The 62,431-nt window shown below is 39.5% G+C and overlaps 4 protein-coding genes across 6 annotated transcripts; 3 read left to right on the top strand and 1 right to left on the bottom strand.

Annotated features, from left to right (window-relative positions):
* The first annotated feature begins 7,117 nt into the window (after nucleotides 1-7,117).
* Nucleotides 7,118-28,592, top strand: prkcha (protein kinase C, eta, a). Of its 3 annotated transcripts, none has more exons than XM_056393967.1 (14): nucleotides 7,124-7,836; nucleotides 12,611-12,674; nucleotides 15,754-15,910; nucleotides 16,003-16,037; nucleotides 16,137-16,219; nucleotides 16,817-16,976; nucleotides 17,074-17,207; nucleotides 17,378-17,509; nucleotides 17,782-17,955; nucleotides 20,559-20,713; nucleotides 24,396-24,534; nucleotides 25,176-25,364; nucleotides 27,823-27,969; nucleotides 28,099-28,592. In XM_056393967.1, exons 1-14 carry the CDS (start codon nucleotides 7,486-7,488, stop codon nucleotides 28,246-28,248), a joined length of 2,070 nt encoding a protein of 689 aa, XP_056249942.1. In that variant the 5' UTR covers nucleotides 7,124-7,485; the 3' UTR covers nucleotides 28,249-28,592. The 3 variants fall into 3 exon arrangements, with proteins under 3 accessions (XP_056249944.1, XP_056249942.1, XP_056249943.1); XM_056393968.1 differs by having other exon boundaries at nucleotides 7,125-7,836; nucleotides 16,844-16,976; XM_056393969.1 differs by lacking the exons at nucleotides 25,176-25,364; nucleotides 27,823-27,969; nucleotides 28,099-28,592 and adding an exon at nucleotides 24,654-25,164 and having other exon boundaries at nucleotides 7,118-7,836.
* A 4,365-nt stretch (nucleotides 28,593-32,957) lies between these two features.
* On the top strand, nucleotides 32,958-46,350 carry hif1aa (hypoxia inducible factor 1 subunit alpha a). The gene is made up of 15 exons (XM_056394108.1): nucleotides 32,958-33,259; nucleotides 40,014-40,204; nucleotides 40,738-40,889; nucleotides 41,189-41,273; nucleotides 42,029-42,138; nucleotides 42,342-42,544; nucleotides 42,758-42,864; nucleotides 43,006-43,153; nucleotides 43,389-43,762; nucleotides 43,872-44,089; nucleotides 44,182-44,304; nucleotides 44,418-44,674; nucleotides 44,759-44,858; nucleotides 44,939-45,029; nucleotides 45,122-46,350. The coding sequence occupies exons 1-15, from the start codon at nucleotides 33,228-33,230 to the stop codon at nucleotides 45,283-45,285; spliced, it is 2,355 nt and encodes a 784-aa protein (XP_056250083.1). The 5' UTR covers nucleotides 32,958-33,227; the 3' UTR covers nucleotides 45,286-46,350.
* A 138-nt stretch (nucleotides 46,351-46,488) lies between these two features.
* Nucleotides 46,489-50,685, bottom strand: LOC130180538 (serine protease HTRA2, mitochondrial-like). Its single transcript, XM_056394109.1, has 8 exons — nucleotides 49,979-50,685; nucleotides 49,120-49,324; nucleotides 48,226-48,420; nucleotides 47,970-48,002; nucleotides 47,715-47,823; nucleotides 47,546-47,615; nucleotides 47,333-47,428; nucleotides 46,489-47,001 (listed from the first exon to the last, which is right to left on the bottom strand). The coding sequence occupies exons 1-8, from the start codon at nucleotides 50,437-50,439 to the stop codon at nucleotides 46,836-46,838; spliced, it is 1,335 nt and encodes a 444-aa protein (XP_056250084.1). The 5' UTR covers nucleotides 50,440-50,685; the 3' UTR covers nucleotides 46,489-46,835.
* A 491-nt stretch (nucleotides 50,686-51,176) lies between these two features.
* Nucleotides 51,177-61,013, top strand: mis18bp1 (MIS18 binding protein 1). The gene is made up of 16 exons (XM_056394107.1): nucleotides 51,177-52,267; nucleotides 52,377-52,511; nucleotides 52,596-52,891; nucleotides 53,145-53,218; nucleotides 53,340-53,461; nucleotides 53,618-53,708; nucleotides 53,937-54,052; nucleotides 54,272-54,432; nucleotides 54,554-54,623; nucleotides 54,693-55,434; nucleotides 55,531-55,709; nucleotides 56,314-56,453; nucleotides 56,576-56,718; nucleotides 56,806-56,893; nucleotides 56,994-57,048; nucleotides 57,398-61,013. The coding sequence occupies exons 1-16, from the start codon at nucleotides 51,400-51,402 to the stop codon at nucleotides 57,496-57,498; spliced, it is 3,381 nt and encodes a 1,126-aa protein (XP_056250082.1). The 5' UTR covers nucleotides 51,177-51,399; the 3' UTR covers nucleotides 57,499-61,013.
* Nucleotides 61,014-62,431: the final 1,418 nt, after the last annotated feature.

The raw sequence follows: 62,431 nt of genomic DNA, 5'->3' as shown, positions 1-62,431 counted from the left end.
TTCAAAAGTAAACCTGTGACTGCTACATTTATTAGCCTGTATATGTTATCATTTGCATCAGTGTGTAAGTAGCATGTTCCTGTTGTACTTGGTCAAGGTACAACTTGTGGCTAATGTTAACTCTTTTTACATAGCCTACAGTTAGATAAATTATTGGTTCCTCCTTGGGCCACAAGATAAATCTGACGTCATGAGATGATTAATGGGGTGGGAACAATGAAGTTCAACTACACAAATTTATATCAGTTCTTTGGATTTCTCTCATTGTTTTGTGAAATTCTGGTTAAAATAGAATAAGAAGTTAAATGAAACCATCTGAGAAGCTTGGAGAAGCTTTGGTTGAAATGCGAACAACACATAGACATCTGAAACATGATAGCGGTGGTTTAATCTTCAACAATGTGTTTTATAAAGTTATTGTACGGTTTGTTTTCTTTAATGTAGAAGTTAAATGTGAAAGCTACTACACCTGTCTGTATCTAAGTGTGATTTGTAGTTGTTCAACACTTCAGCAACCACCATCAGTCGTCTGTCACCATATCCGTCGAAACAAGCTTTTTCAGGAATGAAATAACGTCTGACGCTCCCATACATGCTCTCTCAGATGGGAACCACTGAGCTAAACCCATACACAGCACAAGATTACCACCTAGTGTTAGACGTTGTTCACAGCAGTCCATCTTATCTTCATTTCATTGACATTCCTCTTTTGGGTTATGAAAGTCTAACTAGGAAGAGATAACCAGATGCTCCAGTTTTCTCCCAGTTTTATCATCTGTTGGAAACATGCATGTTAACACAGACCAGAGCTGTTTTTATGGAGGTCTGACTGGGGCATGAGTCCTTAGCCCCGGGTGGGACTGTTTTTGTTTAGTTAAACTCACTCACACCCTGGGCCGATGTCCAGCAGTATGACAACACCATCTCCCATGGTTAAAGGATGGAAAGAGGCGGAGGAATGATGGTGGGCTGAAATTAAACCCCTGTTGGCAGCCGCTGCTCTTGTATTGTTTTAAGAGGTGTTGCCTGTGTTCTTTGAAAATTATTTTTTGTTGTTGGAAATCAGGATTTTTGGGTAACAGCTGGAACTGATCCCAGTGTCCATAGTTTGCCCTTTGATAAAGTTTGATATCCTTTTGTTTGATGACGCTGCTTTCAGGGAACAGATCGGTGATTCCCAACCAGGGGTAACAATCCCATGGGGTACTTAAGCAGTAACTAATTCAACTAAAAAATAGCAGTTGTGATTTGATTAAATTCTTATCCATATATTTGTGTAAAGGAGAAGACAATAAACAGCCAATTACAAAATGGTGTGATGATGATGTTGAATAAATCTACAATAACCTTATGCCCAGCAATGTGAGACAGTTGTTGCAACATTTTGCAATTAGAAATGGATGAAAACTGGTTATCCAACAAACAGAGGTTGGCATACTAAATGTAGGCTAGTGTATAAACAGCTCAAATAGTTAAAAGTAAAGAGTAAATAGTTGAAATAACTGATCGTAGGCTAATGAATAAACAGCTTAAATAATTACCCAAAAGCAGGCTAGTGAATGAAGAGTTAAGATGTGTTATGTTCGCTAAAAATATTGGATAAATAGTTTAAATGGTAAGCGAAACGTATGCTAACGGATTACCACAGAAATTGTTTTGGTACCCTAAAGTACTAAAACTAGGCTAATGGATTAATGTTTGAAATAACTACAGGTAGCCTAATGAATGTAATGAATAAACAATTAGCTAAGAGTAATGAAGAAACAGAGGAAATAACTAAAAGTAATAGATAAATGGTTTAACTGTCTTGCTACTTGCACAAATGGCAGTGCTAAATGCAAACTTGACCGACCATAACACTGACAACTAAACTGTTTGAAAAAAAAGGTGAAACCAATATCCCCTAACAATTAGTATTAAGTAACATCCAGTTTACAAACCATTAATAAGAAAATATTTGGAATTTGACGGACGAGGTTGATGGAGGGCTACTTGGCCTCATCTGACAAAAATTTTTTATTCACTTTGACTTTGACTGTGTGGTGAGGTGTTGTAGCCCCCTACAGATTAGTACTGGCAGAAACTGGAAGAGTCAGTGCAGTATTCCACTTCCACTTCCTGTTTGTGTTTCAAGGACAACATCAGAGCAACATGCCTTCACAGGTAGTGGACATCAGAAACTGTAGCAGAGCTGAGAACAGGCACAACATCTGCTTTCTGTTTACCCACATAATCTTGTTGAACAGGCATTCCTGGCTGAAAGGTGCTTCAAGGGTCTTTTCACATGAGCCTTTTAATGCTGGTTGGCATGATGAGTGGTTTTCCTTGTTAGTCATGGTGGTGGGCTGCAACTAAGCAAATGCCATCAATACGCAAGCGTCATCACTGATGAAGTGCTCTCCATCTAATTTTTCTTCTTTCCTTCCATTCTCTACGTTTCCTCCGTCTACCATCACTCCATGCTGCTTTTCTGCTTTTAATCGATTTCCATGCTCTATCAGTAAACATGGTCTTTGTGTCACAGTAAGAGCATTCCTTGCTCTTGCTTTGAGGACTCTTTTTGAGACAGCTCCAGTCATAGTAGACTTTACTCTTTTAACACTCGTGATCTTTTTCATTTAAAAAGAAATTGTGTTGATAAAAGCCCACGATTGAGGAAAGTAGTACCTTCAGCTAACAAAGCCTGTTTGTAACAGGAAGGAAGGAGCATTATCTCATACAACAACATCTCAACAGGCTGTGTTTGTTTTCACTGGTGTTAATGCATAACATTAAGAGTCTGGATATTGTTATCTGCTTCTGCTTTAGTGTGTCTCAGACACACTCAACAGGTCAACAACATGTCCCTTGCCTTACCTCCACTTTGAATGTCAGACAACCACAGTTTGTTCAAAGCTGTCTTTCACCAAAACACTGAAGACTCCACTCATTAACAACTGTGTGCAGCAAACACGTTGCTGTCTTGAAGAGGGACTCTTGAAACCGCATTCAGAGGAAGAATTGCCTGACACACTCATCACCTGTCAGTCCACAGTCTGGCTCAACACAATAGCAGCAGCACAATGATAGAAAAAATCTCCAACTCCAAGATTGCTGTCACCACGGTCACCAAGACATAATAAACCTTGGAGAGAGAATGACAGAGATTTAAATTGTCAGCACCGAAATCAAGGTCAAGAGTGAAATATGTCTTCTGTAAATAGAAAAGGGGGATTTCATGATGTGTTAAAAAGTATTGCAGAGCTATTATAGAGTAATAGCTAGAGTTATTTTGCCAGATGATGAGGAGGGGTTGAGAGCTCGGAAGGATACTGAAGGAGGCCCAGTGGTCAGCAGCACAGTATGGGGTTCAGTCTGTGTTTTTGGGGTGATGAGTGGGGGTGAGCTCGTCTCTCTGCGATCCCATCAGCCCTGGGCTGAGCTCTTAATGCGGCCCTGACGCCTTGCTGGCGCAGGGGCCACGCTGCCTCACATCTGGAGCCAATTACCCTGGAGGGGCTGTGACAGAGTCCCCCCCACCACCACAACCCTCCATGCTCTGCTCTGCTGTCCAACACAGCTCCGACCACTCTCACAGTTACATTCCTCCAGTTTTCACAACACGACGCTTTATTTTTGTCGACCCCTTTTTCCTCTTCTCATCTGTCTTACAAAAAACACACCCTCCAAACTGACCAGGATTGTTCTGCTGTTTTTATTTAATCGGCTGATAAAGAAGGGTATCAGGCGGTAATGATGGCTTTGGGGTTTAAGACACCGACTATGTAATGTCAGTGTTCCTTGTCTGAGTCTGGCTGCAGACTTATGTTGCATGCCTTTATTTCCTATTGGCTCTAATAAAGGCAAAAATTGACAAAAACACTGTATTTTTAAAACCAGTATCATCAGCAAAACATGACACAAAGTCATTTGGCCTTACCACTACAGCTTGGTGTAATTTCTGCAGAATAATGCCATCCTAAATCATGTCTTCCTGTGGTAGAGCAGTGGCAGTAAACACCACTTGTGAATAAAGCATGTTTAGTACCAAATCAGCTTTTACAGGTGTGATTTATGGAGTGCCTTGGCTTCCACACAGTAGAGCCCCTGGGATGTGTGTGTGTGTGTGTGTGTGTGTGTGTGTGTGTGTGTGTGTGTGTGTGTGTGTGTGTGTGTGTGTGTGTGTGTGTGTGTGTGTGTGTGTGTGTGCGTGCGTGCGTGCGCGTGCGTGCGTGCGTGCGTGCGTGTGTGTGTGCGTGCGTGCGCATGTGTGGCTGAGTAGAGCATGTAGGTTTCTATACAGCCTTACCTGAGGAGGGGTTTGCGATCTTGTGACTGTAGGATGGAGGTTAATTCTGGTGCTTGGACTCAGTGACTGATGGATGTAATTGAGTTTGTGGTGGTTCAGAAGGTGTGGTGGGGATGTATACTGGCCCCATAGGATTTCTCTCACTGGGGTCAAAAGAGTTGGGAACAGGTTTCGTCGTATCTGGGCCATACTCTCCTTATTCCCCACTGCCCTTTTTGGCACCAATGCTATGCTTCATTAGCTGCAGCTATAGGGTGTACCTGGGCAGGGAGCCAGAGGATTGAGCTGTCCTGGGTTTCACAGACATAAATTGGAGCATAGACTGTGAAGTGAATGTGGAAACTCTACAGGTGGCTGAAATTAAGTCATATCAGTCTGCTCTGAAATATGGGAGGCTTTTGGTAGCTGGCGTTATGCTTGTGTATAATAAAATTTTGGCATGTTGAAGAGATATATAACTAGTACTGTATGTATTCGTGCCTGTCTATCTATCTAAGGCATGCACGTGTCTATGTGTGTACAATATATACATGTAGCCCACAAGTCTGTGTTCTCACTTAGATGTCTACAGTCATGTTGAGTTTGTCCACGGGTGCATAAGTCAAGATTTGGGCATGAAAACCACTTACAGAGAGAAAGTTAGACGATGCAGGGCAAAGAGCCACAGAGTTGACAGACAGAGGGAGAAAAAGAGGGAGGACCGCCGGTAGAACAAAGAAACTACAAATCATCCTGGACTGTAAAAATGCCAGCTCTGGCTCTGGGGGAAAACAAGGGAGAGAGGAAGTTTAACATTTTTTATTTTTTTTAAACTTACTTCATCATAAGAGAGAGGCAAGCAGAGAGGAAGAGGGGGTAGAGGGTGAGGGGGAAAAAATGAAAAAATTTGTTTATCAGTCTTATTCTGCCCTCTGCTGGACAGTTCAACAAAACAGCTTTGAGTGGAAGGAGCTTTACTGGAAAGAGGAACACTCATGATCTTTCTTATACTGTTAACACGAAAAAATGCCATTAAAATACCTTGACTCTTAGGTGTTAATTCAGGCAGCTAGAGTGAATATACACTAGAATGTTTACTCCTGTTGGTCAAGGTGATCTGCAGCATGAATTCTAAAAGTGTTATACTTTAACCTACTATGTCTGACAGAGAGTTTCAAGCCTTTGCTGCTTATAGCTGAGAGTGTATTCACACTCCTGCATTGAGGCAATCCACTATCTGCCTGCTTCACAATTACAACCTTCTCCGCTCAGTAAGGTCATGTCTGAGAGGTTGTTTACAAGACAGTCTGTATCCCAGGGATGTGTAAGATCTGGGACCTGGGCTCTTTATTCATAACAGCTGGAGGAGAGAGATGTGGAGCGCTGACATTTGGCAGAGTTGGGTGAGAGGTCAAGTCTAACACCAATAAAGTGAAGACTTTGATCATGGCATTTATGGATGTAGCAGACACAGCACAGACAGAGAGAACGAGAGGGAGAATAGCATGGATAATACAGCAGCATTTAAGAGGACAGACTAGGGAAAAAAATAAAGAATGAAATTAATTTATTGCAAATATTTGTCTTATGCCATCATTTCTGAATTTATTTTCCCATTAGCAACTGAAATTTCCATTGCTGGATTGCCCCTTTAAATTGAATTTTTCTTTTAATTTCTCTAACATAGATGAGAAATCCCATCTGCTTATATGTGACATGAGTAAAAGGCCATAAGGAGAAACTATTTTGCCAACTGCTATTTAAGGGAACTCAATCCTTAAATATGGTTCCAAAGCTAATCTAACATTTTTGTAAAAAGCAGTAAAATGTAAAAATATTTAGTCTAGAAAATATCTGAATCAGCTTCCAAAATCCACCATTTGTAATTTGCTTGTAATTGTAGGATATGTACTCCTCTGTAGATAATTAACTGTCACAAATATCCAGACACAACACTAAGGACACAACCTCAGTAGTAGCTACATCTCTTATCATGGTGTTAAATAAAAGATAATATTAAAATACAAATTTGCTAATTTCAGTTCATATATGTACCTGTATATTTATTTATGCATTTATTAATTTACTTATCTGTGTATTGACATATTAAATTTTAAGATAGGATAAAGCACTGATGGGAAATCAAGTGTTACAGCAGCAGGAGAAAAGATGCATAAGGGAAAAAAACAGGAAATTAGAAATTAAAAATAGAAATTAAAAATAGGAGCGCTTCACTATAAATCAAAATTAAAGTAATACACAAAATAAGTATAGGAAAGTATACAGTAAAATAGCATACAATACTAATTATACTGCATAAGATAATATAGAATGGTATAGTAACAGTGATGGTCTATTGTATATCGAATGACTTAATAACAGATATGTAGTACAAATGCGTTATCAAAGAAAGAAAGAAAGAAAGAAAGAAAAAGAAAGAAAGAAAGAAAGACAGAAAGAACGAACGAAAGAAAAAGAACTTGTAGTCCGGTCATGTAGTTCACTATAATTGCCATCAGGTGGCGGTATGTTCTCACTCAGCACAGGACAGGTGAGCAATCACAATACCTTCAGCGAACAGCGCGATGCATCTTGGTCAGTATAGTACCAGACGCCTCTCTCCAAACAAGAACTACAAATTCAGCCATGTGACACACCAAACCACCAGTGACAGGTTGAGAAGTTATGTCGTGTGTGTGTGTGTGTGTGTGTGTGTGTGTGTGTGTGTGTGTGTGTGTGTGTGTGTGTGTGTGTGTGTGTGTGTGTGTGTGTGTGTGTGTGTGTGTGTGTGTGTGTGTGTGCGCGCGCGCGCGCGCGCTACGTGACAAGTTATGCGGAACTTGTTCTCCCCCTGTTCGGCATGTCAGTGTTGTGGCTTCCTATTTACTGAAACTTCTTGAAACAGGTTCACAAACAAGACGTCGTTTTTGTCGGCTGACAGCAAACGTTTGTGCTGGGAAGCGGGAGCTCAGTAGGAACAAGTTACAAGTCAGGATGAATGTAATGCTGCGCACGAGCTGACGCCAAATTGGTATATAGAAATTATAACTATGAAATTATTGTAGCATTGTTGTTGGTCATTGTTTATGTATAGCAGCCGTGAATTGTTTTTTAACAACTGTTTTATTTTTTCGCCTTTTGAATGCTTTTTTACTTTCCGCGTGAGACTCAATTAGTTAGATTAAAAAAACAACAACAAGAACAACAAAGAAACAAAGATGAAGTTTAACGGTTATCTGAAGCTCCGGATTGGTGAGGCGGTGGACCTGAAGCCGACAACCTTCTCCCTCCGCCACACTGTCATCTTCAATAAAGCTGCTCCAGCCCTGGACCCTTACATTGTGGTGAAGGTGGACGACTTCAAAATTGGACAAACTCACACCAAACAGAAAACCAACATGCCGACTTACAACGAGGAGTTCTGCCTCAACGTGAACGACGCGAAACAAATCGAGCTGGCGGTTTTCCACGACACTCCAATCGGATATGATGACTTTGTGGCCAACTGCACCATTCAGTTTGAGGACCTCATCAAATCCTCCAACACAGGAGAGATTTTCGAGGGATGGGTGAGTGAAAAATCATTTTTTCAAGGTAAACGTGTTGTGCAGCCTCATAAGTCTGAACAGGGCCGGATTGGGTGCCCGGGGACACAAATTTCCTGTTGGGACCCTATTGACCGATCCCCACCCCACCACCCATATGAGAGCAGAGATGGGCAATATCACAAAATGTGGTTTTAATCCAGTGTTGAGTAATTGCAGGACTACAATCACAGACACTACTATATATATATATGATTCATTAATTGAATGTGCTGCATCACATGCATTAAAACACAAGACAGTAAACTAAATTTGCCAGCACGTATACTGGGGTCCAAGCACCCTGAACCAAAGGGGCACTGACCTCTGGAGACCATTCCTGAATACAGCTTAAACAGGTTGTTGATCTGTACTGACCATTGATGAAAGTATCAGTACTCAAAAAGAGAAGACTTGATTTTAACAGTATCAATATATCACTAGGTGTTCACCCAACCCTATCAGAGACCCAGATACCAAGCAATACTCTTATGCTAGAACAATACCTGGCCCCAGGTGCTCAATGTGTCGTTCATGCACACAAATTTGATTTAAAACAACTTCAAATATTCCATGTCAGCTCAATATCAACAAATATTAATAGGAGGTGAAAGTAGATGTTTCAACATTGAGCCCCTCTACAACGTCAGACACTAATGCAGGATTTGACTTTGTTGTTATTGCACATAAGTGGTGCAAATTCTGAGACAAATATTTAACCAATCAAATAACTAAGATCAGTTTACATGCATTGGAGTTGGTTTTGGGGCCCTAGTAGGCCTGGTGGCCCTTTACAGTCTCGATTTAATCCAACCTTAACTCCAAGAAGCAATAGCCTCATGGTTAAATGGCAAAAACCGGAGCCTGAGGTTGACGTTGTAGTAGTGGAATATTGTTAATCAAAGAACTTGAAAATAGCCATATTGTGTTTACAGTTAAAGTTATACGAGAAAGGTCAAACACCTAAAGTTACCACAAATCCTATGTACTAGGTCCTATTCTTTACACAGTAATATTGCAGTTTCTCCATGAAAGCTTTGACACCTGCTGAACAGTATTTCAGAAGCAAGTTCAGGAAAGGCAACATGCTATTAAGCTTCGGGCAACATTCATTGCACATGGCTTAGAAGCTTTTAGTGTGATCATAATTGAATATGGTCTGAAACCATTCATGCTGCTGCTCTGGCAAGGTGTTAATTCTGCTTATGAAGACAGGTTGCACCACAGTGCACAGCATTTGACGTCCCTGTATGAACAGTTGTATGACGATATGACAAGCGTAACCACAGGGGCAAAGTAACGCTTACTTATAAGACTTTATATAAAAGACTTTATTTGTATAGCAGTTTTCAATACAGGTAGTGCTAAATAACAGTTAATATTTTTATTTTTATTTTATTTCTTTAAAATAATTTTTGTATGATTTAATTGGAAGAAGTTGTTTGACATCAAATATCTTATTTCAGCAACGCTTGTGGAGTGCTGCTTGTTAGACTGGTCACCTGGTTTGATAGAGCTGTCTTGCGTCGGCGTAACAGTGAAAGTAACAGTGAAACTGGACATTTATATTTGTAGATATTGTCACCAAGAGGGAGCATATGGATGGAAAATAAAATAGGGCCTAGAATTGAACCCTGGGGGACACTAGAGAATAAGTTTGCGGCACATGAAATTAAGCCAGCCATCCACACAGAGAAAATCTATTAGGAAGGACCTGGAGCAATTTAAGGCCACATCAGTGATTCCTGCCCACCTTTCCAGTCTGTCAATGAGTCTTTTATGGATACACAGTGGATCTGTGTTGAAAGCAGCCCTGAGGTCCAAAAGAACTAAGATGGAGCAATCACCAGCATTTTCAGCCAATAGAAAGTCATTACAAACTTGAAGAAGAGCCAAAGATCAAAAAGCAGACTGGAATATTTATAGATTATCATCTGTTAAATGTACTTCGTTGATTGAGGTGTAAATGGAATAAGAATCTTTCTTAACTTTAGTGCTTAAATATTTCTAATGCTCACTTGACAATTCAGGGTAAAAATGAAAAAAAAAGTATCGTATAAGTCTTAATCACTTCCAGACACAAACAAAAACTGCTAGCTCAAACTGGAGTTTCCCTCTTCTCACTTACGTTGATCTTTCTAGGTCTATAAGCCACTGCAGGTGCTGCTGAGTGTAACCTGAACCTGTCCAGGCCTGGAGCAGGCTGAGGTGGTATCGACTACGAACCATAACACTCTCACTAAATGCAGATTTGTCTCCATTCTACAGACATATTCTCCTCAAGCACAACAACAAAGGTTCTTTCAACCAAGCACATTTTTCCTGAAAGAAATTTGTCAAAATTGTCTGAACTTTAAGTTATCATATACTAAGCAATGGCCTGTCACCAAAAAGTATACAACAAGGAGTTTACAGTAAATGTAAAACAGGACAAAACATGAAAGCTTGTATGTTATTGTACATTAAAGACAACTGCCTCAATTTCACATACTTATATGTACATAAATTAATAACTTTATAGAAATTAATAATAAATTCTCGATTCTCACCACAACACCTTACTGACTTAATCACACCAGACATCTACATTGATCTGTCATGGTGTGGAAAGGTCTCTTAGCATGGCGTGACGGTTTATGGCTCATGTAAATAAATTGGTTTTGTGTGGAGATGAGAAATACATAAACGTGAAAAAATCTGTATATTTTTGATCTGGGCGAGTGCCGAATAGATTGAGAAAAACGACAACAAAAAATAACATTGAAGACTGCTTTGCACAAACCCTCACTGAGACCCCAAGCGCTGAGGGGAAGTGGTGTGAAAGTGGAGCTTGGTCTGTAGTTTTAGAAGTGATTGGTTAGTGCAGTAGACTTTTGGCAGTTCAAGATGCACACTTAAAAGTTGTTATCCGCTACATCTGAACTGTGAAGGCTTTTTGTTCTTTGCTGCAGAGAAGAAGTGCTGGGCTGGTTTGTTTCACATATGAGGCACAAGCCTCCACACGCCTACACTGCTGTTTATCACAGTGTTCCCACCATCTGATCAGTGCTCAAGGGCTCACTGTTAAAATACTCACTCTCTATTGGCTCTTATCCAGATGCTCTAATTCCCTTTTCCCCCTTTCATCTGTGCACATGATCCAGCTTGATGCCCTTAAACCCCACAAAAAGCTGAGTGTCTTTGCTGCCGTTGAATGGCTTATAAGTTCAATGTAAGCGGAATCTGTTAGTTACTCAACTCCTTCTTTTAACTCGGAGTGAAGTTATTGTCAGGACTGACATCATCCATCTGAGACATCCACCATATGACATTTAGACACAGGGCCAGTTTCCTTTGCCTCCCACCTGACACAACATTGTGTCATCTCTGACTTTTTACTCAGTTATTTGAACTCCTTCATTCACATTTTGCTGGGTATAATCACTATTCAGGTATGTTTGGTGTGAGAGTTGTTACTCAGACTTGAAGTAGGTCTTTCTGAGGAGCACTGAAACTGAAAGCGTGTTTAATATGGCACCTTAACATTTTCCAGCAAAGTGTACTGTGCTTTCTTGACTAAAAAGGGCCCCATACCCAGTTTCTTAAAAAAAAGAAAAAGAAAAAGTGACTTCCTCCTCTGTGATGCAGCATTAAATGTTCTGCTTTTTAACTACAGCATCATTATGTGAAGGAAGGGTGGGGGTCCTCATCCTGTCCAAAAACATATTCTAAAGTCAAATAATTCTTAAACAATTCCAAAGCCAATATGATGACTATCTTTGTTGCAGCAGAGGGATAGTAACACAAAGAGGGAATTTGACAACAAACAACAAAAGGTAAAGACAGACTTGAAAAAATATCTCCTTTTGTCCAGCTGAGCTGTCTTGTCAGAGTAGAGACAAATTTCAGAAATTCCCTAATACATTGCAGCTTTTTAGTTCTTTTTATCAGGTGAAAATACCAAAGATGACAGACAAAGAGGAAGTCTTCACCTTGGACAAGTCAGAGTTTCAGTCTGGACTATAGATTGAGATACAGGATATGAGCAGGTTACTGAGAACAAAAGTGGAGAAGAAGTGAAATGAACACTTCCTTGAGATGAAGGTTTTACACTAAATGTGCCAACTGAGTGGCAACATTTGACGCCACACTGTTTTGTGGGCAAGGGGTATTTTCCAGGCGGAGTCTGTGTGTAACGTTAATGCATTTATTTAAGGGTACAGTGACCTAAGTTTCCAGTCGGTGGTTGCTGCAGGAAGTATCTTGTTCTGTCAGCCTATTGCTGTGAAAAAGATGCGCTGTACGTATTTTTACTTCATCATTCACAGCTGAACATAAGGTAATAACCACTTCAGCAACCTGCTCAACCTGCCTGGCCTGCTGTGCTGTCTTTGCGTCCAAATTCCTCCAGACAATACGTATACACCGAAGTATGCAAAAAAATGCTGTTTACATAGCTGCATCTTAAGTGAGCTAGAGCTGAAGGAATGATGCTCAAAGTCAAAAAAATACACCTTTCACATGCCCTTTTAATCCTGTTCCTATAACTAAAACGTCTTTGTTCCAACAACTCTTTCTAAGTTTCAAATATACTTTCAAATCATCAATTATGCCTTTTTATGGGGATTTAACTTTTGTTTATTGTATGTTAGATTTTGTTACTTATCCTTAGTTATAGATCTTAGTCGATAGATCTTAACATCTGCTCTGTTTCGGATCAGCTATATGGGTATCTTGTGTGCAGAAATATAATTGTGCGTTTTTGTTTGTGTGTCTGCAGATGGACTTGGAGCCAGAGGGCAAGGTCTACGTCCTTATTACGCTTAATGGATCCTTCACTGATGGTAAGGCTGCTACTGTAGGTTTAAATGCAGCCCTGTGTTTCTCCTCAAGACTAATTATAACCATCCCACTTCTGCTTCTTTTTTTTTTCATACTCTGTAACTGCAGTGCTAAACATTTATGCTGACTCATTTAGTCACTGTCTTCTCTTTTCTAGTCTGTGAAACACTGCCTGCAGTTTTAAATTGTTATTATATGCAGGCCATTGAATACCTAAAGCTCAAATGTGCAATAATAGGCTTTGAAAATAAGTGTGTGTACCCTGCATACATGCATACATGGATACTTGTGTGTGAATTGAGTAGGCTGGTATGCGCTGTCTATCTAATTTGTTGTGATGAGAGGAACGTTTGCTTTCCTCAGACATCAGAAGGCATCAGTGTTTGGCACACCTGTTTCTTGGACATGCACTGGATCTTTTAGCCAATGAGAGGTTTAAATCAGACAAGCATGAAGTGACCTTGAACGTTTATTGAAGAAGTCTGTGATTAAATTCCACTTTTTTTTTTTATCTGCTGCCATCATACCTCTCTGAGAGGTCAATTGACTGTGGCCAGACTGGTTGGAGCTGACAGAAAGGTCTATAGTAACTCAGATAACCACTCTTTACAACTGTGGTGAGCAGAAAAGCATCTCAGTATGTGCAACATGTTGAACCTTGAGGATGGTGGGCTACAACAGCAGAAAACCATGTCATGCTCCACCCCCGTCAGCCAAGAACAGCAATCTGAGGCTACAGTGGGCACAGGCTCACCAGAACTGGTCTGATGAATCTGGATTTCTGCTCAGGCAAGCAGATGGTGTGGTCAGAAGCAGGATTCAGTGGCATGAATCCATGAACCCAACCTGCCTTGTGTCAACAGTCCAGGTTGGTGTAGGTGGTGGAATATTTTCTCTGCACATTTAGGGCCCTTAAAACCAATCAACCATCTGGGTCCTGTTGCTGACCGTGTGCATCTCTTCATGGCTGCAATTTACCATCTTCTAATGGCTGCGTCCAGCATGCTAATGCAGTGTCACAAAACAGAAGTCGTCTTGAAATCGATCTAATGAACATGACAGTGAGTTCAGTGAACTTCAGTGGCTTCCCCAGTCCCAGATCTGAATCGGGATGTGGTAGAACAGATTGGCGGCATGAATGTGAAACTGACAAACCTGCAGAAATGAGGTGACGCAGTCATGTCAACATGGACCAGAATCTCACAGGAACAAAGGTTCCCCTAGTGTTTTTCCCTTGCTGTTTTATGTTTTATTCAACCTATTTTAACACAACATTTTCTGAACTTTCAAGATCTTAAATCCTAACACACCACATATTCTGAGATTTTTGTTTTGTTGTTTTTGTATTTGTTTGTCCAGAGTCCAGGGGGATGTTTGTTTTCCAGCAAAGCACCATACTGTCACAAAACTCTGTACAAACATTGAAGGTCAAGCCAAAGACAAAAAAAAAAACTGTCCAGAAGTTTTCACATCACTGTGGTGAAAACCCACAACGAGGGTATGGGAGGCACTGAACAGCACTGAATATCAACAGCTGCAAATATCACAGTGTTAAAAGAATATTTTCTGACATGGATATACTGCATATCTACATATTGAAAACATGAGAAAAATCACATAAACTAATCAAATGTTTAATACCACGATGGTAATACTATACTATGATACTACCATACTAATGATACGATTCCACTGAAGGTTGATACCTAATATTTGATTATTGCTCTGCACTTGTCAGTATCCACTGTAAACTTCTTTTTTAGAGTAAAACTTTGTAGATGTGCATATGATAAAAGTTGTGCAGTGTACATAGGATTTTAGTCTCACTTGTAAAGCCCTCTTTTCACACCCCTACCACACACAGATCTGTTGTTTGCAGGGGCGTTCAGGGGGCTCAGTAGACAAGTTTCCGTAATGCATGTGTGGTTTTCACCTCGGAATAGACACTTGCTCGACTACACTTACTCAGAGCTAAATAGAGCCAAACTGTGCAGATGTGTACAAAGGTAAATGTAGACATGCACTTAAAGTCACAGTTAAGCAAATCCCTCTCAGTATTCTCAGTAATTAAAAAAAAAAAAAACTAAAATTTTATTGTGGCATGCATTTTTTTTATGCAATAGTTAGGGTGTTATGATCTAGAAAAAAATAACGATAATATTACAATATTTGGTTAAATTTTTTAGATATGGAAAATCATCAATCACCAACTGTTGTCAAGCTGGTGTCCATCATGTTGGACTGAATAATGACATCAAGTAAAACCTCACAACATAAAACAGGGCATGTTGGACCTCGCCTTGGATTTATCTATCAAATAAAAATTCATTGACAACAATTTGTCAATTAATTTTTATTTGACAACAATTTGTCAATGAATTTTTATTTGATAGATAAATCATGAATTTGTTGTCATTTATCAAGCAAAATGCCAAGTATTTGCTTGTTCCAACTTGATTTGCTGCTTTTCAGTGTTTTTACAACATTTTTAATGGAATATCTTTGGGTTTTTGTCCTAAATAATTCATCGTTTAGTTAAAGAAATAATTGACATAGGACCCAATAATAACACATAAAGTAATTTAGGCATGGATAGTAGCCTTCATTTGGAACTGGTCTGCTGGCCGATGCTTAGCAGGTGGTATAGAGTGGGCGTTTGGTGTTTTTTTTGTTGTTTTTTTAAGCTTAGAACAGCTCCCTGCTGTGGCCTGAAAAAGCTTTGGGAACAATGAGAGTGAACCGAAAGAGTAAAGTTGTAGGTCAAAAAACCAAAACCATGACCTGAAATATGCATAAAGCCCTGTAGAGCTGAGGAGGCCTGCTGAGTCATGTGTTAATTCTTTTGCCACTACAGTTGACCCATTTAATATACAAGTAGTGATGTGATCCATTTTAATTTAAACTATATATTGATTGTTGCTGCTTTAAAGAAATCCCACAATATGGCAACAGTGATCAGTTCTAAATTCTCAAACTTTGGCTCTTAGGTGGTCCTGAGGAGTTGGTGTATGGATTTATGACTTGTTGACAAAAGTGCCTCTTCTCTTACTGTTTGAACTTTTACTCTCATCTTGTTTTTAGATGATGCCCTCGTTAAAGAGAAGAAGACCTACAAGCAGTTTACAAGGAAGCGGCAGGGGGCCGTGAGACGGAGGATCCACCAGGTCAACGGACACAAGTTCATGTCTACTTTTCTCCGCCAGCCCACCTTCTGTTTTCACTGCAAAGAGTTCATCTGGTGAGACAGTCGAGCAAGGACGAATCACTTGCTGCCTCCATGTATCTGTGTAGACTGTAAACTGGATCTGACTGTCTCTGTCTGTGTTATAGGGGTGTTTTTGGAAAGCAGGGTTACCAGTGCCAAGGTCAGTCGACTTTATTTTCTCCTCTTCTGCCTTTTGACACGGCTACTTAAACATACAGGCATGAGTTCTGAGTTTGACATTGACTTGTTGTCTTTTCAGTGTGCACCTGTGTGGTTCACAAACGATGCCACCAGCATGTCGTCACAGTGTGTCCACGCATGAAGAAGCCAGCAAAAGAACAGGTAACAGTTTGACCGTCAGTTTACACACTTTAATCAACTAAATAACAGAGTTCCTGTTCAATAACAGTATCACTATGCTGTTATTGACAGATCAGTAACAAAGCATGTTATTTCTGGCATTTCACACCTTTCAAGCTGGGTTTTCTTTTGTAATGCAGGATGCACACAAGATTAAGATAAAGACAGTATCCTCATACACACACACACACACACACACACACACACACACACACACACACACACCTCTGATGAACACCTGCAGTGATCAGCGGACTGTACAGGTTCCTCTTTCTGTCTTGAGGTGGTCACTGAGCCAGAACATTGTTCTATACAGTACTTTTCCACACATGCTTGTTGTAGCATTTTCATAAATTGCTATAAATACTTGTTGTGCTCTGTTGTACAATAGTTTGCTGAACACTGCAAGTTTCTCTCAATTGGGGGATTCATAGAGAAGCAAAATGCAGGAAAACACAGAAGCAGTCCCACTATGACAGCAGTAGGAACTAAACATTTTTCACAATGCAATCTATGTGGCAATTTATGGTTATTTAGAATATGTACACACATGGTTGAACATACTGTTGTAATTCGCAGTGGTTAGATCAGTGTGTCTCTTCTCAGCAACCCGTAAACCAAGGCTTCAGCATCAACGTCCCTCACAAGTTCAACATCCACAACTACAAGTCGCCCACTTTCTGTGACCACTGCGGCTCACTGCTATGGGGAATAGTCAGGCAGGGGCTGCACTGTAAAAGTAAGACCCATCGTAACTTTCACATTCAAAATGAGGATCTCAAATGTCCTGGTGTCTCTTTCACAAGTGTTTCTGTCTGTGTTGTTTCTCTCTTCAGTCTGTAAAATGAATGTTCACATCCGCTGCAAAGGCAACGTTGCGCCAAACTGTGGGGTCAACAGTGTGGAACTGGCCAATAGGCTTGCAGAGATGGGTCTGCAGGCTGGAGGGCTCACTAAACGCAACTCAATGGTACAAAGGCTGAGATGTTTTGTTTGTTTTTTTTTTGTTTTGTTTTTTTTTTTTCAGAATTAATCAAATGAGTATAAAGTATATAAAGTAAGTATATATTACTTAAATGCAGCTTGAATCAGGATAATGTAACTGGTGTTTTGTTTATTTGTTTGTTTTTGTCCTGACAGGCCAGAAGTCCAAGTCAGGTGAGTGTGCCCCCTGAAAGGAGACGGAGTACAGACTCTCAGCAGCAGACCCCTCGGCTGGGGATTTCAGACTTCACGTTCCTTCAAGTGCTTGGGAAGGGCAGCTTTGGCAAGGTGGGAATGATGAGAGATGATAACAAGAAATGCTGTGTGTAATGAAATGATGACCTAGGTGATGAATGGGAAAGAAGGCCAAATGTAGGGGCATGGATACTAGAAAAAAAATGTACCTGCTTTCATCTACAGGCATTTACTGACTATTTATCAGTCAGTATTTCTAATACCAGAATAAATGTACTAATAATAAACAAATCCCAGGTGGCATCAAGGTGACGCTGAATCTGAGAAAACTCATCTGTCGGACTGTGTTTACGTTGTGTCTGCAGGTGATGCTGGCGAAACTTAACAACAAAGAGCGGGTGTTTGCCGTCAAGGTCTTGAAAAAGGACATAATTTTGCAGGACGACGATGTGGAGTGTACCATGACCGAGAAGAGGGTGCTGTCACTGGCTCGCTGTCACCCCTACCTCACACAGTTGTACTGCTGCTTCCAGACTCTGGTTAGTACAGCCACACACACACTTGCACTTGTGTCACGGTTCGGTAAGTTTTTACTGTGAAGGCAAATAGTTCCTCTTCAGCCCATGGTAGAGGCATGGCTCTAGGGTTGTCAGTGTCGGCTGGTCGGCCACTTCACACCAGACTGAAATATTTCCTCTACCGCCACCAGCAGGTCAATGTTTTCACCTATTCAGAGAAATATCTCAACATTTACTGCATGAGTTGACACAGAAGTTTGTGCAGACATTCATGGTGTTTTTCTTTTTTTTCTTTTCTTTTTTTTTTCTTTGATATCTCAACACTGTGTCCCCCTCTGGATGAATTGCAATAACTTCCCTGACACTTCATCTAACACCACCATCACTTCTTAATCAAAGTAATGACACTGACATCAGCTTCAGATGAACTTTTTGCTTCATGCTAATGTGCAAACAAACTAAACAAAGATTGTGAATGGCGAACATTATACCTGGTAAACATCAGCGTGTTGGCACATGGTGTGGTGCAGCCTCATAGAACCTTTTGTGTGTTGAGCCTACTGCAGTTCAACTGGTCTCGTCTCACACTGAAGACACTTTCTGTTCAGTGCCTGAGAAATGTTTGTGGACCAAATTATGGCATAAATAAGAACAACAAGTAGTCTACTCACTAGATACAAGTGTGAAACCATAAAACACTCAATATATTTAGAATGATCTCTGATCTGTGAATTTAAGATCCTTTACTAATGCTGCTGTGAGAGAAAAAAACTTTTTACATCACACTAAGGAACTTGCCATAGAAATTCTGTGGTCATCCAGTGATAAAATTTTCATTCTTACTGCCTTGCTTATCAATAAATGCTTCAATGAACCGTTTCACCAAAATTATTAAAAACTATTATGTCACTCCCTCTAGTGGTACCCAACCATGCCTGTACTTTTGGTTGTTGTAAATCATCTCCCCAGCACGTTTGAGGTTAATGGAATTATTCTTAGAGCATTGAAAAAAGATATTTAAAAAAAATCAAGAGCAGTTATAGAGCAGTGTTCCTATTACTCTGTAATATCCACAAGAGCTATCAACAGTTTTCAGAGGGTATATGTCTTTCAACGATTCTGAGAAGAGATTTTGCCGTTTATATGATTTTTTTTATGTAATGTTGTGAGCATAGAAAACACTGAGACATTCCCTCATTCACTTGTTAAATATCTTTCTGCTCATTTGGTTTAGTATCCCATGATGCTTTGCATGAGCTGGTCAGCAGGTGGCAGCAGTGCCCTAGTCTCGTGTCTGAGAGGCTGTGAGGAGGTGGATGACGCTCAGCTTGCAGAGCCTGACTTTCTGGTGCAAACAGGACACCTAATCTGCTTTAGTTTCATTGGAACCGCCACCAGCCTACTTTACCTCTGATCAAAATAGAGCAGCAGTAGTAGTGGAGAATTGAATCAGTGACGCTGCTCCCCTCACTGTTTCAAACCCACGCACAAACGCATGACAGCATTTGTCCCACCAGCATCACTAAAAATGTCTGTTTTGTTGTGAAAGCAAGAACATTTCTTTTAATTGTGAATAAATTAAAGTGTCAAATTATCTGTGATTTTAAATTGTGTCATAACATTGATATTATTAGAAATATGACCTATTTTTGTGAATATGGAAAAATATAAGTAGGCATGGAAAGAATGGAGGAGGGGATGAGGAGGAGGGTTGTGGCAAGTGGACACTTTTACCAAATGATGATGTCTTTGGAGAATTGTCCTTCAGTGTTGCAGTTTGTCATCAGCTGTTCGTCTTAAACAAACAACATTGAACACTGAATCTAATCTTGCGTAATTCGACGTCTAGCTCAGCAATTTTACGGAGGTTTGGAGAATATCTTGCAAAACAGGATAGGTCTTACTAAACTTGGAAAGCCCAGAGGCACCATTCACTGGCTGTGGATTTAAAATGTCCACCCCAGGAAATGGCATCTGTGGTTACTTTAATGTTCAAGTACAGACAGATTCTCCTTGGACAACTTTATTTAGTGAAGTAAAAACAGGGAACCAGGTTTTTGGGATAAAATAGCACTTTCACTGTCAAAATGAAACTGTTAAAGATTAATTCAGCCGTAAAGCTAGACCACACACAGAGCTCAGCCTGCTTTGCATGTGCAGCACATTTCTTATTAAACATTATACATATAATCTCAGGATAAAAAAAACAGACAAATCTAAACCACGGAGCAGTTAAAAAGAGTCAGCTGTGGCTGAAGGTCCTGATCACTTCTGGAAGCTTCACGGCCAGATTTGTACATAACGTTCTCCTGCAGTGTTTTTTTCCCCAGGGTCTCATTTTCTAGATCATATATCGACCGGAGCCTGTAATGAGAAAGAAAGATTAATGGGTTTGATCAGTATGTTTTTTTTTTCCCGGCTGACTTTAAAGTGTGGTAAGTTGGACAGGAATCCATTAAAAAGACGTGAAATTTATGCGAAGCAGTCATGTTTCGTCCTTGAAGCAATCTCAGCACGCCCACGTTCATGGGTTCTTAGATTGTTTAATAACACGGGAGCTGCTGTGAGGCTCTTGTGGTTTGTGTGCACGTGTTTAAATGTAATCTCCTTACTTCCTTTTTCAGGACCGTCTGTTCTTTGTGATGGAATTTGTGAATGGGGGCGATCTTATGTTTCACATCCAGAAGTCCAGGAAGTTTGAAGAGCCGAGAGCACGTTTCTACACGGCAGAGATCACCTCCGCTCTCATGTTCCTGCACAGCAAAGGCATCATCTACAGGTCTGAATCGAGGAGCACAAACAACAGTTGAATTTGCTTTCCCAAATCGAGTATATGTCCACAGAGGTCTCCAAAGCTAACGATGAATAGTTAACTAGTCATTGAGCCTGTTTTTTGTCATAAAATATTATTTTAGTTGTAGGAAGAATCGAACAGGATCTAAAAAAAAACAAAAAAACTGCTGTATAATCTCTTGCTTTGTCAAGTCTGAGACAATAACCACTGATAATATCATTAGGCGTACATATCTGGCTGTAATTCTGAGACCACAAACCTGTGTTACGAATGAACTTGAATGCATTCGTTGCATGACGTTTAAAAGATGTTGGCATTTATCAAACGGGTGGTTTAACAAAAGATTCTCTAAAGTTGTGTTATGGAAATTTTAGGATGCAGCGTTTTTGGAGCTTGACTCATAGTAGCGACTCAAATTCAGGATACAATTTTTGTGCTTTGGCCTCTGTTGACCATTTGTGTAATCTGTCTTTTTCATATTGTCCAACTTTATGGACGTGAAACACAAAGTCTCTGGCTTACTCTTGTAAGATGGATGTGTTAACTTCACAGTGTCTATTAAGACATTATTTCCTCACTTCCCATCTCAGCTCATCAGAACATCTTTGCAGTTCTTGGGACCATGAAACATATGAACTCATCTCAGCCTCCTCCCCAAAACTATTGATGTTCTCCCTTCTTGAAATGTTTTCCATCAGGAATTGTCCAAACCGCTCTCACAGCCACACATCACCTATATTTTCCTCAAGGCTCTGGGGATACCCTATAACAGTAGGCACACTATAACAATGGATTGCCATGGAGTGCACATCAGCATGATTACATTGTTAATTTTTTTGTGAACTGCTCTTTTGATAATATAATTTTATGTTCTGATTTGATATGTTCATCATGTTGTTGCTCGTAACCCTGCCTTATATGAGAGTATATTCTTTGAGACCTTATTCCGGATGCTGTTGTCTACTTGCAGTGCAGAGTTGGGTGGTAGAGCAGTGGGCTTCCTGCCAGTACATGACGATGATAAGAAAGAAGGGCATCATGTGAACTAACAGTAAACCCAGAGTTATATTTAGTGGTCCGTGTGTTCTGTGTCAGCCTGCACCGCATAGCATGACTCTTGGCTTTAAGAGGCCACAGAGAGTTTGCATGCTATAACTTAAATAACGAGCCAAGTAGCAGCTCACACATTAAGGTCAGTGTAAGAGGAGCTGCCTCCTTAAAGTATAATTGTAGCCTCAGTCACTGTGTTGTGTAATATGAATGTCTTCTCGTGACTCCACTCGTTATCTCTGTTTGCCCTTTTAGCTCTAGGTAAAGTTGTGGTTTGAAGCTTCTCAGGTGATGCCGCGGTGTGTCGATGTTTCGTGTTACCGTCCTGCTCTAAAAGAAGTTGAAAAATACATACAAGGGTACAAGTATACTGACAGTAAAGACTTGAAACAGTCTGCCTTTGTGAGACTTATGAAGTTTTGTTGCAACTGTGCCATAGAGGTGTGATTTCGTGGTATACAATCTTTTGTCATCACCACTCTGTTAGAGAAGAAACCATGTAAGAGGGAACAGGATATTTAAAAAAAAAAATGAAATAACTTCATCCCATTATTTTAAGACTGTGTTAATTTATCATGTAAAATATACAGTAGATTGTGACTCGAATCACTGTGGTATAACCTCAAGTTGATATGTATATGCTTCCAGATGTAATATTACCCCCTTACCACAATCAAAAAAAAGCACAGTTTTTGCATCATAGTCTTTGTCAGCACTTCCTCTTCTCTTCTTTGGAAATTTTCATGTTAGTGCAACTCTATCTCTCTTTGCCTGTAAGTTATAACAAAGTTCACTCACTCAGTGTTGTAGGGGTTCCAGATGTTACTGTAACTATGGATACCACAGTGCCCGATTGACCCACTTCCTGTAGAAAGACGTTCAAAGACCAAGTCAGACTTGTCTTTCTATTGTGATGAGCTGGGTGGATGAAGGAGTGCGGGAGCTGTAGTTACAGTTGGTTATTTGCATAGTGATGTATGGCCCTGTGCAGCTCAGTGATGAGTGCATGGTAGTAAAACTGCCAGGGTTAGGGATTCATTTCTCACTGGACATATTCATACAATAATGTACACACTGATAGAACAGGAAAGTGCTTTGGGTGAGCGGTCATGATGTGTGAGCATCAGCTCTCTTCAGCCTGCTTGTTGGGCTACGATGGACAGGCACCATGACCCTATGAGTCAGTGTTACACAATCGGCTTACGGTAGAGAAGAGAAACCAGATTAATCCAACCAAAGCAGTGTTGTTTGACCATCATTCTGCCTCTCTCTTTTACATTCAGAATTTCTGTTTTTTGTATTTGTCATCCTTTTGTGAGAAAACCACTCAGAATCCTTGTATCATCTTTTGCAGGAATTAACAGGAAATAGAAAAAAAATCAGTTGCTGTTCCTGTCCCAAATGTTGTAATTCATTAGCATCAGCATGAGCCGTTACATAGTATTTCGGTCTGGCTTCATGGCCAGACGGGAAGTAAAATGACCTTGGTCTAAAGTTGGGTCACCTGATCACAGATTACAGCTCGACTCCAGAGCCCACACTCAGCAGGTTTAATCGCTCTGTCAGATGACAAAGCACCAGCTGACATGAACACAGAGCACGGCATTTTTCCAGTGTTTCGTTATGGGTCATCCACAGCCAAAGTCGGCAATGAGGAACATACATCCACTGATATTGATATAAATTTTATTTTCAATTCAATTACTATTAATAATTTAGGTACATTATTATTGCTTCCTAAGACTAAAACTAAGGAGTTTGCACTTAAATGAGATATTTCAACAAGTACAAAATGATTCCCATTAGCAGGGTTATTCATCAATTTGGCAACACACAGAACACAACAGACAAAACTATTTCACTGTTTTCATACAGACAGACAGACTATATTGATCCCAGGAGGGAAATAACTATAGTAATATAGGCCTAAGAAATTTTTGTATGGTAGAGGTTCTTTCTAGCTAGTTCTTCAAATGCTCCTTTGATAATACCAAAATAGTTAATTCTAGCAGTTAAGTCAAGTCAGTTTCATTTATATAGCCCAGAGTCACATTTGTCTGAGAAGGTTTTACAAGTAGAATATGAACCTCTATCCTAACTCTTAATTTACCTCCAGTACAGGTGACCGCATCTAATTTACTACAGTGTAAGTTGAATCTGTTCAAAAACAAAAAAAACACAAAAATAAAACAATAGCTCAAGTTTGGATTTTCCTGGAAGCAGAATAAATATTGACATCAGAGGTTTTTTTCCCCTCATGGCAGCCTTAGTGGTCATCTGAATGTGTCAGACTTTTCCTGGCTGCCATGTCATGGTCAGGGAGTTGTCTGTTCATGTCTCCTGCTGCCACAGAAACTTCACTGTCCTCAGAGGACCTCTTTCTTTTTGTCTCACCACAAATTTCTACCTCCGTCAGATATAATTAGAAACAACACCAGCAGGCTGCGACTGGAGTCTGAGCAGAAACTAACATTTTAGCAGCTGTTGGCGTCAGTTGAATGACAGCATGTGATGAGCTTCAGGCTTTTACTATTCACTATTTGTGTCTGCTGGATAACAATGCCTCAAACTAAATAATTCATTTTCTGTTTTTCTCTGTGTTTGTCTTGCCTTTCAGGGATCTAAAATTGGACAATGTTCTTCTTGACAAAGACGGACACTGTAAACTGGCAGATTTTGGCATGTGCAAAGAAGGCATATTTGAAGGTGCGGCCACAGGAACTTTCTGTGGGACCCCGGATTACATTGCCCCCGAGGTCAGTTCCTACTCACACAGTCACACTCATAACTACTAACTACAGACCGTTGGATCCTTTATCCTCCACATTTATGATCCAGGGCATTTTTAGATACTTTGCTGCACTTTTTTTAACAGATTGCAGCAAAGAATACATTCAACCACATGTGGCTTCCTGTAACACAGGTTCTCTGAGTTCATATGATGCATTTTCCAGTCCCATCCCCTCTCCATCACACCACCTCATTCAAAACAAACTGTGTGGTTACTGCCGGTCACTCCAAACTATTTCCTGACTAACTGGAAGGCAGCGCACCTGTGAGGTCAGCTTGTGAACGCCGCCCTTGACTTGACAAGCCCCAATCCCCTCATCAGAATGCAGCTTTACAGGCATGGTTTGATTTCATAATGAGGGACCAAGATGGTCTGTGTCCCCATGTTTGAGAGGTTTTTCTCCGACTAAGACCGCGTGTCTGGATTTATGAAAGGCTTCTTTGCTATCCTCAACACGTACTCCTCAGTGTAGCCTCACTGGCAACTTACTAATCAAATACATCTGCTAACTGAGCCTCATGGAGTGGTTTTAAATTTGCAGTGAGGCTCTCTATTGCTGAGTTATGATGGGTAACTTTATTGGTGTGCTGTGACATGTTTCCCCAGATCCTCCAGGAGATGCTCTATGGCCCCTCTGTGGATTGGTGGGCTCTTGGGGTGCTACTGTATGAGATGCTGTCAGGACACGCCCCTTTTGAAGCCGAAAATGAAGATGACCTCTTTGAATCCATCCTCAATGAAGAGATTGTTTATGCATCTTGGCTCAGCACAGAAGCAGTGAATATACTCAAGGCTGTGAGTCCGCATCTATTCATTTTGTATCCACAGTTAGTTGGTTCATTAGCTGAAAAAATTTAATGATAGTTAAAGTTGGATGAAACCCAGCTCTTGCTGTAGTCTTTGTCTTTTTGGCAGATATTTACACTCCTCAGGCCGCCTCTACTGGACTTAATCCACATTATACAATTGCAGGAAATGTCTGTGAAGTTTTTTTTTAACTGAACTGATGATAGAGGAAATGTCTCACTGGATTTGTGACCAGCATTGTGGAGAAAACCGATAAGCGGTAAACATTTCTGGATAGTGTTACATGAGCCGCAGTAAGATATATTTAAGATATCAAAGGTTTGATCAGGGATTTTTATTTGTTGCCCTTTAGACTGATGGACACTGTGACTGCATAGTGACTGGCAGCCCTGCGGAGCTCTGCCAGCCAGCTGTTTGGCCTGGGCCTCTTACATAACTATATTAAGGCATGGTCCAGTGGCCAGCCACAGCACACATGCTATAAATACAACGACACCTTCCTCCATTCCTCCCCTCTTTGCACCCTGTTCTCCTCCTCTTATCCCTGTTGTTATTCCAGCATGCTCGAGGAAGCACCAAGCCAATCTCCCATGTTGATTTGTGTTACTGCTTCCAGTGTCACACGTTACATAAAGATGCATGTCAGTGTGAGTGGATTTGAACACTACTGCACTATTTATACTGAAGGTTGATCCATTGCAAGGTTCTCCATGTTCCTGTAGGCAGGTTCATGGGGTTCAGTCGGCTTGGTTGTCACGGTTTTGTGAGGATATCTGACTTTTTTAATAATAACTGAAGGTTATTTAGCTGTTTTGCTCTATAGACATGTGTCTACTAATAATCAGATGATAAATTAATGAGGGCCAAAACAAACAATTACTTTCATTGTTGATTTTTTTTATTCATCAAATACTCACATTTCAGAAGCTGGATTGAGCAAATGTTTTATACTTTTGCTTAAATGATTTATAGAGTCAGTCACAATTGTTGATTAAATTGACTAATTGATTAAATCATCGACTAATAGTTTCAGCACAAGTATTCTTTTCTGATTGCATTGTGCCATTCTGCTGGTGTAATGGAGAACGGCCTCTTCATGTGGAAGTGCTGACACGGCAGGCCTGGTGGTGAGGATGGCACAGCTGTAGCCATGGAAAGATGGCATCAACTTCAGTGAAATAGTTTTTCCTCAGTTTTGTGGTCTGTAGGCTCCTGAACTGATTGACCCCTGCTGGTCTGTCTAACTCCCAGATAATTACACTTCAGCGACCATACTGGGGTTACTGGTGTGGTTTCTTTAATATTTTAGCCCATTAGCTACAAATCATGTCATCAAAATCAGGCTTTTGCAGCTGCAAATCCCTGCATGCAACTACACTAGCATTAAACTGTAATGTTCCTTTGCCATATCCAAAAGAGGCAATCTTGATCATGTTGCTCTTGTATAAACAGGGAGCAGAAGCTGCCTTTAAGCTGGGACATCAATCCAAAGTTGTTGTATGCTTCTGAAAACTATCAGTGGTATGTGAGGCATGTGGGATTTGTGAGTTTGAAGACTGAACTGCGCAAAAACAACACTATGGTGTTTTCAGTTCATCCCACTCCTTTTCATCTTCTTTTTTGTGACATTCTTCTTTGCCTGTGTTGACGTGTATCTTGTCTCCTTTCTCTTTACTCTGTGAACGTAGATTTGCTGAGGCATCCAGTGCTGTTTAGGCCAAGTCTCGGGTAGTTAATAACATTTGGAGCTGATATGGCAAGGCATATTAATCTTGCCAGTGACTTCGGGTTAATCTGGCCGCTGTCGCTGTGAAGATGGAGGCTCGTTAGTTTGTTGTGGCCTTGTCTGAATGCCACCGCCAGCCCTGAGGTGTGTGCAGACTCCTAGCCAAGATGAGCTGTCTAAAAACACATTTGGTTTTTTTTTTTTTACTTTCTTTCCAGAGGCGAGTTAAAGCAAGTTTTTTAATTTTTAGTTTATTTTGTTTGGGCCGCTCCCTCTTTTCTCTCCCACCTACTTGACTTTGGAGGTACAGAAGCAGTTGGAGTTCAAAAGGTGATTCACTGTTCTATTGTTTATTGTACAACACAAGGAAATTGAGACTCCCTAGTTACGCTTTATTGAACCTAGTTGAACTTTCTTCTGCTGAAGCGTTATGGGAGGTGGCATGCTGGGTGGGGGTGTTTTCGTCAGTCAGGGGGTGGGGTTTGACTGGATGTGTACTGGCTTGAGTCCAGCTTGGCATTACTCCAGAAAAATCTAGTGGGATCTAGTTGAATAACTCATCACATTTCCTCAGTTTGACAACATCATGAATAAATAATCTGGTGGAAATTTTGTTTGTGTTGTTCTTATGTGTTCATATTCTTGAGAAGGGGCAGATTATTTATTGATCCCTTATTTAGTCTTAAGTGTCTGTAAATTCATCCATCTTTTTCTTTACAGTTCTTGACCAAAAACCCGACCCGGCGTCTGGGCTGTGTGGCCTCAGATGGCGGAGAGAACGCCGTGACCAGCCACGCGTTCTTCACAGACATCGACTGGGAGAAACTGAATCGTAGAGCAATAGAGCCACCTTTCAAGCCCAGGATCGTAAGTCACATGAATGACTTTATTGATGGCATGGTAGTGTGTGTATAACTCTGCAGACGTTACATAGTGTTTGACTTTTTTTGCTAAAATGTTGCTGCTAATGAGTTATTGTTTATTACTCTCCTCTAGAAATCACCAGAGGACGTCAACAACTTTGACCCAGATTTTACTCAGGAAGAACCCACCCTCACACCCATTGATGACCCTATGATCCCGTCGATCAACCAGGAGGAGTTTCGTAACTTCTCCTTCACTTCACCTGAACTGCTGGAGAGCTAAGAGTCTCCACACTGATCACCAGTCATCCTGCACTTGTCTCACCCTTATCAGTGTCAATAGCTTCGTCTAAGACGGTTCAGAGTGACATGTACAGTATGACGCTGACACATTCCCCACAGACAGGAGGGTGTAAAGCGCAGTGGGGTCAGCCAAGAACATACTCAACAAGAACTGGGCCTGCACCTGATGAACTCTTAACCACTCCTGTAATTCCTGAGCAAGCACCGAGTCATCAGCTTTTGAAATGACATGTAGTTTTATTGCTTGATTGGGACACATTCGTGCAAGTGTCTGTGTAGAGTATTTGACATGTTCATGTGTTTTAAACTTGTTTGACAAAGGTGTACAGCATCAGATTTTTATTTTACATTTGCTCTCATACAGACGGATGAGTTTGCTTCCAGCTAATTCAAATGAAAAAGCACTTTTTGGAGCATAATGGCATAGTTTTAAACAGACTGCCAGAGATTCCCAGAAAAGTCGAGTTGCCAGTTAAAATCCTGGAAGGACTGAGTGAGCAGATGAAATAGTTTCTCAATGATGTGAGTGGAAAAATACAAATACACACAGACCGACACACACTGGCTCAATGAAAGCAAGTCCCTCCACTTTCAAAATAAAAGGGCTCAAACTTAAATGTTGCTTGGGAATAAAAGTAGCATATCCAACACAACCACATATAACAGGGTTAAATTAGGTTAAAGTTTTAATTAAGTTAGAAAGGATGATTTGTCTAGGGTAGTGGAGTCTGTTTCAGATAATAGGCAATATTTGTTATTTATTCATCAGTTATACGCAGTAACAAAAACTTGGTATCTGTCTCGGTGACTCTCTGTTGATCAGCCAGGCATGTTGAGGATGATGCAAGATTTCATCTGAGGTGAAAACTCTCTGGTGATTCATGCTTGATGCGAAATACCCAGAAGTTTGGAGATTTCACCACACAGTTACTTGAACAGAAGAAGAATGTGAGTATGGTATATGGCAATTGCCAGTATAAAATGAGTTTTGGTGTTTCTGAAGGTCACTCAGTGTGCTGCTCTCCTCTTCCACACTCGCACAGTCTCTCAACAAACACTGAGTCTTTGAAAGCTTCCAGGTCCGTGGGCAGACTGCCTGGGTAATGGGAACTCACATGGGGCCATTTTCAAACATGCAAATATGAGAAGGTTATAGAATATTCTCCCTTCTGAACATTTAAACCAACCTCTCTATGAGAGCACAAATTGGAAACTAGGAGGTGGACAGAGAGAGAGATAGAGAGAGAGAAAGAAAGAGGCCTGCAGTAGCATTGGCCAATCATGTGATGGGAGCCTTCGGTAGATCATTTCGTCATTGCAAACCATCAGAGAATAAACAGGAAGCCACACAGTGACAGTGTTGTCGCCTTTGATAGAAACAGGAAAACACAATCTTGCTTTTTTGTACCACTTGCAGAAGCATGAATACAGTATACTGTGTGTGGTTGGTAATAGAAATTGAAACTTAAAACAACAACAAAGGGGGAAAAAAAAGAAACTTGCATTGTGTGGAATCTTGTGTGCACCGAGTTCAATCTGCTCAGACATGAATAACCCTCCTTGACCTTACAGGACGGAGATGGTGTCTTCCTGTTAGCTTGAGGGAGGAAGTCTCTTCAGGCTCCGCATCACATCTGTTTATCTCTTCAGTCCTCTGTCCTGTGGAGGATTGCACCGTTAAATACTGTAAATTGGTGGCTTGAGATACAGAAATGCCTGTGTATGAAGCTGAAAACTCTGCTTCTATGCTTGGACAAAGCAAAACAAAGAGCTGCTCTACTAATACAAATTAATCTTTATTTACTTACTAAAAAATTAAATTTGAGCCAGCAGACTCTAATGTTGCCATAAGACTCTTCCTACCTTGCTTCAATCCCTGTTAAGACTCTGATTCACCACAAATATCACTAACTCAAGATTTAGAAGTGCATTGATCTTGGGGACTTAACAGCAGCTATCTAATCTACTTTAAGTTTTCCTGAACAAAGATATTTGGTGTGTGCTATACAAAGAATTGGATATTGGATTAAACAACTTGAGTTTTTGTTTACCCATTAATGTGGCCCTGTTCAGCAGCTTTCCTCGGGTAATGTCTGAATGAGAGAAGAGATTTAGGAGCCTTGTCTCAGCTCTCATTACTGAGACATACTGATGGCTGCCAGCAGTGTCTGTGCACTGCTTGATTGAACCAGTTTGACTCTGCTGTCCTTTCTGTTTGATTGATACCCCACAAAAGCAGCAACAGATAATGAAGAAGACTCAACACAAAGACATTATCTAAGTCATCACCTGAAAAAAATCTGAATTTTTGTCACTTTTTGGATGTTCTGTGCTTCATCAGAAAATAATCTGATAATCCAACCAGACAATGACCATAATTACAATGACAATGCAATTCTTCTTGTACATTTCACCATTTTCCTTTCAGAAGTGTGGTAATGGTGTTATTACACAGCAGAGAGTTCCTCCAGTGTAGTTAAATTCAACTCCTAAACCACCAAAGAAAGGCTGTGCCAAACAGTTTGCTCTTACAAAGATGACTGCTAGGGTTTAGATTATATTATAGTGGTGTTAATATGTACTCACCTTTCTGAAGTGACAGACACAAGGTGTGGCTAACACCTTTAGACAACTTCCAGACAATCATGAAGTTAATCAGAATGACTAAATAAATAAACATTATGTGCTATAGCTGAGTAATCTTGAAAATTACCGGTTACACTCAGCGTTGGGTTCTATATTAAATACAAGCACAACCAGTTAGGCAAAATAAATCTGTATGCGCAGTCATCTCTGGTGAAATGCAGCAGCTGTTGTAGTGCAACAACCAGGAGAATCCAGAAGATCCATATATTATACACTCATTTGACAGTTAATCAGGTACACCTAGCTAAAATGAATGCAACCTAATTGCCCTGTAAAATCCTCCTTTGTGAAGATTATAATGTTCAGTTTTTATTAAAAACTTTTAGAGAGGTGTTGATTCACCTGTATAATAACTGATGAGGATGTAGTTTGTGGTGCTATAGAACTGTATTGCATTATGCAGAGAGGTGTTTTAGTAGATGCACGATACAAAGCAATATAATCCAACAGCATGACAATTGCAGCCACCAAAATTACCATAAAGTTGAATCAAAACCTCTCTTAAGCAATTTCAGTAAAAACTGAACATTATAACCATCATGAAGGACTTATTGCAGGGCTGTTCTATTAGACTGTATTAGCTTTAGCCAGATGTTCCTAATAAACTGAGGGTACAGTATATTATACGCTTTTCATTGATTTTCTTAGCCACACTCTTTCAACTCAAGTCAAACTTTGCAGTGCAGCCACTAACACTGAGGTGTTATCCCTCCCAGCCAACAGTTCTGGGAAGTGACAGCAAAAGCTCTGCCTGATTGTCATTCCCAAATGTAATAACCAAAATGTTCTAAGTAAGGGGATGAAATATGATATGAAAGATTTTGAGGTGACTGGGACATTGTTTTCCTTTCATTTTTCTTTTCAAAAGTAAGAGCTGAATCCCAGGTGGCATGAAGAACTGCCAAATATGACCAACAGTGGTGAGGGGAGGGGACTGACTGGGCAGAAATCTCCAAAGCGGTACAGGAAAATTACCAAAACCATCTGCAAGCCAGTGAATGTGAGGTGGAGTCTAACAGAAATCCCTCATGTGTACACATCTGGCTAAAGAATGTTAAGCTTCCTTACTTTCTAATAACAATTATATTCAAACTCTGTATTTGTAGCTCATTGTGTACAATGGCATACGAATTTGCAGCATTGGCTCAAATGTTGTGAAAACTTGGGCAGTCTAAACCAAGATCATCACTTTTCTCTTTTCGTAATGTATGGAGTTCACACACAAGCAATTGTTTTCATTCATAATTCCACTTTATTTTGGAAAATGTACCATACAAGCCAAGGGCCCCTCTACAAGTCAGGGTCTGACCTAGATGATATTGTACTTTCCTGGTTCGAATTCATTAACAAATGTGCAGTCAATTAAAACACCAATAACCAGTTGACACACGAATCTGGGGTGTTGGAGCCCCTGGGGTTCACTTACTGGAAACAGGAAGGGTCAGGGCAGAGTTTATTTCATAGATGGGCCATTGGAGGGCAGGAACAAACAGCATAAATCAGTTTAAGGTGTTTAATATTAAATCTTTTTGGTAAAATGAGTTTTGATTTGGCATTTGAAGACTACCAATTGTGAAAAGGCAGCAGCGGCAGTTCTGCCCCCCCCCCCCCCCCCCCCCCCCCATCTTGTGACACGTTTTACTTTTATCAAAAAAAATGCAGCCCCTTTGATTTGTATATTGCACTAGACATATCACGATTTCGAGAATATTTAAATTAATTATTCAGTCTTACTTAAAAAACAAGGCCTTTATCAGCAAAACACCCTAGAACTACAGTAGGCCTACAGTAGGCTGTAATGGAGGATAGGTCTACTGAAGAAATATGATAGTGATAGTATTGAGTATTAGTTTAAAACTAAAAGAGATATAAATAGCATTTTAGTCATTTTGTGTTGTAGACTTGCAGTTGAATGTCCTAAACACACTTAAACTTCAGTCGAAGATTACAGTTATTTCGGTGGTGGATACTCAGGTTTCCTGTGCGCGTCCTCAACGGAGGAAAAGCATGTGATTGCGCGCCCCCGCGAATCAGGGGGAGGAGCCGGAGATTCTCTACGGTGCAACATTGTCTCGGCAAGTAACCCCTCTCCAGCGTGGCACTGTCTTTGAAGAAGAGGAGACGAATGATCTGTTTTTAGTGGATGGAAGCTTGACTTCTTTGATAAATATCAGTCAGAACTCGTATGTAACCCGCTTGAGGATTTACGGAGCCATACCAGTGACAAACCGTGGGATTTTGGTTTATTTCTCGACGGGCCCGGATACAGCTTGATACCGATAGAGAGACTCAACTCAGGTCCTTCGTCCTGACATGGACACAGGAATTGTACCCGAAAAGAAAAGGTAACATTAGTGCTAGCTAATGCTATGTAGCAGGCTATCTTGTTGTTTAGGGACTAGCTGCACAACTTTGGTCATCTCTTGTGATTTGATTACTATTACTGCTGTGACATTATGGGCTTTATTTCAAGGTTACTTGATAGTTTAGCGTGTTTGTTCGACAAAATGCGTGTGCTGGTGACGCTATTGCTGTTAGCAAGCAGCTAACGTAGCTTGCTAGCTGACATAAGCTAGCTGCTAGCTGAACTAACCCAGTGTAAAATTGTTTATTTAGCAAGCTACTAAAATAAGTTAGTTGATGCAGGTAGCATCTCGCTAGATTGATTTGTCTGTTTACCTTGATTAAATCTGCTTTTAAATCAATTTTACCTCGTCAACCAGTACGTTACTACGTTATTGTATTTAATCGGTGTTGTGAGTCCTGGATGCTACGTTATTTTCATCTGTTCTGAATGTACCATTTATTTATCTTATTAATAATACATCACTGGTGGTGTATTATTTGGGAATTGATGAGCCAACATTGGCCGTTTTCAGTGTAAAGTTGCCAGCGCTCATGTGAGCAATGCTGGATTGTGGTGTGTGGTTTCTGTTGAAATATTTACGATTCAGTGAAAGTGGCCTTGGTTTGAATTTCTTTTAATTTTCTGGACTGGTAATGGTTCATGGTTAAGTTTAATTAGAGAAGTAATCATCCTAATTAACAAATCTTGTAAACTTATGTCGAACATTACAAACAGCTGCATTTGAAACTACTTTAAATTCCACAGCAGTTATTTCACATGGCCAGTTTGTTCAAATGTTCAGTAGGCTCGGTTTTAACCAATTAACTAGTAAACTGAGAAAATGTATTGTAAAGTGGCTTTTTTCTTGATATATACACAACAATAAAGTACAACAATTAATTCATCATCATAAATTAAATAGATTTTTTTTGTCCAGCTTTGGTTTGGATTTTATTGGAAGTAGTTGTCATTGACCAAAACTATTAATCGTGTCTGACAGTCTACTTTGAGTTTAATATTTAGTTGGCCTTCTTGCTATTCCCTGACAAGCTTCAGTGAAAACACAGTGATTGAAGCTATCATTTATCTGAGCATCCAGCAGATTACTGATCTGGGCCCCTGGGTCATTGATATGGTGGAGGGTGAAGAGCTTATACTCAGACTTCTGCGTGCAAAGCTTGTTTTATTTCCTCAAATCAGCCCTGGTTCCACTTTGGGCATACACTTAACTGTTCTAATTCAAATTGAGGGGAAATGTCTTCCTGATAGTATTAACAGTATCAGACCAAAAAGTCACCTGATAAACAGTCAGTCCTGAGATAAACAAGGTCATAAAAGGTACCAACAGATGATCAGCAGGGTGGTAAAAGTGGACAGGGGATGTAGGGATTCCTCAGCTGGGGGTAGCATGGCAACAATGAAATTCTTCCACAAACAACAACAGTAGAAAGCTTCACTGTGGAATAATATGCAGTCAACAAAAAGCTGAAAAGCTGTAAAAGAGTGTTATTGTCTTAACCAGAAACTTGGGATAGTATAAAGATGCGCTTTGCATAAAGGTTTTCCTGTGCAATTTCGGAACCAATTGGTAAGGTAAAATGAACATGAAATAGATTTGGAAGATCCCCTGAAATTTACCTAATGTTTTATCCGTTAGTAATGGGAGTAGTGTTTGAAACTCAACTCAATGTAGGTGTAATTTGTTCCATGGAATTTAAGTTCTCCTACATGCTAAAATTTGTTGTTATTAAGATCTTATTAAGGTGTTGTGCATCAGTTAAAATGCCTGTAGTTTTCTTCTTTTCATTTTCAAGGATTTGCCGTCTGCCTTGCACTTCACTCACTTTCTGCTAACTTCTAATTAGGCACTTTGTGTATGTACATGTAAAATGTCAACATCCTATTTAGTTTCAGTAATTCTTATGTTCATTCTATCTCAGAAACAATTCAAAGTTGTGGTCTGGTTGGATGCAGTTTCAGCAGGTCTCTGTGAGGTGCCATGGTATTATTTCTGTCTCATCTCTTAATCACTCAGGCTTGACGTCAAAAGGAGTGGCCAAATGTGTGTAGCAATTCTCTGGCTGACAATTTGCAGGTTGCCCTGAGACATTCGAGTACAATTTGCTGCCTGTGTGCAGTCTAGTTAGAACTTGAAAAGTAAATTTGGTTACTTGTTGGTGCAGAGCATAGGTTTGTATTGTTTGTGTGCACATTTTTCTCATGTAGGTTTTGTAATTGAAGAAAAGAATAAAGAAATAAAATGTGCACTGAAGCCTTAAGGCTTAGACTGCTAAATCACTGCTTTATAAAGGGTGACTATTGTAGTTAGTTAAGCTCGCATGTTACTGTGTTTAAAAATGTAAAGTAAGAGAGGCGTTTAACAGTTATGAATACAAAGCAGTTAAGGCTTCTTAAGCAATAATTGTGAGAACTGATCGATAATGGAGAAAGAATGCTCTTTACTGGTAGGTCAATGCTCGGAAGGACACAATACCATAAAGTACCTGCTAGGGTTGTGTTGTGCATTAGGATGTGAAGTTGTATAACAACTATATAAATATACACACCTTGAAATTTTCACTCTCTTCATTAATAAATACACCACGGCCGAAAAGACTTTGACAGTGTCTCATAAACAATGCAAGGAAGGAAGCGTGAAAACAATACCTTCATACATCCTGAATTTTGTTGAATATAATCGCCAATGCTTATCAGTTGTACAATTACTACTATAGTACTATGCACTTTCTCACTGTCTTTGCATTGGATTCACTGTCCACACCTGAATTTGGATTCATATTTGGATGTGTGGATGTTATATGTTTTTAAAATTAAGAGACACTTTCATTTAGCTGCAAACTAATTGAGTGTGCTTTTAAAGTCCCAAGGTCAGCAGTATAGATGGTTAAATTTCCAAGACTTAAACTTTTTATAAAGATTTTCTGTAGACTCAAGAAATCAACATAGTGTTGTGTACCAGTCTCTCAGGCATTTATCTTTCCTTCTTCACAAAAAGGCTTAAATGCCTTTTAGGCTCCAGTAAACTAATTCCCTGCAAAATTGCATTTCAAGTCTAACGCAGAAGAATCAACAACATTCACGGGAAGCTGATGAAAGTAAAATGTTTGATCATTTGGAGGCAGATTTGTACAATCCATATCGGGTGAGTAAGACTAGCCCATGTCCCAAATGAGAGGCTCTTTTTTATGAAGAATGTAACCTATTATATATGTTGGACTTAGTGGCTGTTCGTGGGCTAAATGTAATCAGCTGAAATAGTCTTTTGCACAGGAGGATGTAATCTGAGTTATATTAGGTTTTTTAAATGGTTTATAATATTTGTAATCTTGAGGATTTTTGCCAGGCTGCACCTCCCAGTGGAGAAGGACAGGATAGAGTCCCTACTGGAAGCGGTAAATTATTATTATTGTATACTAGCAAATTAACCTTCTTGTGAGGCACAAAGCTACTGCTGGTGAAAATCTCAGGAACAACGATGGGTTTGTTTTATTTTTTTCCTTTTGGGCATTTTTTTGAATTTTAACCCCCTTCAACAGTGAATGGAGCTAGCTAATGTGTTGTCAAAGCGCCATTTTAACAGAGTTTGTATAGCTTTATGTAATGAAAACCCAGCAGAGTCAAACAAAAACTATACAGGTCTTCATCAAAGAAAATAGATAAATAAAAATGGGTATATTAATACTGTAAGTAAAAGTTTCCCATCTGTATTTTATATATTTAAATGATCAATTAGTTACTGAGTTGCTGAACAGAGGAAAGTATCTAACATCAGTGCAATGAACCATTACAATCAACCCCTGCCAAGCTGTTTTCAAATATGTCCTCGAGTGGCTGATTATAATGCCGAGATTTTACTGGGAAATTTATTTATTTTCAGTCTTGCTTTGCCTTTCCTCCCATATTGGGTAAAGATTTTAGTTGTGGTTTTCCCCCCCCGAACGGGATTATATAATAGATAAGACAATGTTTACTGTCAAACTAAACAGTACTGACAGATAGTGAGAACATTTCTCTAGTGAAACAGGTCAACCCCCAGTAACAAAATACACAAGCAACTCGGGTAAAATTGGCCAGGCTGATTATCAATGTAAACAGTTTTTTCCCCCATTAATCTTCAGATCACTTGTCCACATCTGGTAACAACTCAAATAAATTTTGTTTACATTAATAGCACTCATTCTTATTAGAAACCAAAGCAAGTCTAATTAAACAGAGCAAAACTGCAAATGTGATTGTGTTGTGAGGCATGTCCAGCAGAGGACTGCTGGGCATGCATGACCATGTGCATAAATAGTGTTATGTAACGGTGGCCTCTCTGCTTGCTTTGTTTTAACATTAAGAGAAGCATTTTGTTTTCATTGCATGTTTCATGTCAGGAGGAAAAACTGTGTTTTCTCCTTTTGTAATTTTGAGGAGGCAGTGGAGGTGTGTCATCAAATGTCAGCAGTTTTACTTTTTATAATCAAGTATCACAATACTGAATAGGACATAGGAGTATAAAAGGAAATGCTTGTATTACACAATTGTGTCACAGGGCTGTAATTCTAAAATTGGACACTGTAAAAAGAGGTTATGCTTTCGACACTATCGGCTATCCTTTATGATCTATAGGTTTAGATGCGTTTATTACTTATCTTTGGTATTACAGATGTTTATAGAGCTGTGTACAGTGACTCAAACACTGGTGTTCGTCATAATAACTGTAGGCTTAGTGAAATGTCCTCTATGTTGTCTCACTGTGTTCAGTGGTCATGTATTTGGATAATGGATTTGCATAAAGGCATGTGATACAACGGGGAGCAGCTACTACAGAGGAAAACAATTTGTTTACAGGCTAGTACTAATCGGTCATCTAGCCTGTGAAGGGACTACAGTTAGTAACAATGTGTGGAGTTTATCTGTCATTAGATCATCAGAGGTTTAGGCAGTAGTTTAGCAAGATGACTTTCCCAGTGTGTGACTTGTGCAAAATGTCTTGTTAATAATTTGTTATAACTTAAGCCTGTGATGATAAATTAACCCATTTACATGAATGTAAGTTGGGGGTGAACGTTCTGTTGATATTGGACCAAAATGAAGAGTTGAACATGTTGATACAATACAGAACAGATTGCATAACCCTGCAGTTACCCTTTATGATGTCCAGACATTCTGGCTATGGTACATGCCGGCAACAGAAGATATTGTAAACATTTGTCAATGTTTTTACAAATGTGCAAACATGTGATTGAATGTATACGCTTGTAGTTGTAGCTGTAATTAGAGTCTAGGTTGGAACATGTTTATATTACAGTTCATATTTTTGAGAGGAGGATTTCTGGTATATGCACCATCCAAATTTCTTGTTTACACGTTGTCATCAAATGGGGATTAGATGACCAAGGAAAGATATTCCATAGAATTGTGGTTGACTTATCATCCAATATGTGTTCAGTGATTTGGACTTTTGCATTTGTTTTTTACTTATTTAGGTGTAGCTATCTAGTTTTGAAAGGTAGTTTTCTGTTTGTACTAAGTGCAAGTGCAGTGGTAAGGACCTGAGCAATTGTCTGCACATAAAACCCTCATCAGACTCAGATGTTTTTCTCAGGCTTAGATCATTGCCATGCTATGCTCGGCCTTGTGTTGTATCTTTTTACCCCAGAGAACAAGTAATGTGATTTGTAGAGGGTATTGCACATCAGTTGTATTATAAGTGTTCCTGCAACCCTGCCAGGTGATTTGATGCACATTAGGCTAATTTTAGTTGGATGGTACATTTTCTTGTTAGAGAGCCTCAAATAACAATATGGCCTTTGTCAATGCTGTAAGTCCATAACAGATCAATTTCAATTAGGTGTTCATTTCAAAGCCAGGGGCTTTTGAAGCACAGTCTATTTTGTTGTGATGCTGCTCCAGTGTCTTCTAAAATACATTTGAGGTTATGACGTGGTTACCAATACAAATAAAAAGTCAAATCAGTGCTTAGTTTAAAAGCCATTGTGAGAAATCAATAAAATCAAGAGCATAGTTTTAAAAGTGATTTGCACAAGTTATTGTCTCCTTTAAAGTCTGCTCTCCTTTGTCATTTTAATACTGACAGCTCTTGTTAAGCTCTTGTTTACAGTGTGGTGATGGTCCATTAGCCAGACTTTGGATAACTGCCTGGGTAAATGCAGGATCTGAAATGGAGCAAGTACAAGCAGTGAGCAGTTATGAGGGCTGCTGATGCAACATGATGGAAAATCTGACAATTTCTTTGTCCTTGTAGTTGCAGTTGTCGCTTACTCTGTGTTTATGTGCGCTGTCTGTGTTAGTGCTAGTATTATCATTCTCCTCCCTGTAGATCCGTTGAGCCAGGCTCGTAAATGTCTTAATGATTGGTGTCACACTGTAGCTTGGCTGTGCACCAACAGACAGACAAGAGAATCCATTCCCGTCCTCCCAGCCAATCACTCTAAGGGGATGGACTCCATTTCATTTGGTCAGTGGCCAATAAGATGGTCTCAGTCAGATAGCCATGTATGTAAATTAGTCTGATGGGGGTCCAGACGGTGGCTTGGCTGTGAGCTCACTCGTTGCGAACTCCAGCTGCTGCAGCCTTCCCCCACCAGTGATAGGCCAGAGGCTGACCAGACTCTGTGCACAAACTCAAGTCAGGAAGGAGGGATGTCAGCTCTTGGAGTGCACACAGTGCAATCAGAACCAATTTGTCACAAGTCTATCTTTGACCCACCACCTGTCTCCCGCAGAGTGAGCTCGGAGCGGAGGAAGGAGAAGTCCAGGGATGCAGCGCGATGTCGGCGTGGGAAGGAGTCGGAAGTGTTCTACGAGCTGGCCCAGCAGCTGCCCCTGCCCCACAGTGTCAGCTCCAGCCTGGATAAGGCCTCCATCATGAGGCTCACCATCAGCTACCTGCGCATGAGGAAGCTGCTCAGCACTGGTCAGTATCTGTAGTTGTACCGGATGATGTACAGTGTAGCATGGGACACATCTATATTTTTTAAGTGAAGTCCTAAGGATAGTTGAGTTTTGCAGCTATTGTCATTGTAATTTTAGAGGCAGCTTGAAAATTAGCTCAATAAAGAGGCAATATTTTGAATTTTCATTAGATTTACTTGTAGTAGAATGCCATCACATTTAAATGATTTAAAGCATTGCTGGAGAAAAGAAAGGACACCCTAAAGAGAGTGAGATAAATAGTGGGCACAGTCTGAGATGCAGAGGAAGGAAACGGTGATAAACAGTTAAATACTGAGTCAGTTACTCACACACACTGACGGAGATCCATTTGCAGATATACTTTAGGGGGCGGGGGATTTCTGCGTCGCGTTGTCTTGCCCAGCAAACGTGTTCTTTAGACAACAGAGGCTTCTGATGATGACCTGAGCCTGGTTTCCTCATGCTTTTCTTTTCTTTGTCTACTTTCCTTTATCTCTCTCACCCCCTTCCTCCCCCCTCTGTTATCTCCTCCAGATGACCCAATGGCAGAGGAGGAAACAGAGCTGGATATCCAGCTAAACAGCTCCTACCTTAAGGCCTTGGAAGGCTTTCTCATGGTGCTGTCTGAAGACGGAGATATAATCTATCTCTCTGAGAATGTCAACAAGTGCCTCGGGCTGGCACAGGTTAGTCTTATTTAACCTGCGTTTTGTCAGCATAAAGACTGGTGGGAAACAGAAGTCAGAAGTAGAAACTTTTCAGCCAAAAAACATGATTGTACTTCCAATGTTATACAACAAAAATGTTATTGTTAAATTTTTAGAGATACTGCTCAATAAACATTCCACATGCACATGAAGCCTTTTATTGAAAAAGATTAGAAGAAGTCACCACAATCTCTACTGTGGACAATATGGACAAACAGCTGCATGTACACATATGTGGTAAGAGGACTTAGATTCTGTTCTCACTCTGTCTGCTGCAGTTTGACCTGACTGGACACAGCGTGTTTGATTTCACACATCCCTGTGACCAGGAGGAGCTGAGGGAGATGTTGGTCCACAGAACAGGTGAGGGACAACAACAGACCACTATAATGGAGAGGGACAGACATACACATGGGCTCATCAGCAGGGAATCCAATTCACTCTGAGCTGGCAAGTTCAGACTAGGAATCTGTCAGAAGCAGTTATCATTTTCCCTCTTCAGTCCTGAGGTCAAAGTGATTAGAGTTGGCTAGTGTGTACTTCAGTGACCTTTCATTCAGCATTACTGGAACAGTACACTACATCACTGGCACATTTACTGCTTGCACTACACAGTTTAGCCTTGTTTTGTGTCAGTGGCTAGAATTAGTTTACTTTTTCTTTCTATTTCCAGTTGGTAAAAGTTTGTGCAGGATTTTTAAGTGACATTAGTATAGCTAAACATTAGTAAGCTTTCCTCTGAAGTGTACTTCATAACATAATTCTATATCAATAGATGGTCATATGAGGGCACACTGCATTTCTCCTTGGTATTGCGAGTGCAAAGTGATATTATCTTAGCTATAACGGCTGCTAACTCCACTTCCTTTATTTAACTTGCTGTAGCTCACCACAGTGCAAAAGCTTTATTGCCTAATGTCTTGTCTGAATGCAAATATGAAATGTTTGAAAATGAAAATTTTATAATACAACACTGAAATGAATAAAAAAATAAAAAGAATTCAGGCAATTGTAAGTTCTAATGGCTCTATTGTCATTTCAACACACTTATGCCTCTCACCATACAGATGCTGTTTCCCTTTTTGAAACTGTGACTCTGACTCCTTGTGTTGTTTCAGGCTCCAAAAAGACCAAGGAACCAAACACAGAGCGCAGCTTCTTCCTCCGAATGAAATGTACTCTGACAAGCAGGGGCCGAACTGTCAATGTCAAGTCAGCAACTTGGAAGGTACGGCCTAATGTAATCATTGAAGAAATATACTCTCCGCAATGTATCAGAAGTAACCTTTTTAGTTTTTAGATAAATGCTCCTTTTTTTTGTAAACCAATTCCTCTGATAATTACCTCTCTAATGCATTAGGAAACTATTTAGTATCCTTGGAGTCTGGAAATCACAATAAATGTGTTGTGACCCTTGTGTTATCTCCCTAGGTTCTCCACTGCTCAGGTCACGTGCGTGTTTATGACACCCACACTGAGCAGACTACCAACGGGCACAAGGAGCCACCTGTCCCTTACCTGGTTTTGATCTGTGACCCCATCCCACACCCCTCCAACATTGAGGTCCCTCTGGACACCAAGACCTTTCTCAGCCGCCACACAATGGACATGAAGTTCACGTATTGTGACGAGAGGTGAGTTTGCTCATTGGAGTGGATATTATATGCTTAAGAAGCTTATCATGGATAAAAACATGGTTCAGCTTCTTAAGCCACTTGTGTAGTGCTTTTCTATTATTACCATGGCTTTCACCCGCACAGTCATACAGAGCCACCTAGTGCTCATTGTGGATACTACAGAAGCTTTAGTTTGTCAGTGGAAGACTTAATCTTTTTGTCCTTCTCCAGGATCACTGAGCTCATGGGTTATGAGCCAGAGGACCTGTTGAATCGTTCTGTGTATGAGTACTATCACGCTCTGGACTCTGACCATCTTACCAAGACTCACCATAACTGTAAGCATAAGACTTAAATTGCAACTTGGACTGTGTCTGACATTTTGAACAAGCTCCAGCTGTGTGTTATTTGCCAAACTTTTAACCAAATGCCAAAATCAATCTTCTAATTTCCCCCCTTGCTTTCCTTTTTGCTTTCAGTGTTCGCAAAGGGCCAGGTCAGCACAGGACAATACCGGATGTTGGCCAAGAGAGGAGGCTTTGTGTGGGTGGAAACCCAAGCCACTGTCATCTACAACAACAAGAACTCCCAGCCACAGTGTGTTGTCTGTGTCAACTTTGTGCTCAGGTACTAAAGAGTCAATTTTTTTTTTAGAAGAGACTGTCATGTATTAACCTGTTTGTTTTATACTTCTCAAGTTAAAAAGCCAGCTAAGGGCCTGCATAATTATATATAAAATTATAGTTTGAAGTGATGAAGTGGCTTGTTTGTAATCCCAGTTCTCACGGAGCCATTGGAAAATCTTCAGTAAACTCAGTCTTACGGCTGCTTAACTCTGCCATGTCTTTGTTCTCTGCTACAGCGGCATCCAGGAGGAGAAACTGATCTTGTCTCTGGAGCAGACTGAGGATGTGAAGCCAGTGAAGGAGGAGCAGCAGCAGCAGCAGATGCAGCAGATGCAGCAGCAGGAGGAAGAGGAAAAGGAGGAGGAGGAGGAGGAGGAGGAAGAAGAGAAAGCTGCAGTTCAGAACAGCATGCCTGACATGTCTCCAACCCTGCTGAAGGAGGAGGAGGAGAAGACTCCAGAGCTGGATGTGATCAAACTGTTCACCCAGGCGGGAGAGGCCCGGCCGCTGGCTAGCCTGTATGACCAGCTGAAGGAAGAGCCTGAGGCCCTCACCCTGCTGGCCCCGGCAGCCGGAGACACAATCATTTCCCTGGACTTCAGCTGCCCTGGTTCGTGACCCTATTATAGATACTTAAATATCTCTACAACATAAATCAAGAGTTTATATGTTAAACAGTAAATTAAATTATTCTAACTTTCTTATGTCCTCTGGCACAGATTCAGAAATCCAGCTACCAAAGGAGGTCCCTCTCTATAATGATGTAATGCTACCGTCCTCCAGTGAGAGGCTGGCTCTGCCCCTTTCACCGCTGCCGACCAGCGCGCCTCTCCATGTCACCATCACCACCACCACCACCACCACCTCTGAGGATGCAAAATCTGAGAGCTATGCTCCAGCTCCGTCCACTATATCGACCAGCCACAGCTCCTCAGAGGTAAGACTGAGTGAATTGTCATTTTGCAGATTGGACTATTGACTCGCCAATATGTATCAGGATGGTAATGACCTTTGACCTCTCATTTTTAGGCTGACAGTCCATTGGACTTTTGTTTCCCCATGGACTCAGATATGAGCGCAGACTTCAAGCTAGACTTGGTGGAGAAGCTGTTTGCCATCGATACGGAGCCCAAGACCCCCTTCACCACACAGGTAATAATGCCAGGAGATACTGTAGATTTTACTTTGTTTAAATCAAGTTCACAGTTAGTCTAACAGTAAAAAGTTCCCTATCTGGATTAATAGGACCTTTTTCTCCCCTTAAGGCTATGGAGGACTTAGATCTGGAAATGTTAGCTCCCTACATTCCCATGGATGATGACTTCCAGCTGCGCAGTCTGACCCAAGAAGAGCCTCTGTCTTGTGGACCAGTCAAATCCCTCAAGAGCTCTCCAGTCCATGTCACACAAGATGTCAGCAGCTATCCCAGCTCCCCATTCAGCACACCAGGCAGTCGCACAGCTTCCCCGGCACCACCTGAGCCTGTAAATGCCCCTCATCTTGCCACCATCCTTGCTAAGAGGTAAAGTCTCCAAAATGCACTATATTTATTAATTAATCATATTACTTATTTGGGTTAGTAAGTATCAATATCGCTGTGTTGCAGGACACCGCAGTTGGACAAAGAAGTTTCACTCAGGACCTTGGCAGCTCAGAACGCACAGCGCAAAAGAAAACTGGGTGACTTAAAGGAGATTATTGGACAGGTAAGTCCTTAATATCCAAACATACATAGAGGGAACTTTTATAGATGGAGAGTTTGAAAATCTGTAATTGATAATTGCAGGGAAGTTTGCCTGAGGAACAAGTGGAACAGGGCAAAAAGCTGAAGGCCTCTGAGTCAGGAACAACCAGGACCATACTTCTGCTGCCTTCAGGTGAATAAACTAGATCTAGACTACACTAGACTATTGCCTGACACTAATCATCAGAAGAATCATAACTCTGTATCTTTATTTCTGTTGCTCAGATTTGGCAAGTCGACTGCTGGGCAGCACATCAGAGGGCACCAATACTCTCTTTACCCTGCCACAGCTCACCCGCTACGACTGCGAGGTCAACGCCCCCTTGCAAGGCCGTCAGTACCTGCTGCAGGGGGAGGAGCTGCTGCGCGCACTGGACCACGTCAACTGAGTCAATGCTTAGCCTGCTCACTGCTGGACTAGACTGGACACTACAATTTCTCCCCCACATTGTCACTCCCTCTCCAAGCCCCCCCACCCCACCACCCCTTATTTATGTATCTGTATGAGTTTGATTATAGTTTGGCTGCTGTTTGTGCACATCATGTGATATCTGCAGCATTCCACTGTGACAAACACCATAGCAGCATCTGAGTTTTGGTGCAAGGGATTCAGGCATCATGAGATGTCCAAATGTCTTTTTTTTTTTTTTCTCTCTCTCTCTCTCTCTCTCTCTCTTTTCCGGGGAGTCTCTCAGCACACAGCGCCTCGACAGATGACCCTTCTCCAGCAGGTCACCACAGAACCTGGCGCTACTGCCAGCAGTGTATTGTAAGCTTCAGTCGCACAATTTATATTTTCTTAAAAAGAAAAATATTACCAGCAATATATATTAAGCCTTTTTAAAAGTAGTTTTGATGGGATTTGAACAATTTTATTTTTCCTCCCATACTTGTATGTTGTAGTACTCGTACTTAACAAGATGTCTCTAGTCCAGAAGTATGAAAATATTGTTTAAACCTAAAGTTGTTTGAATGTTATCTCCATTTAATAGCTATCAGTCTTTGAGGTAAATTCATTTAATTGTGTAGCAGTCCAGTACATGTCACTTTATTACTTTACTGTAAGTGTGTGTTACTGTACATATACCAGGGAAATTTTAATCTACTCAGTATGGCTTCACAGCTTTGACCTGTACTCTCAAAATCTGAGAGTAATCTCTTCACTTTTTGTTTGCTTCTCATCATGGACAACTGGTGTTTTGCTCTTAACATGAAATGAATTCATGTTTTTGGTTTTTACTGTGCGTGACATACAAAACTGTCTGTCTAAATAAGTGGATCTCAACCATTCAGATTTTACTTGTGTAATCATCGTCATCATAGCAGCATTCGTGAGTTGTCAAACTTGTTTGCTCTGTTAATGGTAGTCGGTTTATCACCATCTCTCCATGCCACATTGTTGGGTCTCTCATGCTTCCTGTATCTGTCTAACATTAAATGGCTTTAATAAAGTGCATTGTTTCAGGTCTCATGAACTTAGTTTACAAATACTGGATTTTGGACCATAGAAACTCAAATCTTTAAATCATACTGACTAGTTTTTTTTAACTCTTTCCAGTAAGAATTGACGAAATGCTTTGTTGAGGTACAAAACACATTGTTTATTGTACTCAAAAATACCTGGGAATAAATACTGAAGTGTTAAGTTGCTGGCAGGTTCATAATGCTTCAAACTGTTTGCATTGTAGAAATGACATGAATCATTGTGTAGCTAAGAACCATAAGACATGTAGAGAAGACAGGCAACACGTGAGCTGATAAATGGCTACAAACACCTATTGTTTTACTCGAACACTGCTTTCTCACTGCCATGATTTCCTCTGCAGTAACAACAAAAATGTATTATCACTATTGACATTCACAGTTTTCTTCTCTTACATAAACTAATCGTGGCAGGCTGCCAATCAGGTCAACAAGTGGTTACAAAATGAAATCAGTGTCACTCTGTGTACTCGGGAGTCATTTGCAGTTGTAGCAACTCGTTCCCTCTCTGCACCACCATGGTGATTTTGTCGCTGCTGCGGACAGCCTGGTAGATCTCCTCTGAAGTGTTCACCTTCACCCCATTTATCTCCACCACGACGTCTCCCGGCAGCATGCCAGCTCTGAAACAAGTGTGACAGCACTGTGGGTTAATGGCAGTTCATACATTTCCAATATTTTTCTCATGCAATATGGAAAACATACTGAAGGTTTCCAGAAATCCCATTAATAATACTAATGCATTTTGTATGTTCTCATGTCAAACATTGGACTTGAAAAGCATTCTTATCCTCGCCTGTTAGGGTACGTTTCAGGTTTTTATTAATATGGGGATGCTCTTTACTGTATCCATTGCACCTCAAAACTATTAAACATATGACATGACATTCAACTTCAAAAGCAAGAAGCATCTTTTACCACTCATTCTTATCCACAGCAGCTTGGTAGTCTTACCTGTTGGCCGGGGAGCCCATGATGACTCTGTGAATCAGGATGCCATGTGTCACATCTGGGAAGGATGGGTCTCTTAACTTCAACTCCGCAATGATGCTGAGGTAAGAGGCACAAAACAGAAACATCTGGTTTCAAACACAGTGCTGCAACACTGATGTAACTACACTGTGTGCTCAGTCTTACTGTAGGCATTTCTGATTTTGAAGCATTTACCTCGGTGTCAGTGTCAGCATCATTACGCCGATGTATCGCCGCTTTGTCTCTGACTCACGAAACCAGGAACCTTGGAGAAGATGGACACAAATAACAATCAGGCTACAGAGAATATGGAAGACAGAAAGTGGGTGTGACATGTAGCTTTAGAGTTTTTGTGTGTTCTTACTCTTTTTTTTTGCTGATCGATCAAGAAAGGCTCTCAGGTGATCAGATGGAATAGCAAAGGAGATCCCTGCAGTGACCTTCATGGTGTTTATACCAATGACTTCACCATCCTAATTTAGAGAGAGGAAAGCACATTCAGATAAGGTGAAGTATGAGATCAAATCACATCTGTTCAAAAGTCACACACCAGAGCAGTCAGAACAGGTTTGTAGACATGAATGTGATGATTAACATGTAAACAGGACATGTGACTCACCAAGTTAATTAGGGGACCTCCAGAATTTCCAAACTGCAAAACAAATCACATCACGTGTGACGTAAAGGAGCATAATATGAGAACTAGTCACAGGAAATCTGCTCTGCAGGCTAATTTTTTTCCTGATTCATCACTACACTTTTTTCCTAACATTTACGTGTATGTTCCTACTTTTTAAAATAGGTAATACATAAACTGAAAGATACACATTGTCACAAAAATAACTAACAAATACATTTATATCCTTAATACTCACATCAATGGTTGCATCTGTCTGTATGTACTCCATGTTGGAGTTGGACAGGCCCAGCTCCTTACTGCCTCTCTGTACTGAGCTGACGATCCCTGACGTAATCGTATTGCGCAAAGCAAAGGGGCTTCCCATGGCGACCACAAACTCCCCTTGTCGGACGTCAGACGACCGACCTAGGGTCAGCGTGGGTAAAGGATTCTACGTGTCAGGGGAGAGGAAAGAAGTTCAACAGTGGGACATTCATACAATCCAAGGAAATGAGCTTCCAATTTCTACTCATGTTCTATTTTTTTTTCTGCTAAAAATACATAATTATAAAAGTGCCCTGCTCTACAATAAAGATCTCTTTATTTCTCAGATTAGAAAAAATGACCAGCAACAAAATGACCTTTAAATAAAGAAGTCCTTTGTTGAACTCTTTACCGATGAGACAATATGAAGACTATTCATGAGCTTTTGAAATATTGCTGTTTCAGTTGTAGAAAACTACATCAGTCACAGCCTTGTTATTCTAATAAGAACTAGAACAAGCCAAAAGCACAAGCACCAGAACGAAGTTTGAATGTTTTCTCACGATAGTCATATAATGTTGCCAGCGTTGACTGTATTTTAGGTTATTTTTCTTGTCCTGCTTATTCCTGAATTTTGAATCTTTTTTAGTTGTCAACCAAGTTGACCTAGTTTCATATTCACATCGAAGCCTATATGTGGCCTTAGTTTTTTTTCATCTTTTGTTTTCATTTTCTGATTTGTCAGGTACTGTCTCTTTCATGAGGGACTGTGTGTTATAGTGTGGAGCCCTTATCAGCCACTATAATGGAAGCTAATGAGGGTCCAGTAAAATAAAATCTGAACATTTAGTCCATTCAGTAGATATCTTTGCAACTTATTGCTCACGTTTGCAGTGATCTTGATGGTGGCAATGTCTGCCACTTGATCAACATCCTGCACAGTGGCATGGTACATGTCTCCATTGGTGAGCTTCACACGGACACCTCTCTTGTTGGCCACAACATGGGCATTGGTGACAATGAGACCATCACTGCTGATAATGAAACCAGAGCCATTGGACACTGGGACTTCTCTTCCTGAAAATGGGTGTCTGTAAAACAGAAAAAGCAGGTGATTTTTTTCTGTTTAACATCATTAAATTCAATGCTTTGGATTTTTCAGTAATTGCGAATAATAAGTAAAAGAAATTTCAGAGTTCTGCAATTTAGGATGGACCTTTGATATGTTTTTTTCTAAATTAATAACTTGAACTGATACCAAAGATAATAATTAGTTTCACTCTTTCTAGACAGTTTTTGTGTCGTTACAGCCACGTTTTGACTGTTTTTACCATATTGTATCACATTCTTAACATCAAGTGTTAAGAAAATGTTGGGCACATTTTCTTAAGAAACAGACATTTCAACGTGTCAGAATCTGGTGTTATACATTATAAAACAGCGAATAATCCCCATTACAATATACTAGATCCCAAGATGACTTCATCAAATGCTTGTGGGTGTCTCTGTATCTGTGTAACACTACACAAAATAAGGTGTTATATGAAGTATGATAAAATAAAATAAATAAAAAAAACATCTGCAGTGGTAAATGTAGCTGAAATTCCTCACAGCTCATGATTTTTTAGAGCCTAAAAATTTGTGGTGAGATTTTTTTTTTTTTACCTTAAAAACAACGGTATAGAGTAACATTTGGTTTATTGACATTTTAACAATTTCAAATACCTGCTTTTCAGCCAACTTACCTGCCCACGATTTCAATGTATACGACAGCTGGGGTGGACTTCTCCACCACATCTGCAATAAAGTTGTATTTATATCGGGGGCTGTCAGGTTTAAAAGGGGAAGCACACTGAGCTAATGGCAGGATGTATTCAAGAAACCGTCCGACCACAGAGACTCGTCTGTCGTTTTCTTTTTTGTCTCTTTGACTATCCAGTAGCGCCGCGCCACACAGACCCAGACCCACCGATACTGTCCTGAGCAGAGGAGACCTGCTGTTGTTGTTACGACCACTTCTCCTGTCCCAAGCAGGAGCTCTCCTGTCCAGGCTTGTGTCCCCCTCCGCTGCCCCGTGCTTACACATAACAACAGAGGACACCCGGCTGACTGTCCTCTCCGCCAGAGAGTTAAGTCCGCGGCTTTGACACCGACTGTGTGTCCTTAGTGCTGACAGAAAACACCGATTGACAGCAGCTGCTGCCATGTTGCATCACCTCAGTCACACCGTCTCAGGAGTTTTCAGACAACCAAACACCACTTAAATCCAAATATATTTACAGCGCGAATGTTCCGGTTTGTACTAATCGTAATAATCGTCCCTGTTCCTGGAAAAAACACTAATAAAAATAAACACAAATACTTCCTTTGAGCCCTTCGGTTCTCCGCCACTGTCAGAAAGTCAGTCACACAGTTAATTTAGCAACAATCCAGTTCCGGGCCTGCGTAGTGCGCGTCTTCTCCTTCTTTTTGTCTATTTAGACAGTACTTGTTGTATTACTGCCCTCTGCAGGACATTTCACACTTATAGACTAAACATTGTTACAATATTGACTTTTTTTTTTACAAAACCAAATGCAAAGGTACCATAAAAGAACTTGGTGCTCGATTGTGTCAGTCTTATAAAAGTCCAAAAACAAAATCTTATATTGTCTGTACTGTCTGTCTGAGTTTCAGATGTGAGTCTAGCCATTTCCTTAATCTGTTTTCATAGTAGGCCAATATCTTATTATCTATTGTTAAAAGAGTGATAGGACGCCAAATATATATTAATAAAATGTCTTAATCGGTTTCGGAGATGAGAAATATAAGGCCGTGTTTCATTGCAGTTGCCGTCTCTCTTCGACTGGTGCATTTTACATAAATATCAATAGATTTTGAATAAGATCCCCAAAGTGTACATAAAAAAATTCAGCATATCCGAAATAAAAATACTTAAAAATTATTGAATTTTATAATTTTAATTATAAACATTTTATTCTTTTAAATAAATAAATAAAATCCTAAATTCTGCGCACTACATCAACGGAAATGACGTTTTTGTTTTGGAACTACGTCACAGGATTCTAGCCAAAAGCGGCAGTGATGAGAAATTTGAAATTTGCGGGCTAGCGGACGAACTGCTAGCGTACTTCTCGTCGTCTGTTAACTCATTTCCCCCAAAGTCATGGCGTCGTATCATCATTTATTAAAACATACCAAACCTCGGTCTGAATCTCCTGCCAAGATATTTGCGAAGCTGAAATCCAAAGTACAGAGAGAAGCGATGTGCGCGAAGGATCCGCTGTGTAACGTAAGCAAGAGACACGGAGCAGATTTTAACTCGCCGAGGAAGGGAGCGGAGAGCTTCACGATAACCACTGAGCTCAAGGAAAATCAAAGGATAGGTTCTTATCGCAATGAAGTGGAGGCTTTGACCCTCTCGCCCATATCGACTCCTCAGAAAACCTTCAAGTACTCATTTGCAGACATTAGCAGCAAGCATGTGGAAGACATGCCTGTTGAAATGGGACATGCTTTTACGTCAAGAAACGGACACACACCAAGAAAGAGAGCATTCCTGGAGTCAACAGCGGTGTCCCGTCCCCTGTCCCCAGTCAACAGAGAACGGATCCACCGGACACAACCTCAGATCAGAGACTTGGGTGATTTCCAGGTGACCAGCAGGACTCCAGTAAAGACAGCCACAGAAAATGACCGTGTAATGGGCGTGTTTGAGGAGGATCGTGCTCCTCTGGACAAGCTGATGTCTCCAGCCAAAACGTTTTCCCCCATGAAGACGAGGGTGAAAAAGAGAAAGTGGGAGCAGCAGGAGCTAAACAAAGTCAGCAGCACTACAAGGGAGGTCAACAATGAATGTATAAGTCAGACACAAGTAAGGAAAACCTCCACTGCTTTCGGTGAGGATAGTACCCATGACAATACGTGCCTTGAGGTTTTGGGTGATATTAGAGAGTTCCCTGCTGACCAATCAGAGATGAACCAGGTGACTCATGAACCTGTGTCCCCGCCACCAAGATCCATCATAGAGAAACGTGAGATATGACTGCTGCTTTGTTCCAAGTGAAACTCTTTTTCTTGTGTCATCATGTGAAAACTTGACTGATTCCTCTTTGATGTTTTATGGTTTGCTGTTTTGAACAGGTTGCTTTGTTAGGATGGAAAAATATCAGATGTCTCCAGCCAAGATGTTTGCATACATGAAGGAGAGGGAAAGTAAAAGGGAACAGCATGGATATCTTGAAGTCAGCAGCAGCACAAGGAAACTCTTTGATGGGGGTGAGTGTATTATGAAGACCAAAGGAAAAAGTTTGTCTTCTGTATGTAGGCATAGCTTGACTTTGCTTTCATTCTTTTCAATAGGTAATTTCCATCAGTCCAGAGACACAGCTCTCTCCACACCTCACAATATGGCTGAAATGGAGGACGTTGTCTTTAGAAGTGTTTCTGAAAGTGTGGTCCCTTTCAACTGCTCAAGAGTAGAGTCAACGGACACCCGATCAAATCACTCTGAGGATTTCCTGATCCCTCCTGCCCCTCCCGAACCAGTTTTGCTCGAAGACCCACTTGTGCTCAATTCCCCACAGATCTCCATCCCGAAGAAAAACCAGGCTGTGTTCAAGCGTAAGAAATGGCCGCAACGCACAAAATTCCCAAATGTGAGTAGAGACTAATTTATAGATAAATGCGTCTTAAGTTTAAACATTTGATAAAAGGGTGACATTGCTGGGGGGGGGGGGCTGTATTTTGTTGAATGAACATGAAAAATCAGATGGCTGATCAATTATGTTGGGGACCAAAGGTCTGGTTTTGCAGACACATTTTATATCATATGAGAAATGGAAATCAACAATAGTTTGTCTTCTCTTGGACACTTTGGTCTTACCAGGTTTGTGTTTTCGTCTTTGGCAGGAGAGTGTCATTCATCTCAAAAACTGGTTCTTGAGGAAAAATCATAAAGGCCTGTTTATTGATGGAATCCACAGGTACATATTTCTTGAGATATTGTGATTTCATCTATTTCATACATAACACGATTTAAAGTTTATTTTAACAAAATTTGTGTGGTTTAGTCTGAGCACTGTTTTACTTGTCTTTTCCACTTAGCGAGGATAACATACCATGGAACAGTAACATCATTGTGGACAGGGTTTCTAATTCTGTGCTGAAGACTGTTTCTGGCAGGATTTACATCTTGGCTGGCAAGATGAACTTGGGTGTTGAATCTGGTAAGTCATTTGTATGGATATTAGTTTTCCACTGAGACTGTTTCACTTTGGCAGAAAAAAATGAAGCAAACTTGCATGTAGATTTATGCAAATTTTAATTAAAATGTTGCATGGGTTAATATTCTTTTTCTTTCCTCTCTCCCTTTTTGCATGCAGGGTTTCCTAATTGGTTTCTGAAGAAGTTTGTTAATGGTTTCCCTCCAAACTGGAAGGCGCTTTATGAGAAGTTTCTGTCAGAGTCAAGAGAGTAAGAACATTTATTTCACTTCAAGGCAACCTGCAAATAGGAGGCAGCATCTGTGCTTTTACAGATACATGATTGTTTTGTTTCTTTTTGCTAGGGATATTAAATCCTTTTAGATGAAATGACCATGAAATGAAACTAAGTGGTTGAAAATTATACTCACAGTCACAAATGTCGCAAATAGTTGTTAAAATGATGTGTTTTCAGTAGCTGTATTTTGTTTATCTGTAGCAACCCCAGCAGAGAAATGGAGAGGACCAGTGAGGGGAGAGCCACCATAACCAAGACAAAATCTGAGGCATCCGCCATCAACTGTGCTGTGAAGCGGCAGAGGCCTTTCAAGACACGTAAGCACAAGAGAAACACTCTTGCGACTAAGAACATTCAAGGACAACAAGACTTCATACGCACAAGATACAAAAGACTAAATAGGCTTGTGGCCTTCTACCTCATTCACTGGGTTGAGAGCTTTGTAGAAAACACTATTTTTGTTCCCAGTTTTTGTTAATCCAGTCAACTGCACTGAATTAATTTTTATTCCCATGTACATTTATTTTCGTCTCCAGCCGATTCCTGTCCTCCTGCTTTCTCCTCTTCTACAAAAGTGTCTCGAAGTGGTCGGGTGATCAAGCCACCTCTGGAGTATTGGAAAGGAGGAAGAGTCATTCTGGATGCACACATGAATGTTACCATCCATGAATGTTATGATACCTCCATATGCATCCCTGTAAGCACCTAAAGTTGTGCTCATATAATCCAGCATGTATATTTTTTTTTGTTTTTTTTCTGTGAGGGCCAGTTGTTATGAGTTTATACAAATTAATGATATTCATGGTCAATGTCAACAGGAGGTCACTACAACAGTGTCTGCGAGGAAGTCACAGAAACCTGCCCGTGTGTTCCTGCCCTGCAGTGAAGGTATAGATAACTGAGGTGCTGTAAATTAAGTCATGAGTTACATGTAGACTAACTGTCCTGTGTTTCCAGGACAAAAGCAAAGTGAAACAGCCAGCGAAGAAGACGCGTCAGTGCCACTGAGGAGGGTGAAGGCTCCACTCCGCAAACACAACCGAGCCAAGGTTAATCGTGAAGAGAAGCCCTCTAATCCACCTGAACCTCCTGTGGAGACAACTAGCAGTCCTGAAGAGTGGTCTGGCAGAACAAGATCCAGTAAAAGGTGTCCAGCTGTGGAAAGAATGTTGTGTGTGGACACTGTCGCTCAAAAGCAAAAAGAGCCTGGAAAGGCGTCAACACAGAGGTCAAAAAAACAGAGACATGACACCAAGAGGCCTTCAGATAGAAGGCGCAGACAGACTGTTATAGCATCCCCTGAATCCCCCGCTGTTAGATTACAGCAACAGTTATCAGATGAGGGGTTTTCCAGTAAGAGAAAGAACAAGGGTAAAGGAGTGTACAGCAAGAGAAGCGAGAAGGTTCTTAACAAGTCACAGCCAAGCTATGTGTCTCCATCGAGTCAGTCTTCGGAGTGCTCTGAGGAAAGTGGGAAGAAAATGAGGACGCAAACCAGGGTACTGAAAAATAGTGATGCAGCACAAACTCTAACAAAGTGTAAAAAGAGCAAATATACCAAAGTCTCACCACCCACAAAGCCTTTATCCAAGTCAGCGAAATCCAGCAAGACACACAAGGCAAACAAAGGCAGCACAATTATTCCAGAAGAGCATGATGAAGACGAGTGGACCGTGGCAGAGCTCATGAAGCTGCAAGAGTAAGTTTTATATTTTGCAGCATTGGTGTGACACATTTCTTAAATCATAAACTTATGGCTCTCTGGCATATCTATGTATGTGCATTTGTTTTTCAGGGCTGTGTCCTACTATCCTATGCACATAGCAGGTTACTGGGCAAAGGTGGCAAGGATGGTAGGAACACGCTCTGCAGAGGAGTGCCACAACCAGCACACATCCCAGGGAACATCACAGAGCCCCGCTAAGAGAGCCCAGAAACCCAGAAAGGAGAAGGTGGAAGCACCAAAAGATCCAGGTAGGAAAAATTTTGGTAGACTGTGCAGCATTTCTGTCTGGACAAAATAGAAGCAACCAGTTACAGTTTAGTAGTAATTCAACACAGCAATGGAAAATACAGCCTGAAAACATAATTCAGAGTGAATTGTGGATTCGGTATATTTATTTCTAGTAAACTGAATATCTTTGGTATTAGACTGAGACTGTTGAACAAAACAAGACTTCACCTTCAGCAAAAGTTTTTTATGGACCAAACTATTACCGGGGGAGACAATAATAAATTCATTAATAATGAAAATAACTGTTAATTGTAGCTCTAAAGTCAAGTTTTTGAAATGTCTACAGGAGGAAAATACATTACAGAATAACTTGTTCAGTATTATGCAATACAATGGTACCACAGTAATAATGCCTTTGTAAAATGTTCGTGTTGATCAGAGAAATTATGGTTTGTTGGCATTTTTAGTTGTAAACAATTAACCAATAATTAAAATAGAGGCCTTAGAAAAAATAAATGGATGTAGTGAGAGGGTTTTAAGTTGTTCTTTATAAACAAAAATTATCTGAATGTTTTTGCGAGAGAAGAAATGCAGACATTTCATAAACTATGAATCTATGTGTAGTTACAGATCAACCTGTGATATCTGCCCGAGCGGGAACCTTAAAGAGAAAGCAGCAGGTGCGTCAGTTCCTGGAGGCCATGCCCAGAGAAGACGTTGATGACGTTTTCAGCTCTGCGTACATGCAGAATAAACGCTTTGAGGTTTGTCTCTTCCTTTTTTTTGAATTTTGCAAAAATATCATGTTATGAGGGAGTCTCTATCTAATGAGTATGACACTAATGTGTGACTTACTGTTCCGCTTGTGTCTGTCTTTGATGGATAGATCCCCTCCATGTGTCTAAGTGAAGATCATGACTTCACAATGTCAGACCTGGAGCCCCTGACCCCCATGTCGAAGGTTTTTCCTGAGGTGAAGACTCCTCAGTGTCTGCATATCACTCCTGGCATGATGGGCTCTCCAAACAGGTGAATGGTGCTGACTACTGCATTCTGGCTTGTAAGAGTTGATTGAAATACAACAACTAACTTATGTATTTTTGTATCTTTTTTAAGGAACCATGATGACAAGTATGTCTATAAGCTCCAGAAGAGGATGAGAAAAAATCAGTTTAATGTGTGCAAACAGGCTCGTCCTGCAAAGGTATTATAAGGTTCATGTCTGAGATTCCTGTTGCCTTGAAACACATGGATCATTGTTTTGTATTGGAAAACAGTATCATTCTTTCTTCTGTTTCTTTCAGAGCTTTACACCCACACCATCAGTTAAACGAACAATGAAGAGATGTGGTAACACAGGTAGGTTTCCTGAGGAATGTGCTGGTCATGAGTTTACACCCATGTCATGGCAATGTTAGAAATGTAATTCATGTACCTTTACTTTCAGGGGAAGGCCAAAATAATAGAAACATCAATAACAAACAATGCGCCTACAGCAAATATCATTTTGTAGTCTGCAATTCTTGTATATTACTCAAGATTATGGTGTTTAACTTGTATGAGTCTGTGTTTAGAGGCAATCCTCACCTTAAGGTTTTCAGATAGTAATAGATTACATTTCAAAGGCTATAGCTGAAAGCATTTATTGCTGCATTTCTTTTGTAATACGTGTTGCATAACATAATCCCTTTCTTTTCTTTTTCACCAGAAAATGACACCTTTGTTGTTTGGGAGATGTTCCCAGAAAATGATGAAGAGTTGTCTGACAGTGGAGAGGAAGAGGATTTTTACTTCTCAGACAACGATTGATTGGAATTGGATCTGACATGTCATTTCATTGTAAAAGAAAAAACAAACAAAAATCTTAAATGAATCACATTAATTTAATTCTCATCATATGTGAGCAATAAATCAATTCCAATTTTTGTCTTTGACATGTAAGAAATTCAGGAATTAATGTTTCTTCTAATTTTAAAAAAAAATATGGAAATACAGCATTTGATCACATCAGTGTGAAACAAATGGTAATACAATGTATAAAAATGAAACGCATCTGTCGAGATGACATGGCCATGATGCTGACTGAACAGACTTGTGATGCTGTCTTCCCTGAAAATATAGTTTTTGTTTAAAGACCCATGAATCAGTTGTAACTATACTTTTAATAAACTGTTTAATTCATAGTTATAGTTTATTTGTGTATATTACACACTTAGAGAAAAACTATGTATCTATGTAAGTGGCTCTTGACATTGTTGGTTTGAGACCTCTCAAAAAAAACAGTTGTAGTAAGTGAATGCCTAAAAACATAGTAAGGCATAAAAAAGTCAGTACAATATGTCATGAAAATTCATGTATTAAGGCATGAAAATGTCAAATTATGGCAGAATTAAAAAGTAAATATATTAATAGTATAAATAGTAAAATAATAAATTAATTCATAAAAATATAATAAGGCTGCACGGTGGTGCAGTTGTTAGCGCTGTCGCCTCACAGCAATAAGGTTCCAGGTTCGAGTCCCGGCTCGGCCGTGGGATCTTTCTGTGTGGAGTTTGCGTCATAGTATATTAAGTCATGAATTGTAGTATAGTAAAGCATAAAATGTAAAAAAAAAAACGACATAGTATAGTAAGGCATACAAGGCCAAAAAAACCAACTTAGGATATTAAGGCATAAAAATTAAAAAAAAAAAAAACAGCATAGTAAGGCATGAAAACGACGTAGTATAGTAAGGCCCAAAAAGTCATAGTATAGTAAGGCATAAAAAGTCATAGTATAGTAAGGCATAAAAAGCGAAAAAAACGTCATAGTATAGTTAGGCATAAAAAGTAAAAAAAACAACATAGTATAGAAAGTCAAAAAAAGGTCATGGTATAGTAAGGCATAAAAACGACATAGTATAGTAAGGCCCAAAAAGTCATAGTATAGTAAGGCATGAAAAGTAAAAAAAAAGTCATAGTATAGTAAGGCCCAAAAAGTCATAGTATAGTAAGGCATAAAAAGTCACAAAAAAGTCATAGTATAGTAAGGCATAAAAAGCCAAAAAACAACATAGTATAGTAAGGCATAAAATGTCACAAAAAAGTAATGGAATAGTAAGGCATAAAAAGTCAAAAAAACGACAGAATAGTAAGGCATAAAAAGTCAAAAAAACAACATAGTATAGTAAGGCATAAAAAGTCAAAAAAACGACATAGTATAGTAAGGCACAAAAAGTCAGTAAAACGACATAGTATAATAACGCATAAAAACGACATAGTATAGTAAGGCCCAAAAAGTCATAGTATAGTAAGGCATAAAAAGTCACAAAAAAGTCATAATATAGTAAGGCATAAAAAGCGAAAAAAAACGTCATAGTATAGTAAGGCATAAAAAGTCAAAAAAACAACATAGTATAGTAAGGCCCAAAAAGTCATAGTATAGTAAGGCATAAAAAGTCACAAAAAAGTCATAGTATAGTAAGGCATGAAAAGTCAAAAAAACGACATATTATAGTAAGGCACAAAAACGCCATAGTATAGTAAGGCATAAAAAGTCACAAAATCGTCATAGTATAGTAGGCATAAAAAGTCAAAAAAAGGTCATAGTATAGTAAGGCATAAAAACGACATAGTATAGTAAGGCCAAAAAAGTCATACTATAGTAAGGCATAAAAAGTAAAAAAAAAGTCATAGTATAGTAAGGCCCAAAAAGTCATAGTATAGTAAGGCATAAAAAGTCAAAAAAACGCCATAGTATAGTAAGGCATAAAAGTCAAAAAAACGACATAGTATAGTAAGGCATAAAAAGTCAAAAAAACGACATAGTATAGTAAGGTATAAAAACGACATAGTATAGTAAGGCCCAAAAAGTCATAGTATAGTAAAGCATTAAAAGTAAAAAAAAGGTCATAGTATAGTAAGGCACAAAAAGTAAATAAAACGACATAGTATAATAACGCATAAAAACGACATAGTATAGTAAGGCCCAAAAAGTCATAGTATAGTAAGGCATAAAAAGTCACAAAAAAGTCATAGTATAGTAAGGCATAAAAAGCGAAAAAAACGTCATAGTATAGTTAGGCATAAAAAGTAAAAAAAACAACATAGTATAGTAAGGCCCAAAAAGTCATAGTATAGTAAGGCATAAAAAGTCACAAAAAAGTCATAGTATAGTAAGGCATGAAAAGTCAAAAAAACGACATATTATAGTAAGGCACAAAAACGCCATAGTATAGTAAGGCATAAAAAGTCACAAAATCGTCATAGTATAGTAGGCATAAAAAGTCAAAAAAAGGTCATAGTATAGTAAGGCATAAAAACAACATAGTATAGTAAGGCCCAAAAAGTCATAGTATAGTAAGGCATAAAAAGTAAAAAAAAAGTCATAGTATAGTAAGGCCCAAAAAGTCATAGTATAGTAAGGCATAAAAAGTCACAAAAAAGTCATAGTATAGTAAGGCCCAAAAAGTCATAGTATAGTAAGGCATAAAAAGTAACAAAAAAGTAATGGAATAGTAAGGCATAAAAAGTCAAAAAAACAACATAGTATAGTAAGGCATAAAAAGCCAAAAAAACAACATAGTATAGTAAGGCATAAAAAGTCACAAAAAACGACATAGTATAATAAGGCATAAAAACGACATAGTATAGTAAGGCCCAAAAAGTCATAGTATAGTAAGGCATAAAAAGTCACAAAAAAGTCATAGTATAGTAAGGCATAAAAAGTAAAAAAAAAGTCATAGTATAGTAAGGCCCAAAAAGTCATAGTATAGTAAAACATAAAAAGTCAGAAAAAAGTCATAGTATAGTAAGGCCCAAAAAGTCATAGTATAGTAAGGCCCAAAAAGTCATAGTATAGTAAGGCATAAAAAGTAAAAAAAACCGACATAGTATGGTAAGGCATAAAAGTAAAAAAAACGACATAGTATAGTAAGGCATAAAAAGTCAAAAAAACGACATAGTATAGTAAGGCATAAAAACGACATAGTATAGTAAGGCCCAAAAAGTCATAGTATAGTAAGGCATAAAAAGTAAAAAAAACAACAACATAGTATAGTAAGGCCCAAAAAGTCATAGTATATTAAGGCATAAAAAGTCAAAAAAAAGACATAGTAGAGTAAGGCACAAAAACGCCATAGTATAGTAAGTCATAAAAAAGTCACAAAAACGTCATAGTATAGTAGGCATAAAAAGTCAAAAAAAGGTCATAGTATAGTAAGGCATAAAAGCGACATAGTATAGTAAGGCCCAAAAAGTCATAGTATAGGAAGGCATAAAAAGTAAAAAAAAGTCATAGTATAGTAAGGCCCAAAAAGTCATAGTATAGTAAGGCCCAAAAAGTCATAGTATAGTAAGGCATAAAAAGTAACAAAAAAGTAATGGAATAGTAAGGCATAAAAAGTCAAAAAAACAACATAGTATAGTAAGGCATAAAAAGCCAAAAAAACAACATAGTATAGTAAGGCATAAAAAGTCACAAAAAACGACATAGTATAATAAGGCATAAAAACGACATAGTATAGTAAGGCCCAAAAAGTCATAGTATAGTAAGGCATAAAAAGTCACAAAAAAGTCATAGTATAGTAAGGCATAAAAAGTAAAAAAAATGTCATAGTATAGTAAGACATAAAAAGCAAAAAAAAACGACATAGTATAGTAAGGTATAAAAAGTAAAAAAAACGACATATTATAGTAAGGCACAAAAACGCCATAGTCTAGTAAGGCATAAAAAGTCACAGAAACGTCATAGTATAGTAGGCATAAAAAGTCAAAAAAAGGTCATAGTATAGTAAGGCATAAAAAGTAAAAAAAACAACATAGTATAGTAAGGCCCAAAAAGTCATAGTATAGTAAGGCATAAAAAGTCAAAAAAAACGACATAGTATAGTAAGGCATGAAAAGTAAAAAAAACGACATAGTATAATAAGGCATAAAAGCGACATAGTATATTAAGGCCCAAAAAGTCATAGTATAGTAAGGCATAAAAAGTCACAAAAAAGTCATAGTATAGTAAGGCATAAAAAGCCAAAAAAACAACATAGTATAGTAAGGCATAAAAAGTCACAAAAAAGTAATGGAATAGTAAGGCATGAAAAGTCAAAAAAACAACATAGTATAGTAAGGCATAAAAAGTCACAAAAAAGTAATGGAATAGTAAGGCATAAAAAGTCAAAAAAACGACAGAATAGTAAGGCATAAAAAGTCAAAAAAACAACATAGTATAATAAGGCATAAAAACGACATAGTATAGTAAGGCCCAAAAAGTCATAGTATAGTAAGGCATAAAAAGTCACAAAAAAGTCATAGTATAGTAAGGCATAAAAAGCGAAAAAAACCCACATAGTATAATTAGGCATAAAAAGTAAAAAAAACAACATAGAATAGTAAGGCCCAAAAAGTCATAGTATAGTAAGGCATAAAAAGTCAAAAAAACAACATATTATAGTAAGGCACAAAAACGCCATAGTATAGTAAGGCATAAAAAGTAACAAAAAAGTAATGGAATAGTAAGGCATAAAAAGTAAAAAAAAACAACATAGTATAGTAAGGCATAAAAAGTCACAAAAAACGACATAGTATAATAAGGCATAAAAACGACATAGTATAGTAGGGCATAAAAAGTCACAAAAAAGTCATAGTATAGTAAGGCATAAAAAGTCACAGAAACGTCATAGTATAGTAGGCATAAAAAGTCAAAAAAAGGTCATAGTATAGTAAGGCATAAAAAGTAAAAAAAACAACATAGTATAGTAAGGCCCAAA

This window comes from Seriola aureovittata, chromosome 13 (assembly GCF_021018895.1).
Source record: "Seriola aureovittata isolate HTS-2021-v1 ecotype China chromosome 13, ASM2101889v1, whole genome shotgun sequence".
In the NCBI taxonomy this organism is placed as follows: domain Eukaryota; kingdom Metazoa; phylum Chordata; class Actinopteri; order Carangiformes; family Carangidae; genus Seriola; species Seriola aureovittata.
Note: the sequence above shows the minus strand (reverse complement) of the source record. Positions and strands in the feature narration are given on the sequence as shown.

Coding starts and splice junctions, on each gene's coding strand:
- prkcha (XM_056393967.1), top strand. CDS start 7,486: ATGAAGTTTAACGGTTATCTGAAGCTCCGGATTGGTGAGGCGGTGGAC. Junction 7,837..12,610: donor GAGAGATTTTCGAGGGATGG/GTGAGTGAAAAA, acceptor GTGTGTCTGCAG/ATGGACTTGGAGCCAGAGGG. Junction 16,977..17,073: donor GCAGGGGCTGCACTGTAAAA/GTAAGACCCATC, acceptor TTCTCTCTTCAG/TCTGTAAAATGAATGTTCAC.
- hif1aa (XM_056394108.1), top strand. CDS start 33,228: ATGGACACAGGAATTGTACCCGAAAAGAAAAG. Junction 42,139..42,341: donor TCAAGTCAGCAACTTGGAAG/GTACGGCCTAAT, acceptor TTATCTCCCTAG/GTTCTCCACTGCTCAGGTCA. Junction 43,154..43,388: donor TGTGTCAACTTTGTGCTCAG/GTACTAAAGAGT, acceptor TCTCTGCTACAG/CGGCATCCAGGAGGAGAAAC.
- LOC130180538 (XM_056394109.1), bottom strand. CDS start 50,439: ATGGCAGCAGCTGCTGTCAATCGGTGTTTTCTGTCAGCACTAAGGACA. Junction 48,003..48,225: donor AGACAGATGCAACCATTGAT/GTGAGTATTAAG, acceptor TTTGTTTTGCAG/TTTGGAAATTCTGGAGGTCC. Junction 47,824..47,969: donor GAGGTCCCCTAATTAACTTG/GTGAGTCACATG, acceptor TCTCTAAATTAG/GATGGTGAAGTCATTGGTAT.
- mis18bp1 (XM_056394107.1), top strand. CDS start 51,400: ATGGCGTCGTATCATCATTTATTAAAACATACCAAACCTCGGTCTGAA. Junction 52,512..52,595: donor AAGGAAACTCTTTGATGGGG/GTGAGTGTATTA, acceptor TCTTTTCAATAG/GTAATTTCCATCAGTCCAGA. Junction 56,719..56,805: donor ATGATGGGCTCTCCAAACAG/GTGAATGGTGCT, acceptor ATCTTTTTTAAG/GAACCATGATGACAAGTATG.